Genomic DNA, 72,089 nt, shown 5'->3' with positions numbered 1-72,089 from the left:
TAATATGTGTGAGTAGTTTCCCTATTCCAAGATCTAGTGGAACCCGAATATGATTAATGCTTGATTTAATTCTTTAAATTCTCTAATGATAATTGCAATTGATATGCTTAATTGATTGTGCTCATGCCAATACTATATTAGGGATAATTGGTATTGTTATTAATCCATTGTTTTAATCGCAACGGGAGTTGGGTTTTGACGGGTTTGAATAAATCAATTAAGGGTTTGAAGTTCATCACGGGAGTAGTTGAATGGATCATTAGAAGGTTAGGGTAATGTGCTCAAAGTCTTTAATTTACATGATTCCACGGAAGTAGGCTTGATTGTGATTAGAGAAGCCATTGATAACTCAGGAGAGACCATTGGTACTATTTAGGGATTACTTTTCCTCTTTAATCAATTGAATTATATGTTAGGGGTAGAACTACTATTGCATTAATTGTATTCGTGGTAATGCTTGATCTTGGATATCTTTAGTATTTGATTATCGTATTATTTAGTTTAATTGTCGTTCTTGATATTTAGTTATTAATTCTCAATTATTTGATTTGGTTACTTGCTTAGTAGTTACTTGAGTCTAATTGATTAGTTGAACCATAGTTTCTTGGAATCCGACCCTTGCTTGCTCGTCTACATAGTAGTGGTCTAGTTAGGTTTATTTTTGTTAGGTACGCGACACGCCTATCAAATTTTGGCGCCGTTGCCGGGGACTAACGGTTTCATTCTAGTTATTTGTGATTCGTTTTTACTAAGCATATATTTTGTTGCTTCGGCTATTGTTCCTTGTGTCTTTGTTATCTCGTTTTAGTTTCTTTGTTGCATGCAAACTCGAAGTTCAGATTCAGATGATTTAACACCTTTTGATTCTGAGATTGAAGCTACTGCAAGAAGACGAAGAGGTAGAAGGAGGAAAAATCAAATTACAAGAAACATGGTCGATCCAGGAACAAAATCTCTTTTGGAGTATGGTATTCTGGATATAACAACCGGATTCCTCTCCAGTGTTGTTAGACCACCTGTCACTGCTCAAAGTTTCGAGTTGAAGCCCCAATTCATACAGTTCATCTCCAATGATTCTTTTGCGGGCTCACCGAATGATTGTCCTGTGACTCATATTGATAGTTTCTTGGAGAAGTGTGACACCATGAAGCTCAATGGTGTCACTGATGATGCTATTAGACTACGACTTTTCCCCTTTTCACTACGGGATAGAGCCAGGGAGTGGTTACGAGATGAAGGTATTGGTTCTTTTGATACGTGGGACAAGCTTGCCAAGGCTTTTCTAGTCAAATTGTTGGGGCAAGAGAAACCCGCAAAATTAAGGAACGAGCTATCTACTTTCCATCAATCCAATGACGAATCCCTATATGAGGCATGGAGAAGATTTAAGAGATTGCAGAGACAATGCCCTCATCATGGCATTCCAGAGTGGATGTTGATCCAAACGTTCTATAATGGTTTGACCCATGAGTTTCGCATATACATTGACGCTGCATCCGGAGGTTCTATCATGACGAAGAACCCAACCGATGCGAAGGATTTGATTGAGAAGACGGCGGCTAATGATAATTACCATTCAAGAGGACGAAATGCTATCAACATAGTTAATAAACATGATGTTGATGCTCTAACCATGTTGACTAGTTCTGTGCAGGCACTAACTCATAAAGTCAATCAACTCCAAGCTGAGTCCCCTCGACCCCCGATGGAAATTTGTCAGATGTGTGGATTGCAAGGCCATACTGCGCGGGAGTGTCAACCTAATTATGATGGAATGACGATTGAGAAAGCTAATGCTTTTTATACCACGACCTCCACAAGGCCATTTGATGAAGGGTGGAGAAATCATCAAGGTTTCTCATATATGAACAATCAGGCTCAAGTGAATCCTCCACCACCACCCGTTTTTCAAGCACGAGCTCCTATCAATCATCAATCCATGCGCCAACCACTACCTCAATCTTCAAATCTTGAATCCATTATGGAGACTTTTGCTACCTCCAAACGTCAACAACAAGAGCTTATATCAAAGCAATTTGAGTTACAAGCAAAGCAAAATGAATATTTTGAAAACTCGATTCAATTGCTTGTTGCTCAAAATAAGAGGATAGAAACTCATCTTTCTCAACTTTCACAGCAAGTGAGTCATCTTACAACTCTTCAAGATCAAGCAAAAGTCAAGACGAAACAATGCAATGCAATTTTCGTGAAGAGTGATGAATTGTTTACGGGAGGATTAGAAGAGAAAGTGTGCAATGTGGAGTCAAGAACAGAGAAGCATGAGAGAGAAGGTCCCAAATATGTTGCTCCACAAGCACATGAGGAGCCGATGCCTTTCCCGCAAAGGTTATCAAAAGTTGTTTTCGATAAGCATTTTGGGAAGTATTCTGAGACTCTTAAGAAGGTATGTGCTACCATTCCTTTTTCTGATCTTGTAATTCAAATGCCTCAATTTGCAAATTTTGTGAAAGGAATTCTAGATCATGATCAAAATGATAAGAAATTAGAATGTTTGGTAGTAAAGGAGAAATGTCGTGATCTTTTACATGATAGCTTACCACCTAAATTGCATGATCCTGGTAGTTTTACTATCCCTTGTATGATAAACGAAACATATTTTGATAGGGTCTTGTGTGATCTGGGTGCTAGTGTTAACTTAATGCCTTCTTCAGTATATGACAAATTAGGTTTGAAAAACCTTAAACCCTCTCCTATATCTCTTCATATGGCTGATAGAACTGTTAGACTCCCTAAGGGTGTAGTTGAAGATGTATTAGTTGGGATTGGTGAACTTGTTTTTCCTGTTGACTTTGTTGTAGTGGATATGAAAGAAGACCATAAGATCCCACTTATCTTTGGTCACCCTTTTCTTGCTACAAGTCAAGCTTTAATAGATGTTCCTCAAGGACAAGTGACCATTAGAGCTCAGGATAAGCAAGTTGTGTTTAAGCTTTTCAATGACCATAATTTCACTTTTGATGGTGGTACTTGTTTGAGAATTGATGCTACTAACCCTTTGGTTGATAAGTGTGTTTCTAATAGATATCTTGTGAGCAAAAATGACTATATTCCACCGCATGATGGGTTTAGCTACATCAAAATGAGTTCGGATACAAATTATATCAACCCTAGTTTGAAGGAGTCATATACATGTGAACACAATTACAGACAAGACCGTAGAGAATCCTCTCCGCGTGATGGTGATCCAGGTTGAGCTACAAAAGGAGGTCGAGCTTATGACCTTTTAAAAAAGCGCTTTTTGGGAGGCAACCCAACTTTCTAACTCTTAATTTAGGTTTTTTTTTTTATTATTTTTTTTAGTTAGCTATTTTTAATTCTTCTCTAAAAAAAAATAAAATAAAATAAAATTGGCATTTTAACGGAGTAGTGTTTTTCTTATTGTTTTATTAAGCTTAGGTAGTATTCTTGTCAGTAGCCTAGTTTAGCCTTTTCACCTTTTTAATATTTTTTAAAATTAATTCTTTTAACTTCTTTTTCTTAGTTTTCTTCTTTAGTGGTGTGTAATTAAGGGAGGAAGAATGCATAGTGGAGGCTAAAATTTTAACATCACAGTATAGTCCACAAGCAGGTTGCGGTATTCTCGTTCTCTACGCAACCTAGTTGCGGTGATACTTTGAGTGTGTATAAAAACTCTGAGCAAAACAGTTTACTCCGCAACCCGGTTGCGGCCAAAGCCCAAACACCACATCCAAGCTGCGGCACTCCCTGAATCAACACATAAAGAGGCCGAAAAAAAAAATTGAAAAAAAGGGCAAGATGAAGAGAGGTAACTTACCGATCAACGTAGTTCTTTCAAGGCCTCCATTGATCTCTGATTTCCTTGGTTTGAATTCTTGGCGCATATCCTCTAAAAATTGGCAACATTTTTGCCCTGTTCTTGATTGGAAATCAAACTACTAGATTCGAAAATTTCAGCGATTCTGGCTGTTATTTATGGCATTTCTCGACTCAACTCACCGTTCCCCAATCATCTCGTATTCTAGGCGAGCTAATGCTGATTTTCTAGTTTGATTTTGACGCAAATTAGAGGAGATCATCATTACAAATACAAAGAATTTTATCCTCTGTTTTTTATCGAATATAATTCGAACATTATTTCTTGAATATGCTGGTATATTGGCTGGAAGTTATTGGGTATTTGTGACCTTGATCTCTAATTTTCTTGGCTGCAATATTATACCGAATTTGTGTTGATATATAGTGGCTTATTGCTACATTGATACGGGTTGGAGAAGGATGCATCTGATTAAGTGGGTTTTTGGAGTTTAATTGAGATATTATCATACGGCTGTTGTTCTATTGCTTCTCGAAGGACTTTTGCCGTGAGTCCTGTGACTTAGGCGGTTTGGTTTGAGGACTTGTGATATTTTGGAACTTCATGGTTGTAAATTTTAAATTGAGAAACTTGGCGCAAATTCGACTCGATGCAGCATATTAATCACTCAAGCCCTTCTTGTCTACCTCCACAATGATGCTTTGTGAATACTTTTTCCCCTTATTTTATTCATGTTATATTATTGCATTGTGGACATTGCAATATTCAAGTGTAGGGGAGGTTCTTGTGTACCCATGGTACATTTTTTCTTAGTATAGATTTATTGCTTTGTAGTATAGATTTACCGCTTTAAAAAAAATGAAATGAAAAAAAAAATCAAAAATTACAAAAATACGTTCCAATGAATGATAAATCATGCTTCCATGTGCCCCATACTAAAAAAATTGTTTTGGTCATTAGTATATGATGATGAGTATTTTGGATAAGTTGCCATAATTTGATATTTGATTGCTTGGATGCTTTAACATGCGTCAATTTTGTCCAACTGCTTGTGAATATAGTGCTTGACTAGTTGATTTGGTGAGGAATGTGTGTTAGTTCCTGGTATGTCAATGAATTTGAGTATTGGTTTGCAACTATGAGCAGTGTTTCATGACTCACTATTATGCACATTGAGGAGGACGAAGGCGTTGTTCTCTTAGGTAGCCTTCGGATGAATTTAGATACAGTTTTTCCCTTCTTGCTACCCATGTTGTTGCCTTGACTTTTTATTGTTTATTTAGCCACATTACAAGCATATTTGAGCCCCATTGGTTACTAGTCCCAAGCTTGGCTTGGGGGAGCTATTAGTTGGTGAGGTGAGGGAGTTGTGGTGTGCATACTATTTGCACAATGTGGGAATAAAAGATGAGTAATTTGTTCTTTGATTATTGTGATTGGAAAAAATGTTGACAATTTGTGTTTTAAAGTTGAAAAATTCCAATGTGAGATATAAAGGAAAAAAAAATTGTTTCAATGTTCAAGTGTAATAGTTGAAGGTTGCTCAAGGAAAAAAAATTCAAAAGAAAAAAGAATGAGTTCAAAGTTAGTTTATTCACTCAAATTCTATATCATTATATTTTTATGAGTGATTTATTGTAAGAGTTGAAAAATATTATTGTTATGATTGGAGTTGTATTTGGTGAATTTTTGGTGGAGTTGAGTATGTTGGAGATGATTGGTCATTATTTATTTTTGGCTTTGGTTTTGTTAGGATTTTAGCTCCCTTAAGCATTGCTTTTCTCTCACATTTTCCCAAATTTATCCTACCTCTTACCCTAACCTTACATTACAAGCTTTAAAGACCTTCCGACCTTTGTGCATAGAGTTGTGCGAATGTGAAAGTAGTTACTTATCAAAGCAAGGAATGACTTGACATATTCCGAGTCGACTATTAGGTTGAGTGTATGTTTTTTTTAAACACACGGGTGCGTGAGTTGGGAGGGCATTGTTCACATGATGGGTTTGGGATGGAGAGCGAACGAGTACGCCTTTTACTCGCCACGTAAATGAGAGTTGAGTGTGCGAGCACTAGTCTTGAATTCTATATGCTCTTGTGGTTTCCTCTACTTGACAATTGTTAGGGAGGATAAGTGATTGGATGAATGAAATTGGTTGATTTTTGAAGCATATTTGTTGGATTTACCTTGATTTAATTGTTCTTGATTTTGATTACTTTTGGGGTGAAGTATTGATTTATTTATTTGTTGCTTTACTCGAGGAAGAGCAAAGGTTTAGCTTGGGGGAATTTGATAGCACGATATTATACACGATTTATATGTGATATTTGGTCATGTTTTATTGTGTTTTCTTCATTCTCTTAATCTTTTTGGCTATTATTCTTCCTATTTCGATATTGCTCTTCTCGGTTTGTTTGTTTTTGTTTTTATAGGAACAGGGCTCGATTTGCGAGGAATTTTTTTTTAATCGCGAGATATTTCTTTATATGGAGCGTTTCTAGCACCAATGGAGCATCAATGAAGCATTTAGGCAGCCTACTCCACGACTCGGTTGTGGCGTGCAATCTGTTGGCCACAACCTGGTTGTGGGCGTCTATATTGGAGCAAGGGAGAGGCGAAGGCAGTCCGCTCCACACCTTGGTTGTGGCGGTTTTCTTCGTGCCACAACCTACCTGTGGCAGCTCGTTTTGGCAGCGTTTAGGAGTCCTATTAAGATAGAAATACCTAGTTTTATGAGAGGATATAAATAGGTTTTAGATAATCTTTTATTTATCACTTTTTTCAGATATTATTTTTAGACTTCTTTTTGGGTATTACGTTCTTCCATATTATTTTCTAGGGTTTTGCTTTCAAGATTCAATATTTCATAATTAATTCCAAGTATTGATTTCTTCTCTCAATTCTCTTATTTTATTATTGTTAATCATGTTTTCTTTATTGATTATATTTCTTGATTTAATTAATATGTGTGAGTAGTTTCCCTATTCCAAGATCTAGTGGAACCCGAATATGATTAATGCTTGATTTAATTCTTTAAATTCTCTAATGATAATTGCAATTGATATGCTTAATTGATTGTGCTCATGCCAATACTATATTAGGGATAATTGGTATTGTTATTAATCCATTGTTTTAATCGCAACGGGAGTTGGGTTTTGACGGGTTTGAATAAATCAATTTAGGGTTTGAAGTTCATCACGGGGGTAGTTGAATGGATCATTAGGAAGTTAGGGTAATGTGCTCAAGGTCTTTAATTTACATGATTCCACGGAAATAGGCTTGATTGTGATTAGAGAAGCCATTGATAACTCGGGAGAGACCATTGGTACTATTTAGGGATTACTTTTCCTCTTTAATCAATTGAATTATATGTTAAGGGTAGAACTACTATTGCATTAATTGTATTCGTGGTAATGCTTGATCTTGGATATCTTTAGTATTTGATTATCGTATTATTTAGTTTAATTGTCGTTCTTGATATTTAGTTATTAATTCTCAATTATTTGATTTAGTTACTTGCTTAGTAGTTACTTGAGTCTAATTGATTAGTTGAATCATAGTCTCTTGGGATCCGACCCTTGCTTGCCCATCTACATAGTAGTGGTCTAGTTAGGTTTATTTTTGTTAGGTACGCGACACGCCTATCAAGGGCCGGTGGCGAAAAGTGTTGAGACCATAGGGGATACATCTTAGGGTCATATAATGCCGTTTGGAACCATATATGACAATTAAATGATGTCATAAATGTCCATGGTAGGCTTGAGTTCAAAAAATCGGTACAAGTTGCGAATTGGTAAATTGACTGTTTTAAGGCAAATTGGATGGTTCCACCCACCTAATTGGACTCTAGGAGGGTATTAGGGACCATGGTAAACATCTCGGCAATTTTTTATTCCGGGCGAAAAAAGTCAAAAAATTCCAAAATTGAAGGCTATTATCCACGTTTTTTGTGGAATTTTTGACGTTACGGGCCCGGTGGCGAAAAGTTTTGAGACCCTATGGGATACATCATTGGGTCATTTAATGCCCTTTGGAACCATAAATGACCATTAATTGATGTCTTAAACGTCCGTGGTAGGCTTGAGTTCACAAAATCGGTAAGGGTTGCGAATTGGTAAATTGATCGTTTTAAGTTAAATTGGATGGTTCCACTCACTCAATTGGACTCTCGGAGGATATTAGGGACCATGGTAAACATCTTGGCAATTTTCATTTTCGGGCGAAAAAGGTCAAAAAATTCCAAAATTGAAGGCTATTATCCATGCTTTTTTATAAACTTTTGAGGTTGTTGGGGCCGGTGGCGAAAAGTGTTGAGACCCTGGAGGATACATCTTAGGGTCATATAATGCCATTTGGAACCTTATATGACCATTAAATGATGTAATAAATGTCCGTGGTAGGCTTGAGTTCACAAAATCGGTACAAGTTGCGAATTGGTAAATTGACCTTTTTAAGGAAAATTGGATGGTTCCACCCACCTAATTGGACTCCCGGAGGGTATTAGGGACCATGGTAAACATCTCGATAATTTTTATTTCCGGGCGAAAAAAAGTCAAAAAATTCCAAAATTGAAGGCTATTATCCACACTTTTTGAGGAATTTTTGACGTTACGGGCCCGGTAGCGAAATGTTTTGAGACCCAATGGGATACATCATTATGTCATTTAATGCCGTTTGGAACCATATATGACCATTAATTAATGTCTTAAACGTCCGTGGTAGGCTTGAGTTCACAAAATCGGTGAAAGTTGCGAATTGGTAAATTGATCGTTTTAAGGCAAATTGGATGGTTCCACTCACTCAATTGGACTCCCGGAGGATATTAGGGACTATAGTAAACATCTCGGCAATTTTTATTTTCGGGCGAAAAAAGGTCAAAAAATTTCAAAATTGAAGGCTATTATCCACGCTTTTTGAGGAATTTTTGAGGTTATTTGGGCCGGTGGCCTGGCGAAAAGTGTTGAGACCCTAGGGGATATATCTTAGGGTCATATAATGTCGTTTGGAACCATATATGACCATTAAATGATGTCATAAATGTCCGTGGTAGGCTTGAGTTCACAAATTCGGTGTAGGTTGCGAATTGGTAAATTGACCGTTTTAAGGCAAATTGGATGGTTCCACCCACCCAATTGGACTCCTGGTGGGTATTAGGGACCATGGTAAACATCTTGGTAATTTTTAATTACGGGAGAAAAAAAGTCCAAAAATTTTACAATTGAAGGCTATTATCCACGCTTTTTGAGGAATTTTGTAGGTTACGGGGCCCGGTGGAGAAAAGTGTTGATACCCTAGGGTATACATCTTAGGGTCATATAATGCCGTTTGAAACCATATATGACCATTATTATATGATTTCTTAAATGTCCATGGTAGGCTTGAGTTCACAAAATCGGTGCAAGTTGCGAATCGGTAAATTGATCGTTTTAAGTCCAATTAGGTGGTTCCACCCACCTAATTGGACTCCCGGAGGGTATTAGGAGTATTATGATTTTTGTTTAGATTATATGTTAGAAATCATCATTAGGGTCCTCGTTAGGGTCAATATTGATTTTTGTTTATGATTCTTATGTCTGATTTTTTGTGAAATATATGATGTTTTATGTGTTAGAAATTACAAAATGTTGATGGTCATGTTTGATTAATGAAAACTAAGTGAGACTTCAGGAAACAAAATCACTCAAACACATGTTTAGAAAAGAACCACAGGCTGCATAATTGCTTCCACCATAGCACAACATCAAAACAAGCATCACATCAAGCATGACAGTAAGCCAGAGCTCAACTGCAGACCTGAAATTCAAAAGAAAACCCACAAGGCTCTGAAAAGGCGAACCTTTCAAAAACCCTTAGCTAATTGAACCTGGATCAACAGCCAAATCCAAGCTGCTATAGTCTAACTCACCTCCACCAAGCTGACCACAACCTGTGTAGCACCTACCAACACAACCATTGTAGCTCAACCACTGATGCCATTAGCATGATGCCTACCCCTGCTGCTGCTACACCACCCAGCAGCAGAAAACAATAACCCCATTTGCAGATTTAAACCCCAGTCTGCAGACCCCCCCCCCCCCAAAAAAAAAAAAAAAAAACCACCTGCTGCAGATCATTAGACCACAACCAAAACCACAGGCATCAATTGAATCCACTGACTTGACCAGCAGCCCCCTGCATAGAGAAACCAACCCCCTTTGATCTGTTTGCCCAGCAGTACACCTCTGAAACAGAAGGAGCAAGCAAGGTCCAAACAAAGTATGGACCCAACTTTCTACATTTCATGATTCTTTTTAGCACCCAACTGTAATTGCCAGGTGTCTTATTGTTCCACCAGTCTTCTCCATGGCACTTTAGGGGATTGAGGTCTCATGTGATTATACAGGGCTTTGATACTCCATTTGCAGATCCATTTGTTTCATTTCATTCACAGCCCACAATAATTTGTTTTTAAAGTTCTAATTTGTTTGAAATTGAGGATCAATTAATCTTGATTAACGTTCTTGTAAGCCTGAATTTTTAGGCATCATGGTTATCATAACTAATCATGATCATGGTTATTTTTAGATGATGATGCTTGCTGAGGATGTTGCTGCTGATGATGATGATGATAATGATGTATGATGATGGTGATGTAAGATGATGATGATGTATGATGATGATGATGTATGATGATGATGTATGGATTTTATGGCGGATACTCTTTTGTTTTTCTTTTTTTCTTTTTTTTTAAAATGTTTTATGAGGATATCTTTTTATGTTTTATGCAGAAAATGGATCAAATTATTTTCTGGGAAATTGGATGAAATTATTTTATGGAAATTGGAACAAGTTGTTTCTTACATTTTTGCCTCTTTAACTTTGTCTCTAACTAAGTAATGGGCTTCTCACGTTGAGTGTTGAACACATAACTTTTTAATTTTTTTTAGAAATAAAATACGGTATGTTAATTGGAGTGTTTAATAATGTAATGATAAAGTTTCATAACCAATGGCGCCAAGTAAGTTTAGAATGATCGCTTAAGTAAAATTGTTTTTGAATGTGTGTTTGTATATGTCATTAAAAATTAATAGTTTTCTATTCATAAAGAAGTTTATTAGGCCCAAGTAGCTTGCCATTATAGTGCTTCAAAATGAATCAGGCCCATTTAGTGTTTATTAATGTTATAGCTATGATGTCTCAAATTCCCAAAATATAATCTAATGTATTATGCACATTATATATTGTGGCATTTACATTTTACTACTTGACTGCAGTGCGAGGGTTAGATATGTAAGACACCCATAATGGGGGTGAAGACTTTGGAGAGCGGGTGGCGAAAGTCATATTATAGTGTGTCGGATAGGCGAGCGGCAGTGCGAGGTCCGCACCGACAAGTTCGGGACCCTGTGAACGGCTGCCAAAGCTAATGACAAGGGACTGAAGGTTAGACATGTAAGACACCCTCTCGGGACTGAGGCTAGTTGATCAAAAGGGATCCTCGAGCACCAATCCTCGACATTTTCCCAATCCGAGTCTCCGTCATTCAACGAGTACCCGCACACCCGAAAGAATTTATCGACCAAAATGACTTAATTAAAGGGTTCAGCAAGTCCTGTTGTCCAACGTTAGCCCTCAAACGCCCTTACGGGGACATCGGGCTCACTCGAACCCCCCTTCCCACTCCCCGAGAGGCCTAACGAGCAACATCGTACCACAAGTTGTGTTTGTCCTCGTCATCCGACGCACGGCGCACAATGGAAGATACTAAAGAGTTGAGGAAGAAACAAATTATCAATTGGGTCACAATTGGATATTCCACTTAGGATTTTCCCATCAGTAAGGAATCACTTTGTTAGAGACAAGGTAATAACCCGGGTTATTACCTTTTATAGTCAGTAAGGAATTTGCAGACACATTGGAGGAAAATTGAGTTAGATCTTATAGTTGGGATCACCATCTAAAAGTGAAAAATTCAGGAAGGTTTCGAGGAAGAGTATCTAAGATGAAGTTCTAAACTCTGCCAGATTGTCTCCCCAGTAGCATTTCAAATAAGAATAAGATTTCCAATATCTAAAAGCTGAGCTACTATGCACATCAACGTGCATTGATGGCAACAATGAGTGTGAAGGATGTTCCAAACTCTGCTAGATTGTCTCCCTAATAGAATTTGAAAGCAGAATATATAAAAGATGTGTGAAGGATGTTCCAAACTCTGCTAGATTGTCTCCCCAATAGCATTTGAAAGCAGAATATCTAAAAGCTGAGCTACTGAATTATTTGCCTGATCATTAGATATATTTGATGACCAAAAGATATTGTTCTGTTCATCTAGGGCATGAAGATTACTATCCTCGGAAACTTTGAGCACCCCAAAAGAAGTATTGCGTAGGGTCCCTCTATGAGCGTGGGGTTTTCTTAGGCGTTGGGTCCCTCTATAAGCGTGGGGTTTCCTTGGGCGTTGGCCCCGCCCCTATATAAGCGTGGTGTCCCTTGGGAATGGGGTCCTCCCTAAGGCGTGGGGCTCATTAGTTGGGCGTGGGGTCGGTTGGTTGGACGTGGGGTTGGTTTGTTGGCGTGGGGTTGGTCCTAGGGCGTGGTTTTGGTTCGTTTAGGGTTTCTCCTTGGGCGTGGGGTTCTTCCTTGGGCATGGGGTTTCAAGATGGGCGTGGGGTTTCTTCCTTGGGAGTGGGGTTCTTCCTTGGTCGTGGGGTCCCTCTTCAAGCGTGGGTTTTGAGCTTAGGCGTAGGGTTTCAGGATGGGTGTAGGGTTGATACATTAGGCGTGGGGTATCAGGATGGGCGTGGGGTTCTCTCTTTAGGCTTGGGGTTTAAGTAACGGCGTGGGGTTTCTTCCTAGGGCGTGGGGTATGAGATTAGGCGTGGGGTTGGAGTTTGGGCGTGGAGTTTCATCTTGGGCGTGAGATTTCATCTTTGGCGTGGGGTTTGAGCTTGGGCGTGGAGTTTGAGCTTGGGCGTGGGGTTTGACCTTGGGAGTGGAGTTTCTTCATTGGGCGTAGGGTTTCTTTCTAGGGCGTGGGGTTCTTCATTGGGATATGGGTTGATACAGTAGGCGTGGGGTTTGAGTTTTGGGCGTAGGGTTTCTCCTAGGGCATGGGGTTTCATGATGGGCGTGGGGTTTGAGCTTCGGCGTGGGGTTTCTTCGTATGGCGTGGGGTGAGCTTCGGCGTGGGGTTTGAGTTTTGGGCGTAGGGTTGATACGTGATGTGTCTATTTTATATATTATTTTACCCCCGTCCCTTGGTCATAATTAGTAGTGTTTTTGGCTCTTTAGAGCCACTTTTATTAGTAATTGGTGTTTTCTAGTGTTTTCGTAGATTTGGTTGACTTTTGCAGGGATTTACACTTTTGGAGTATTTTCCCGAGATATTTTGGAGCAATCACGAGCATTGGAGAAGCACGACCAGAGTTTATAGTCCAGGGCCGGTTAGAGCCATCGAACCGGTGATTAAGGGCTCGGTATAGGTAATACCGGGGCATTTGGACCGAGTATTCAAGACCCAAAGAGGAAACCCAGATTGGCCCGAAGAATTGGAGCCCAATCGAAGTCCAAATAGTGGCCCAAATGAGCCGCCCGCCCAAAGAGGCTGGCGCCCGGAGGCGCGCCCGGCCGAGCGGGAGAAGCTTAGTCTGGCGCCCGGTGACGCGCCCGGCCGGGCGCGAGATTAGTGGTAGAGTCAAAAAAAGCGCGCCCGATCGGGCGCGTGTATTTCTAGGAGACGATTAGCGTCGTTTTAATTTGCTTTAGTTTAGGATTTTTGTACGGAGTATAAATACTCCTCCGTAATACGATTTTAGCACGCTCTTTCTTAAATTTTCTCTCTCTACTTAGTACTCTCTCTCTCTTAAACTCTCTCTAAACCTTTGTTCTTAATTCTTTCATTAATTCCAGATTTATTTTTGTAACGATTTCTCTTCCCTTAATCGTGGTTATTTATTTTATTCCTTTCACCATGATTTATTTTATTACTTTGATTAGTTTAGTTTTTAATATGTGTGAGTAGTTTAATTTCTAGGGTTTATGGGGATCTAATAAATAATATGAAGGGGTAAATTATTGTTGTTGATTATCAATGCTAGATTAATTTCCTATTGATTGATTTAATGCTCTGTGACTAGATTAGGCCTATCTTTTATGCATGAGTTTGACAATATTGATTCAAGATGCGAGAGATGAGAATTGATGTTTAGGTCTAGTTTCAATAGGCAGGTTAATTTATAAATGGTTAAGTCAAGATTCGAGAGATGAGATTTAATACCGGTAAATTAATTGTGTGATTGTAATACGTAGCGAGAGCCCTTTACAATCTGGTTAATTGATGCATTGATGATTGACTATTATTGATTGTTGGTATTGCATGATAATTTCTTATTGGATTGTTTTAATGTTTTACAATTGCGGCTTGTAAAAGTATAGCAATATTAAATTGATGAATCGAGCAGATGTTAATTTGATATTAAAGGCTATTTCCAATAAGAACTTAGATCTAGTAAATTGCGAGAGCCTGTTAGATCTATGTTGATTAATAAATTGCGGGAGCCTGTTAATCATGTTATTTATGCAATGTCAATGATTGATTACTATGTTTTACCCTGGAGTATTATTTATTGGTGAACCTATGCCCTAGATCCTTTCATATATTGTTTTCTTCCTATTCTCAACCTTAGTAGTTTAGTTTCTTGCTTAATTATAAATATTGGTTACTTAAATAATTTAGATTATAATAATTAATTAGGAGTAAAAAAGACTTGTTTCCCTGTGGAGATCGACCCTACTTCCCTATCTACCTTAGTTAGTGATTTAGGTAATTATTTTTTATTAGGAGATACGACTTTACCCTGTCAATACGTTAGGCGTGGGGTTTCTCCTAGGGCGTGGGGTTTCATGATGGGCGTGGGGTTCTACCTTGGGCGTGAGGTTTGAGCTTCGGCGTGGGGTTTCTCCTTGGGCGTGGGTTTTGACTTTGGGCGTGGAGTTTCTTCATTGGGCGTGGGGTTTCTTTCTAACGCGTGGGGTTTGAGTTTCGGCGTGGGGTTTCTTTCTAGGGCGTGGAGTTTCTTCATTGGGCGAGGGGTTTGAGTTTCGGTGTGGGGTTTCTCCTAGGGCGTGGGTTTCTTCCTTGGGCGTGGGGTTTGAGCTACGACGTGAGGTTTCTCCTAGGGCAGGGGGTCTCTTCTTTGGGCGTGGGCAAGGGGCCGTGTGGCGCATGCGTCGCCTGGTTGAAAAGCCAGTGGCGCAAAACTACCGTGTGCTGGATTATGACTGAACGCCTCTAAGTCAAAATCCGGGCCAAAAGCGACGCATGCGCCCACCGCCCGATGCCGTCCTACAATAGGGGTTTCGGCACATGTCGTACGCTAAGCTCGCGCGGTGGATACTGAAATTCAGCCCTATGTCACTTCGATTCGTCCCACCCACCACCCCGTTCCCTAAAAACACCTATATTTTAGAAAACGAGGTTAGCGATGCATCTCGTATGCTAAAAAAGGATAAGTACGGGATTAAGAGGTGTCACAAAGCCTAAGTGTTGGGATGTTGGATGGTACAAGTGGGCATAGGGTCGTGTGGCATGTGCATAAGACATGTGCACCCAAGGACAAGGCATACTGGGTTCCGAACACTATTTACGTCTCCCAAGGCCCTTAAGACATGAAGTTTAAGGATGAATTAGATGGTTACGGACACTGTTTATGACTCCCAAGGGCCTTTGGGAACCCAAGGAAGCACTTAGATGCATAATCTCGCCGGGTGAAAAAATGATATACGAAAGCCAAATATGAAGGCTATAAAACACGAAATCGGAACAATTTAGGATGTGTTGGGACCTGGTGTGGGAATTTCACGGAACATTACGGGATGCATCCCGGGGACATATAATATTGTTTCGACCCATATATGACCATTATTCGACTACGTACAAGCCCCGTGAAAGCTTATAGCCAATACAGGAGGAATGTACGAAAACGTGTAAATTGATCGTTTTAAGGCAAATTGGATGGTTCCACCCACCCAATTGGACTCCCGGAGGGTATTAGGGACCATTATAAACATCTCGGTAATTTTTATTTTCATGCGAAAAAATGTCAAAAATTTCCAAAATTGAAAGCTATTATCCACGCTTTTTAAGGAATTTTTGAGGTTACGGGGCCCGGTGTCAAAAACTGTTGAGACCCTAGGGGATACATCTTAGGGTCATATAATTCCGTTTGGAACCATATATAACCATTAAATGATGTGATAAATGTCAGTGGTAGGTTTGAGTTCACAAAATCGGTGCAAGTTGCAAATTAATAAATTGACCGTTTTAAGGCAAAATGGATGGTTCCACCCACTCAATTGGACTCCTGGAGGGTATTAGGGACCATGGTAAACAACTCGAAAATTTTTATTTCTGGGCAAAAAAACACTAGTAGAAAAATACAATAAGGCACCCCCATAAAGGCACCGGTTCAGGCCAAACCGGTGCCCTAAACCGGCCCAAATTTGGGCGCCATTTTACACAAATATAAAAGGCACCGGTTCAGAATAAACCGGTGCCAAAAACTAAAGGGAACCGGTTTGAACCGGTGCCAATTGAACCGCTCCTCAATAAAAAAAAAACCGGTTTAACATTATTATAGTTAAAAAAAAAAAACCCTCCCATATATAAACCCCCCCCCCAAACCCTACACTCATCTCGCCGCTTCTCCCTCCTCTTCTCTCCTTCTCTTTCTCTCTCCTCTTCTCCTCTCCTCCTCTTTCTCTCATCATTCACCACTCATCTCCTCCTCTTTCGCTCATCATTCACCAGATTTTCTCATCTCCTCCTTCCCTTTCTCATCTCCTCCTCCTTCCCTTTCGCTACCACGTCTCCTTTTCCTTCTCCTTCAAGCCCACCACGAAGACCACCACGAACACCACCACGGAGACCACCACGAGCACATGCAACACCACGAACCGGTTTGATTTTGATTTATTTTTTTCGATTTTGATTGTAATACATTTTGTTTTCGATTTTGATTGTAATACATTTAGTTTTCGATTTTGATTTTTTGTTTTTCGATTTCTGGGTTATTTTTTTCCGTTTTCAATTTTGATTTTTTTTTTCGATTTTTGTTTATTCGATTTTAATATGTTTTGTTTTCGATTTTGATATTTTATTTTTCGATTTCTGTAATATTTTTTTTCTTATGTTTGATTTTGATTTTTTTTTCGATTTTTGTTTTTGTTTATTCGATTTTAATATATTTTGTTTTCGATTTTGTTTTTTTTTTTTCGATTTCTAGGTTTTTTAATTTTTATTTTTTATCTGGGTTTTTTCGATTTCAAATTTTTTCGATTTCAATTTATTTCCATTTCTGGGTTTTTTTTTTATTTCTGGGTATTTTTCGATTTAATTTTTTTTCGATTTAATTTTTTTGCGATTTCAATTTTTTTTTCTGGGTTTGAATCTTAATTTTTTTTCTAGGTTTGAATCTTAATTTTTTTTCTAGGTTTAAATCTTAATTTTTTTTCTGGGTTTGAATTTCAATTTTTTTCTGGGTTTGAATCTTAATTTTCGTAATTTTCGTATTCAAGCTTGTTATATGTTTCTGATTATATTTCTTATTTAATGATCAATTTTGATCAATATTCATTTCATTTAAGTGGATAAAATATTATGTGTGTTTGTGGATAAAGCAAACTAAAAAAAAATTAAAAAAAAAATACATGAATTGGCACCGGTTAACCGGTGCCAATTGACTTTAATTCCCAAAAAAAGAGAAGTTATGGCACCGGTTAACCGGTGCCTATTTGACCCTATGGCACCGGTTTTGAACCGGTGCTAAAAATTGGGTTTTTGGCACCCCCCACATTGGCACCGGTTCAAACCGGTGCCTTAGGCCGGGTTTATACCGGTGCCAAATTCGTTTTTTCACGTAGTGAAAGGTCAAAAAATTCCAAAATTGAAGGCTATTATCCACGCTTTTTGAGGAATTTGTGAGGTTACGGACCCGGTGGCGAAAAATATTAAGACCCTAGGCGATTCATCTTAGGATCATATAATGTCGTTTGGAACCATATATGACCATTATATGATGGTGGACTCCTAGAGGATATTAGGAACCATGGTAAAAATTTCGGCAATTTTTATTTGAGGGCTAAAAAAAGTTAAAAAAAATTCAAAAATTGAAGGCATGTATCCACGCTTTTTGAGAAATTTTGGAGGTTTTGTGTCCAGGTGTTTAAAAGCCTTGATATTTTAGGGTATACATATTCGGATCATATAATGCCGTTTGGAATCATATATGAGCATTATATGTTGTCATAAAAGTTCGTGGTAGGCTTGAGTTAATGAAATCAGTTCTAGTTGTAAATCGGCAAATTGTTTGTTTAAAGGCAAATTGCATGGTTCCACTCTCCCAATTGGACTCCCGGATGTTATTAGTAACCTTGGTAAACATTTCGCCAATTTATATTTAAGGGCGAAAAAAAGTCGAAAAATTCCATAATTGAAGTCTAATATCCACACTTTTTAAGAAATTTTGGAGGTTTTTGGGCCTGGTGTCGAAAAGTCTTGAAATTCTAGGGGATATATCTTGGAGTCATATAATGCCATTTGAAACCATATATGATCATTATTTGTGGTCATAAATTTTCGTGGTAGGTTTGAGTTAATGAAATCGGTGCAAGTTGTAAACTGATAAATTGAAAGGCAAATTGGATGGTTACACCCACTCAATTGGACTCTCGGAGGGTATTAGGGACCATGGCAAACATTTCGGAAATTATTATTTTCGGGCGAAAAAAGTCAAAAATTCCAAAATTGAAGACTAATATCCACGCTTTTTGAGGAATTACAAATGTTTCAAGGCCCGATGTCGAAAAGAATTGATATTTTAGGGTAAACATCTCAGGGTAATATAATTCCGTTTGGAACCATTTATAATCATTATATGTTGTCATAAATGTTCGTGGTTTGCTTGATTTAATGAAATCGGTACAAGTTGTAAACCGGTAAATTGGTTGTTTAAAGGCAAATTGGATAGTTCAACCTACTCAATTGGACTCCCAGAGGGAATTAGGAACCATGGTAAAAATTTCGCAAATTTTTATTTGCGGGCGAAAATAAGTAAAAAAATTCAAAAATTGAAAGCTTATGTACGTTTTTTGAGAAATTTTGGAGGTTTCGGGTCACGGTGTCGAAAAGCCTTGAGATTTTAGGGTATTCATCTCGGGGTCATATAATGACGTTTGGAATCATATATGATCATTATATGTTGTCATAAATACTCGTGGTAGGCTTGAGTTAATGAAATCGGTTCAAGTTGTAAATCGGTAGATTGGTTGTTTAAAGGCAAATTGGATGGTTCCACCCACCCAATTGGACTTCTGGAGGTTATTAGTGGCCATGGTAAACATTTCGGCAATTTTTATTTACGAACAAAAAAAAAGTCGAAAAATTCCAAAATTAAAGGCTAATATCCACATTTTTTGAGAAATTTTTGAGATTTCGAGACCCGGTGTTGAAAATCCTCGAAAATTTAAGGATTACGTCTCGGGGACATATAATGTCATTTGGAATCATATATAATCATTTTATGTTGTCATAAATTTTCGTGTTAGGCTTAAGTTAATGTAATCGGTGCAAGTTATATACTGGTAAATTAGTCATTTAAAGGCAAATTGGATGGTTTTATCCACCCAAATGGACACCGGGAAGGTACTAGGGAACATGGTAAACAATTCGACAACTTTTATTTTCGGGCGATAAAAAGTCAAAAAATTCCAAAATTGAAGGCTAATATCCACACTTTTTGAGAATTTTTGTAGGTTTCCGAGCCCGGTGTCAAAAAGTCTTGAAATTTTAGGGGATACATCTCGGGGTCATATAATGCCGTTCGAAACCACTTATGATCATTATATCACTAGTAGAATAAACGTGATGGGAAGCGGTTCAAACCCCCTAATGGGAAGCGGTTTTGAACCGCATGCCATTGGGGGGCTTGCCATTAGCCTTTTAAATGGCAAGCGGTTCTAAACCGCTTGCCATTTGTAGTGAAAGGGCAGCGGTTTTGGCGCCAAACCGCTGCCCATTATGGGTATAAAAAATAAATTTTTTTTTTTCAGTTTTTCCAATTAAATTGAAACACAAATATAATATATGCAAAAACATTAATATTTTTATTAATTAATTGTTGTAATATTACATTTTCATAAAAAAAAAAAAAAAAATCAAGCATATTACAACTGATGCTAGCTACTCTTGTTCACCAGCCGTGCACATACCACCAGCCGCGCGCACCTCCAGCCGCACGGCCACCAGTCGCCACCACCAACCACCTTAACCCGTGGTGGTTAAATTGAAACAAAAACATTATATATTGAAAAAATAAACAACAATAAGTAACTTAATTTCTTATCTTTTGTAAAAAAAAAAAAAAAATAAAAAAAAAAAAATAAAAAAAAAATTCAGATCTTAAATTATAAACAACTAAATTTTAAAGCTAAAAACTCAAACCAGACCCCCACCCACCACGACCTCCACCCACGACCACCACCCACCCACGACCCTAACCCAAACCAGACCCCCACCCACCCACGACCCTAACCCAAATCAGACCCCCACCCACCCACGACCTCCACCCACGACCACCACCCACCCACGACCCTAACCCAAACCAGACCCCAACCCACCCACGATCCTAACCCAAACCAGACCCCCACCCACCACGACCTCCACCCACGACCACCACCCACGATCCTAACCCAAACCAGACCCCCACCCACCACGACCTCCACCCACGACCACCACCCACCACGAATCAAATTAAAATTAAAATCAAAAATAAAACTAAAATCGAAATAAAAATTAAAAAAACCATCAATCTAACCCGATTTTAGCTTCAAATTATGGTTTTAAAGGTCAAATTCGACCATAAAAACTCTAGATCTAGAGTTTTCATGGTCGAATTTGACCTAAAAAACTTATACACCCACATGCATGCACGAATTTGCTCGAAATTGTTCAAAATTGTTCGAAATTTGGTTGAAATTATCCTCGAAATTAGCTCGAAAATACCCAATTATGTTCAAATTTGATGAGATGAGAAAGAACAAATAAAAGAGAAAATGAAAGTAGAAAGGGCGAGTTAGAGGGAAGAGGAGAGAGAGGGAAAACGAGAGTAGAAGAGAGCAGCCGAAATGAAAGAAGAAAGGGGCGAAATGAAAGAGGAGAGAGAGAGAGAGCAGCCCGGGGTAAGGAAGAGGAGGAGAAATAAAAGAGGAGGGGTAAGCGCTTTTAGGGTTTTTTTTTTAATTGGCAAGCGGTTTGGGGTTGAACCGCTTGCCAATATATGTAATAGCAAGCGGTTCAACCCCAAACCGCTTGTCATTACATATATTGGCAAGCGGTTCGCGCCAAAACCGCTTGCCATTTCATATTACAGGTTTAAAAAAAAAAAAAAAAAGGGTGAATGACAAGCGGATTTTTAAAACCGCTTGCCTATTGGGGCTTCCCATCACGTTTATTCTACTAGTGTATGTTGTCATAAATGTTCGTGGTAGGCTTGATTTAATGAAATCGGTGCAAGTTATAAATCGTTAAATTAGCCGTTTAAAGGCAAATTGGATAGTTCAACCCACCCAATTGGACTCCTAGAGGATATTAGGAACCATGGTATTTCGGCAATTTTTATTTGCGGGCGAAAAAAAATTAAAGGCTTATATCCACGCTTTTTGAGAAATTTTGTAGGTTTCGAGTCACGGTGTTGAAAAAGCCTTGAGATTTTAGGGAATACATCTCGAGGTCATATAATGACGTTTAGAATCATATATGATCATTATATGTTGTCATAAATGTTCGTGGTAGGATTGAGTGAATGAAATCGGTGCAAGTTTTAAACCGGTAAATTGGTCGTTTAAAGGCAAATTGGATGATTCCACCCCCCAATTGGACTTCCGGAGGGTATTAGGGACCATGGTAAATATTTCGGTAATTTTTATTTCCGGGCGAATAAAAGTCAAGAGTTCCAAAATCGAAGACTAATATCAACGCTTTTGAGAAATTTCGAATGTTTCGGGGCCCAATGTCGAAAAGCATTGAAATTTTAGGGGATACATTTCGTGATCATATAATGCCATTTGGAACTACTTCCTCCGTTTTCTTTTAGATGCAACACACACTTTTTCACGGTATTTAAGAAATGTGGGGTTCACATGATATAATACACTTTAAAATGGGATGAGTGGTTGTTAGGAGTGTAATTTAGTGGGCCATGTGCTTTAAATAAGGGAAATAGTATAGTTTTTCCCTAAAATAACTTTCCTTTTATATATAGTGTGTTGCAAGTATTGTGACATTTCCTTTTTAGGGAAGTGTTGCAAGTAAAAGAAAACAGAGGAAGTATATATATGATCATTATATGTTGTTATAAATGTTCGTGGTAGGCTTGAGTTAATGAAATCGGTGCAAGTTGTAAATTGGTAAATTGGTCGTTTAAAGGCAAATTGGATGGTTCCACCCAGCCAATTGGACTACCGGAGGGTATTAGGGACCATGGTGAGCATTTTGGCAATTTTTATTTCCGGGTGAAAAAAAGTCAAAAATTCCAAAATTGAAGACTAATATCCACGCTTTTTGAGAAAATTTTGAGGTTTCGGGTAGAGCTGTCAATTCGAGAAAACGAGTCAGGTTTGGGTCGGTAATAGTGGGTTGGGTCAACTCGGGTTGGGTCAATTCGGATTAATTCCATAACCTATGCGGGTCAGGTTTTGGTTGGGTCTTGTTTTAGTCGGGTCACGTCGGATCATACTTCTTATCGGGTTTGGGTCGGGTTAATAATAGGTCGGGGTATATTCGGGTCGGGTGAACAATAGGTCGGGTTTAATTTGGGCTTTCACGGGTTAAAACGGTTTAGGGTAATTCTCGGGTTTGAGTCGGTTTCGATTCAAGTCGATGATTTGAGGGTTATAATCAAGTCAGGTCATTCTCGGATTTAAGTCGGGTTCGGTTCAAGTCAATAATTTGAGGGTTATAATCAGGTCGGGTCATTTTCAAGTCGGGTCATACTTGTATTCAAGTCGGGTTCGTTTCAAGTCAATAATTTGCGGGTTATAATCAGGTTGGGTCATTTTCAAGTCGGGTCATTCTCGGATTTAAGTCGGGTTATGTTCAAGTCAATAATTTGCAGGTTACAATCAGGTCGGGTCATTTCCAAGTTAGGTCATATTCGGGTTCAACTAAATATAAATAGATAATTATTATTTTTATCAAGCTAATTATTTCCTTTGACTATCATATATATGGAAATATACTAGGGAACTATAGTCTATAATTTAGGAAGATAATTATCTCCTTTGAACATACAACAAATATATACTATATTTAACTCTTAAATTTGAGGATGATGCCCCTTTCTTTTGCTGGCCTGGACCGACTTGGTCTCCCTAGACAAAGTGCTTTGATAAAAAATAATAAGGTGGTCTAAATTGCATTAAAGGTGATTTGAAATCGGGTCAGGAACAATTTGGGTTGAATTTAGGTTGGGTCAATAACAAGTCGTATTGATTTTGAGTCGGGTTAGTAACAAATCGGGTTGAATTTTTAGGTCGGGTTAGTAATAGGTCTGGTAAAATTCGGGCCGGGCTAATAACACGTCGGGTTGAATTTGGGTCAAGTCAATAACAAGTTGGGTTGATTTCGGGTCGGGTTTGTAACAGGTTGGGTTAAATTCAGGTCGGGTTAGGAACGGGTCGGGTTAAATTCAGGTCAGGTTATTAACAAGTCGGGTTAAATTCGGGTTTTGGCGGGTTAAAACGGGTTTGGGTCAATTTTGGTTCAAGTCGGGTTCGGTTCAGGTCAATAATTTACGGATTACATTCGGGTCGGGTCATCTCCAGGTTAGTTCATGTTTGGGTTCGGGTCTCAAATACTCTGGTCAACTTAGGTCTAGGGTTGGTTTCAGGTCAGGTTTGGGTCACCATTTTTCCGGGTTCAAATGGGTCGGTTAATAATCGGGTTTGAGTCGGTATTTTAGGACGGGTCAACTTTTGACAGCTCTAGCTATGTCCCTAAATTACATTCCTACTTCTAACATTTATTCCTCACATAATAGAGAAAAATAGGAATATAATTTAGGGACGAAGAGAGTAATAAATAACACTAACATCAAATAAATAATACTAGTATCAACTTTCAAGTATACAAAAAAGTACATAGAATATGAAATTGCACGAGGATTAATGTTATAGATAAGATTAAACCTACTTCCTTGATATTTAATAATGTTACTCGAAAAACAAAATATACTGTGTGTAGAAATTTTTTATCACACAAAAGTTGAGAGAAGTCAAGTTCAATATTTCAGCGCCATCATCTTTGATATACTTGTATGATATGATATTGTCCATACGGAGTATAAAAGAAAAGAATTAAACCATCGAATAAACTTGGACTTGGCAATCTCCATTATCCACAACTTAGTATTTACTTCATCAAATGTTGTCGAATTTCTAGTAAACGATAATTTGGAACAAGACTGTAATCCGCAAATATGCGGCTATTTCACATGCTTAAAGCTAAAAAAAAAAAAAAAAAGACCATGTTTTCGTTGACCTTAATTAGAGTTTTAAACCTTTATTTGTTAGCCAAGGACCATTTATAATTTGCTATTCTTTTCAGAACTTTTAAGTAATCATAAATTCAAAATAATAATACCCGGCCCAGAGTTATGAGTTTTTTTTTTTTTTTTTTTTTTTTTTTTTTTTTGAAAAAAAGAGTTATGAGTTTTATTATGATCAACTTAATATTTTAGAACCCCATGTAATTTATAAATGTGAAACCACTTTTCTAAGACATGACCATGAGCATGAAGAGAACATCAAAATAGACGGAAATAATTCAAATATATGATACGTCTATATTATATAAGATCGTCTTATGTAACTAAAGCAAATTTAAATACGTACCTTAGCTTATTGCAAGTGAAGAGAAGAAATCCTTTAATATATAGTCTTTCCACTATTCAAAATATATATATATATATATATATATATATATATATATATATATATATATATATATATATATATATATATATATATATATAGTCTTTCCAATAATAATAATGGTCTAATGTAATGGGTATTGGGTCTTGAATTCTTGTTAGTACAGTATTAGTATAATCATGTTGAATAATTTCCCAACAGTATAATTGTCGAGAAGAATAGTTTAATAAAGGGCCCCTAAGACCAATAGATTGTGGAATTGGTTTATTAGTGTAGGACACTATGAGTAGTGAACGTGGAGGACATTCACACCTGACTTTTGCAATTTAGACCTCACAAACTCTTTACTCTTGGCTCCATGCACTTTATTTTCCTGTATTGTCTTACACTCACCAACTCACTACATTCATTATGTCATTTAATTTCCAAAGTTTCTTAATTCTAAACTGATTTTAGACTTTCTGCAAATATTTCTATTGGGTGCATGGCATTTCTACAAGTGTTTGGATGTCCCTATTTTACATTTGAACTACAAAATACATTTCATGTATAAAAAGAATGTTATTAATTTATAACTAATTTGACACTTTCATCTCGTAAGCTAAGCTTGGTATATTGGTAAGATTATCACCTTCCAACCTTTAGGTTAGGGTTCAATCCCCATTAGTGACACTTTGAGGTAGGGCGGGATCCCTTACCCTTCCCCCTCACTCTCAAAGTGTCTGGCCCATAAATACCGGACCAATCTTGTATGCTAATTTAATACTCGTATAATTTTGTAGGTCAGACTCATTAATAATGAAAGAGCTGGGTAGATTAAGTATTTAAGTGTGAATGCTCGTCCATAAAGAACCCCTCTATAGGCCTTAAGGAATCCATCTGATGTATACAACAGTAGTACATCAGCTTAATTTGTTGGTTAATTAGTCAAAAACTAGCTAAGCAAAATAATACACTTGTATACGTATTGTTGCCTTGTCGGCCAACCTTTTCTTATATACATATATATTTGGAGCTAACAATTATGATGAAATGATCGGTTCAACAATTGTATTTATTTCAGCCAATAGATTATGTTTTGCAAAAGCAAACAAGCAAACGGCAGTTATATTGAAGTCTTCTTGAAGCTACATGGCATGTAGGCCATGTAATACGTATATACACATTTATTTATGTTAAAAATATCTTTAATTGCTACTTGTACTTCTCTTATGCCAATTTATAATCATTAATATACATTTTTAATTATTAATATCTCAATTAATTTTTTTTAAAGCAATATCTCAATTAATTATATTCATTACATGGGATTTTATTAAATTCATCTCAATATATACTTTCAAAGTATTCATGTTTAATTCCTTAATTTTATATTTTTTACTAAAATGTAAATGAAGATAGAGTATTATAGATTAAGCATTGACAAAAGTGAAATGTTAGTAATTAAAAAAAAAAAAGCATGATTCCTCAAAAAAAAAAAAAAAAAAAAAAAGAAGAAGAAGAATAAATATTTGTAGTAAAAATCATGATGTTTGATATTTAGAAAATACATTAAAATACGAATAGTAGGCAAGAAGGTTAAAAAATAAAAATAAAAAATATTGAGTACCATTAAAAACATCAGATTTGTAGTAGTAGGTTATTACATTATTACATTTGTTATTTATGTGTTACTGAATTGAAATTAAAGTTATGCTCAGATTGAGTATATGCCTAGCATTAGAATCAAAGAATGCCTAACAAAATCTCATCTTGTTTGATATTGTTAATGTTAATTTATGGTCAATATCATTTACTTGTATTTCCTTGTATTTTCCAATGTTATATCATCAATTGATTCAGATCATCACTAAGGAAGTAGCTAGTGGGTTTATTAAAATAAGGTTGACAAAATACAATAAATAAAATAGAATAAATCAGAGTTGAAGTTAGTGAGAAGTAAGATGAATAATTATTTAAGTATCCACTACTACAGTCATTGGTGATCATATATGTTAAACAATAATGACAGTATAAGAAATTGGTCAAGAATCAATCCTTTAAGTGGGATATTTTTTATTTTTTTGGAAAGAATCCTTTAAGTGGTATAATATGACAAAAATCTTATCATTTATATAATTGGATATTTCAAGGAATTATACCAAATAAGCTTCTCAAATAATTCACAGTTACCAATAAACATTCATAAAAGTCATAATCAAATCTTAAAAATCAACAAATTGCCAAAAATCTAGGAGAATAAACAACCATGGCCAAGAGTTAAACATAGTAACGTGTGGCTCACACACGCTTCCTTTGAACTCGAACTTAATGCTGGCTTCATTCGTTCTTTTCACATGAATTACCCTTATAACTAAATCAAACTAATTTGGTGTTTATAACAAAAAATTGTTTTTGGTTCCATAAAATCAACGCTTTCAATCAATCTCTCTTTTATTTCCTTTTTATTTTTCAAATTTCAAAGAATTAAAAATAATAATAGCCAACGAATAGCACTAGTGTAAAGGTCGGGCATCCAAAAGAAAGAAAGGAAAAAAACCCTAGAAAAAGACTTGTAAAACAATGACATAAATAAACTCATAATGATTCACGCAAATTGAATAGTGTTAATTTTGCAAAATTAGTCAAAAAAAATTCTAGTAGTTGCGCGCTTTTTCCTGCTTTTTTTTTTAATTTTTATTTTCTCTCTCCTTTCGCACCCACCAGATGATGATTCTAATTTCATCACATAATTTGTTACAACTAACGACTATTTGTTCGCATGTCACATAATTCTTTCATCATCATCTCGTCATTCTTTAATTAATATCACAAAATTAAAATAATATCAACAGTAAAAATAAAAATAAAACAAAAAAGAAATCCTTTATTGAAAAAATATCGTCATCATATTTGATAGATATCACAATAATGTCGCAACATAATCATGATTTCAAGAACAAACCTAAAACAAAAGAAGTAATTAACCCCTTAACCCTCCAAAATTAAACGACTAATGAAAAATAAAACGACTAATCCATGGATCCAGGTTGACGGAATTTACAAGAAAAGATTACAACCGTTGGATCAAAACTAAACTAAAATCAATCAAGCCCTAAAACAACCAACAATAGGATTATGATGATGGTGATGATTATGATTATGATGGTGGTGATGATGGTGATGATGAAGGGATTTCTCTTGATCAATCAAAGCTTGAACGTAACGAAACTCCTCCACGTGGCAAGGAATAGTGATGGTACCTTTGTGATGAAAACCGTACTCATCTTCGGCTTCTTTAAGAAGCTTCATAAAAAGAGGGTGGTTGAAATGCGAAATTGGTACCACGAATCTTTGCTGTTCTTCTTCTGTGAGCCCCACTTTTATCGCCAAACAACCCTTCGGAATATGGTGTTGCTGCTTCTTGTGGGGTAGATGCAGGTGAACCATCTTTCTTTGATTGGAGAATTTAATTCGAAAAAAAAAATACGAAAATTGAGGGTTAAAAAAAAGGGGAAAATTAATGGGTGTATTAGAGGAAGACGAAGCAAATTGGGGGAGTTGTTTTGGAGAAAAGATGGAGGGTTTGAGAGATTGCCATGTTTAACCTAGAATTTGTGAAAGAATTGAATAAGCAAAGAGGGGAATTATATAGAAAGAGGAAAAAGAGGGATTTTGGTTGGGATGAATTTGGGTTTAAATAGAGTACAACACTTAACAACCCATTAATTGTGGGGCCCAATTCTATGTTTTTGTGGGATGACGGCTTTAGCCGTTGGGAGTTTTCTAAAGGTAGGGTTGTTTTTGTTTTTTTTTATCTTGTTTTCTTGGGGAAAAAAGATAAAAGTGGGGGTTCATGTTTTTTATCATGCGTAATGTAAGTGGCGAGAAGGATTCCTAATCAGAGTGATGTTAGGGTTAGTGACTTTAATTTGGGTGAGATTTAGGAGGTTGCGGACTAATAGGTTGGTTATGGTCATATTATTTTTAAAAAAGATAAAACTAAATAAATATTGTTCTATTTTGATTGATAAACCTAAATAATTAGAATCTTCAAAATTATAGGATTTGAGGGATTTTGAGGTACATAAATACTATCAAGTCTCAAATTGAAACAATTAAAATATTGAATGATTTTTTATTTTTTAAGGGACGGCCAATCGGGCATGAAGGAAATAATAAAAAATCAATATGTTTAATATAAAAGTACAATAAAATACATGCAATTTCCAACAACAAAAAAAAAAAATAAAAAATTACATGCACGAGGATGTGAGATTTATATGTTACCGAGTAATTAAATTCACATTAACACATTGGTTGAGATGGAAATACTCTACAATCTAGTTAAACCATATTAGATTAGTTTCATTTATAATTATTACCGGCTAATTTTAAATTTAACCTTCTTAATATTTGCCAAAATAGCATGATTTATACTTTTCAAATGCCTAAGGGCCTAAGGTTGTTGCCTCAAAATAAAAATGCCTCAGGATAAAATAATTAATATCAATCAATTTATCTTTTTATAACCATAAACAATTTTTTATTTTAATTTTGGTATGTTTTTCACTTTAAATTACGATTTACGTGTACTACGTAGAAAAATCATAAACAAACTGCCAATTGATAAAATAATGCCGAAAGTTATAAAGAAAATGAGTACAAGTGGGTCCTTTGGATAGAAAGGTACATTAGAAGAACAATATTTGTACTCCCAAACTTTGTGGGCACCCGCAATTTCTGGAAATTTGCTAATACAGGATCATAATTTGTTTTCCTACTTTTCTTCTTCAACCAATATTTTTAGGGTCCAATTATTCCTGATCCGCAATTGATGCATATACATTCTCAAATAATAACAATAATACGGAGTAGCTTTTTAATTTGTATAAACAATAATAAATTAGTTTTTGACAGCAAACATAAACTTTCAATGTAAGGTTAAAAACAAAATTGCATTGGTTTTTTTTTTTTTTTTAATAGTTTCTAAAGTTTAGTTTAATGATCATGTAACATAGAATAAGAGTACAATATCATCAAACTTAGATATTTAATAATAATTTACATTAACAAATAAGACTGCAATGGTTTAGTTTAATTAATAATGATTATTAATACAACATAAAGCTTTCAATACCTATCATCAAACCTTGATTGAAATATTTGCAGCTTAATAAAAGTGTTTAATAATCATTAATATGACTTAAGTTATCAATCAGTCTAATTGATCATGTACCGTGCACATTAATCAGATTAAAATTACAATGCAAAGCATGGTTCTCAATCCATGGACACAAGATTTTTTATTTTTTTTATTTTTTTTTTATTTTTAGGGATGGAAACAAGTTTTTTAATACCAATGATACTATTTTCCAATGCTAATACGATGTATGTTATTTTTCGCATAATTGTACTGGAATCATAAAGTAAATATTCTTTACAATTTGTTGCGAGTCTTGCGACTCTTGTGACTTGTGTTATTCATGTTTTTGTTACGGACGGGCTGCGTTTCAAAGAGCCAAAGAGAATCTTAATATGGGCCATAAATATCGTTGGACTATAAAACTAGGCCCATGAGTCTGGACCTAGTGGCGGGCTCAAAAGGCTTCGTTTGCTGGACATCAACTGAGTGACTGCAAAAGTAAAGCAACGTGGGCTAGCCAAAATGTATTGTCCACTTGACTAGAAACTACAATTAATTTTTTTTTTATTTTTTATTTTTGAGGGGTGAAACTACAATTAATTTATAATAGTTGTTTAGGAAATTATTAGACAGCATTTGTTGTCTTAATTAAATTGTACAACCTATTTGTCAAGGATTACAAGTTATGGTGAGTGATTAATGATTATTTAATTTGTGTAAAACTACATAAATAAGAGTTTTGATCAACGACGTAAGTGCTTGAACACTAGGCCATAGTTGTTTTAAAATAAAAATCCTTGTTGGATTTATTGGTTCTTGGTTGTCTTTAATTTCAGTGGAAAACAATGCACTTAATTTTGTGATAGGGAGGTCCTTATCTTTAATTAAGTTTGTCCTCCTTAGAAATCTCAATACACCATTGATGTTGATTGCCTGTGTGCGAGGGAACAGTTGATCGCAACCAATATCGTCATTTCTCTTGTTACTTTTCCTCATAAATTAAATTGTATCCCCACCGTTGCCTCTTTCATCAACATTATAATGCATTACTAGCTTGTATTTCCGTTCACGGGTCATCACTGTATTATATAACAAAGTAATATTACTTGTATGGCTTATGCATATTATTTGATACGTCGTAATATATACATTGTAATCTTTCCAACAATAAGTATTTACTTTATAATGTCAATTATAAGTCCTAATCTTTCTATGCTCTACTCCATTATTAGTCCTTTATGGTATTGACTTGTATAAGGACAAAAGCTTAAAGATGATAGTAAACGTTATTTTGTACGGCTTCTTTCAGATATAAAACAGCCATAAACATAATTTTTTGTAATACTTTGAATTTCCCTTAACTAAAAGTTTTGATAAGATATAATCTTTTGACTTCTTTATGAAAGAGATGTTAGTAATAGTTAAAAGCTTGTAATCAATAGTAAATCACGTCGTCTTACATCATATTTGGATAACATAATTGCTCTTTTACTTTCTTCTTTTTTCTGTTTTGTGTTACCAACTCCAACTACTTCTCAAGTTGTTGTAAAAACAATGCTGACCAAATGTACTAATCTGCTTTGAATATCATTGAACTAACAACTTCACAAATTCATTGCATATGATCAATAATTGTTAAATTTGTTTCCAGAACTTGGCTAGATATATTGTTCAAATACTTAGATGATAGTAATGATTTATATAAATACTTTAATTTAGGTTGAATAGTGAATTAAAGTACAATAATGTAATTAAGAGAGCAAAACTAATAGTCACTTAATATACTTTGCAATCCAAAACATAAGTTATTTTTACTCCGTACTAATCTTCAGACACATCAAGAATCAACTTAATTTGCATAATAATTTTATAATTTGTTTTTAAATTGAAATGGTTTACTTCCTCGTGACTTTAAATCAACTAGTCTGTCATGAATACCATTTTCTGTTATATTAGCACTATTAAAGACTTATTACTCCTATGTTTTGAAGTGATGGGGTATATCCGTATATTAACAAATTATCCAATAAGTTTGAAAAAAAAAGGAGAAATTTTCTTGGTTGAAGAGCATTAACAAGTAGATCACATGCATATTGAAAGTAGAATGAAAGAATTTGACTAATATTCACTAAATTTAGACATTAACACAAAATCAACGACACAAAAAATAGCTGGAGTAAGTGAGACTGTCATTAATCATGTTTTCTTTATAAACTATATTAGCAATCAATCTAATCAAAGTTGAAACACTGCGTATAAAACAAACCTATTATCCACCCTTGAACACAACACTTGGCCCTCTCTAAGGTATCCAAAGTCATTAGTATAGTATCAAGAGACTTAACTTGTGATCACTCCTATGTTCAACATCATAATTAATAATTCAAATCTTGTTTCGCAATCCAAACAACAGTACCATCCCAAACAAAGATTTGTGGCATTGCACCAACATATTACATAATGTAACTTTTCAAATTTACATATACACAGTCAATCTAGTGATTGATCACTAATTAAACTATTGTTTCGCTCCTCAGATCATCATACCTTGACACAATTAAACCAATAACGAAACAAATCATATGAAATTAGCAATTTAAGGATGAAATCCTAGGACATAATTACATATATAAGCTGTACAATTCTGTTTGTTTCTCATCAAACAGCTGCCTGCCTCAGTGTAATTGTACGTACTGCCCTGCATTCTGCAACACAAAACAAGAGACAATACTATACCATAATACCAACCTATATATTCTGAGTGACTGAGTAGTGTAGTGCATAAAAACCTCCGCTCTTATCTTTTCATATCAACTGTTTACCTTTTTTTTTTTTTCTTTTTCTGTCTGTGTTTTCTCATCACAACATATCACACGTTGATAACTTATTTAACCCCTTCACAAAATAAATTTATATATATAAATAAAAGGTAAAATAAGAGACAAAGTAATGTTGTAAAGAGTTAAGTTGTAGGCTTTTAGCAAAAAGATAGAGAGCATGGTAATCTGTACCCACACCATTTTTAACCCACTTTGTAACAGTTTTTACCCATGTTTCTATAGTACTACATTCTTCAATAGAAAGCTGCTTCACCTACCCATCTTTCTCTTTACTAGGGGTTCTTTTCATTGACTTGTTTTCTCATCCTTTTTATCTCGCAATTCTATGCGTGAGGGTTTCATTGGCTTAATAGTACTAGTACAGTTAGGCAACTAATAGAGGACGATTATAATGTGTTTAATTAATAACATTAGTCTTAATAAGCACAACAAAGTTGGTTAATAGTTTCGTTTAATGGCACTAGCTAGTATAGTTAGGCAATTAACAAAGGACGATTATTATGTGGTTAACATAAGAGTTGGTTAGCTGTTCGGCAATCAGCTAGACAAGTAAATGTACAGTACTCCGTGATAACTACGGAGTTGAGAGGTAAAAGATAGTTGATTATTAATTGAATAAGTATAGGATAGATAAGTAATGGCTCATGAGGCAATTAAAACCCAGAGAACGTCAGTAAAGATGATAAAGTTGCAATAAACAAAGCCTCATTAAATCGAGTGCACTGATTCTCTAGAATCCTGCATTCAATCAAAACCAACATTAAAATCAATAAGCTATCTTATCACAACTAAACAAAACAAGTACTCCCTATTCATAATCATTAAAACTAAATTACCCCTATAAGAATGGTTCAGAGATATCGGGTATAATTATTACTCCGTATTTTACTGTAGAATACTAGAATATACCCGAGAATGTGCAATATTATTTCAGGCTATGGAAAGTTGAGATCTTTTAGTATAACAGATCTGAAATTAGCTTAATATTAATAGAAAGATTTAAAGTATGAATAGGACCAGATGTGATTCGATTGCGATTCTCTCTAGTAACTAGACGGTTTAGATGGTGTGAACATGAACGCATTGAAAATGGAAAACGAGAAATTTTATAATAGATCTGAAGAACTGAGAAAGAAAAATAGAAAAAACAAACCCTAGGAGAGAGAAAAAAAGGGGAGAAAGATGGAAGAAGTGAAAAGGTGAAAAGGAAAGTAGATCTGAAGAGAATCTCTTTCTCTCTCACAAACACACACATGGGTGGTAGACAAATCCCTATGAAACAATGGTATAATAATGAGGAAATGATGAAGAATTTGTAGAATGAAAAATGACTGACAAATAAACTGCCAAATAATAATAATCATTAAAAAAAAAATCAAGGAAAGTAATGATGAAAAAAACTTTATATTCTGAGCACACTTACAGAATCTAGTTAGAGTTAGGGTCAAAAATTATCATCATTACACCAATCAACCAACCTAAACCTCTGCAACACGTACAAACTCTATCTTTAATTTATAATAAAATTAAAAAAGAGAGAAAAATACCTGAGAAGGAGGAAAAAGAGGTGTAAGGGAAGCAGATAAAATTAGGGGGAATGAAGCCTGGTCCGACGACGGTGAAAAGGCGGGTCCTCGTCCTCGAGCCAGACAACATTCCCCTCAACTCAATTGCTTCCAACCCAGGGCCAATTGGTTGAATGAATTTGGTTTTATGAAATTGGATTTATAGGGTGCGTGATGAGTGATCTGAAGAGCACCCCCAAGAAAAACGGCTTAGTTGAAGGGGGGAGGAGAGAGAAAAAAACAAAGGAGAGAAGAAAGAAAAGATGAGAGAATGAGAATGAGAATGAGTAAGCAAGCGGATTGTGAGGGGGGTGGTTATAATAACGCCGGGGTCATGACTCATGAGAGAGAAACTTCTCTCTTCTACTTTAATTTTTTTTATTAAAATTAAAATACAAGTAAATATTGTTTTGAAAAAAAAAAAAAGAAAGGGTTGAAGAAAAAGACAAAAGAGACGAGGACAGTTGAAGCTGAGCAGATAGTATGAGGTGAGGATTATGGGTCCCCCCACCACACCACTGAGCTCTGGCTATCACCACCACCTTCAATTTCATTCCATCCATCATAGGGAGCTTATGCATTCCCATTCATTCATCTACAAATTACTCCTTCACATCATAATTGTTCTTTCCATTTAATTTAACAAGTACGGAGCATATTACTTTGTGAATGCATTATTTAAAAGTATTTACTCTGTATTTCATACGAGTATTAATTAAAACTACTCCATATAAAGATATAAATAATATTAATATACAATTCTCTTGAATTACGGACTTACAAAATAATAAAAATGAAAGGTATACATTTGTAGTCAAATTATGCTATAAAAATATTTCACTTGCGAATAATTTAGCCTGCTTGATAGAATATCTATTGATTCTATCGTGTTATATATAAGGTTGGTGGACAATTTCATCTATCACCAACTGTTCTAAGCTAAAACCTTACTACTACTAGACATATACGCAGTTAATTAAACTCTTTAAAAACTTATTAACTTACCTATGGTTGAAAAAAGGATAAGCCATTCAAAATCTTTAATTGGCTAAGAGGGTTTCAATACTAAGTACAACTCATCATGATTCACTTTTTCTTCAAGACATTTTTTGTTATTGAATCGACTAATCCATTTATAGACTTTGTCCACAACTCCATGCTATAGAATAAGATAAGCCATACCAAGTATTTCATTAGGTTTGGGAGGGGTTTTTAATTTGTGTGTTAGGTAAATGATGCATGATTAGATTGGTGTCATCAAAATAAAAATCCTAACAGGAGTAATTTGATTAAAAGACTAAGGGTCTGTTCCCATAGACTGAACTAAGCTGAACTGAACTGAATTGAACTGAACTGAGATGAACTGAAATGAATATGTTATAAGAGAAGGAAATTAGGAGCTGAGCTTAACTGAATTGAACCGAACTAAACTGAGTTGAGCTGAACTGAACTGAAAATAAACGTATGAGAACAGGCCCTAAGAATCTGTTCTGATTTAGTGGAGTGAGCTAAACTGAACTGAATTGTTTAAGTGAGAAGGAAATTAGGAACTGAGTTGAAATTAAGTTGAAGAGAACAAATTTTAAAGATAAATACAATATGTATATATTTTTAAAAAATGTATATAAAAAATAAAATAAAATAAAATAAAATAAAAAACAAAGAAAGAGCTAGAGAGGTGAGAGATGAAATAGCTACAGGGGAGGTGGTAGAATGGCGTAACTTGTGATTCAGTGTCACTTTCTTTTTATCTCATTCATTTATGCCGTAAGCTGTATTCAATTCCACGTGATTGACCCCCTAATTAATGATTCCAAGAAATTTTTTTAAGCCTACTTCTAAATTATACTTCTATGTTTGTTCTTCGTACTTACCACTGTAAATTTTCATTTACTTGCTTAAGGACTAAGGAGTTTATACTATGCTTTTACTGCCATGGTCAATGGACCTACTACTGTTATTACCAGCTGAATTTATTTCTTAGACTTGGAATACTAATTATTCCACCTTTTATCAAATCCCTACACCACTTTTGTCTAATTGACCTTATACTTATATAATTTACAAGTGCTTGTCCACTCTTTTGACTTGGGCTTATTAAACTACTTATATATCAGATTAGGATCGGATCGGATCGGAATACCAACATTTTGAAAACAATTCATGGAATTTTAATTTTGAGTGTAATAATTTATTATATACCATTGAAAATTTAATTTGAAATAATTATCTCACATAGAAGATTATATTGAGAGGGACAGTGACTAGTCCTTAATATATTAGTTTAATTTGTGTAAGTCATGTGATGTTTTGTTAAATTTGTACTACGTGTATGGTAAGACTTTTTTTTTTTTCTCTTTTAATTTGACTGTTAATAATACTACAAACCGTCAATCTTACGACATGCTCTTTGAAATTTACCACATGCAAAAAACTTGAAAGGGAGAATGAGGGATAGCTCTGGTGGTTAGATCTCCCCTTCCAATTTCGGGTAATCTTGAATCGATTCTCATTACTAGACCTTGTGGCTAAAAAAAAAAAAAAAAAAAAAAAAAAAAAAAAAAAAAAGAACAAATTGAAAAATGGCATAGTACAAGAAGTGTTGTAGTAAATGAAAGGTGTAAGACATTAATATCAAAGACCATAAAAGAATTGGGCATTGTACTGTGATAAAATTTAATGTCACTCTAATTTTATTTTATTTTATTTTATTTTTATTTAAAAAAAACAGCAAGGAATCAAAGTAAAGAAGGAGCTGCAAAAGGGTCAGAGGAGTGGTTGGGTTATTTATCTGCCCGATAATAGTAACCCGCATTCAATAAACATTGGAATGTTTAGTCTGATTATTGAATCCTAAATTAGGATGATCACAATCATTAATTAATTAATTAATTATTTAAATCTTAAGATTACACTTTTAGGTGCCGCGTACCTTTTAACGCCGGCGAGGTTTTCGAGAGACCCACCCATATCACCGACATCTAAGCGTCTTTGGGTCCACATTCCACCCCCTCCCCCCTCTTGCTTGTTTCTCTCTTCCCTTACAATTAGGTATGGCCATATGGCTTCATTCATTTATAGGTCACTTCCAATCTCTAACCCGACACAATAACATTAATGATTTGAATGTGGTGTGTGTGATCAATAAACTCTACCAAAACTTTATTTGATTATGCAAAACTCTTACCGCGTATAGTCTTAAACAAAAAATTTAATGGAATTTATTTAATATACAGAATAACGGGTTTGGATCCTCTAGAGTTGAACTCTATAGAGTTCAATAAATCTAGACCCTCCACAATAGATCAATGGCTAATATTCATCTTGCATGCATTTCAAAATAAAAAATAAAAGTTCAATAAAAAATAATTTAAAACTCTCACTCTCACAACTCTACAACTCTATAATTTTCAAACTCTAGAGGATCTCAACTCCAGAATAACAGTTTGCTTCAAATTAAAATTAAAAGATGTACAAGCCTAATTGACAAGGATATTAGAGGGTTTTTTTTAGTCTTTTATATTACACAATTCATCTATCTATTCATCAAAATTAGGTGATGTTCATGATTTTTGTGTTCAATAACTATTAATTTGACTATAATTGAGTAGAGAGAGTTTACCCTTTCAATATTTTATTTTTTCAAACTCAGGTCATTTGTGTGAGTTAGCTAAGGTCAGTGTGCCTTGCCATGTGCCAAATGTAGGAGTATAATAGGTTAGAATCAGTGGAAAGTATTCACCTGAAATTGCTTAAAAATTGGGGGACAATATTATTCCTTTAAATAAATATTTATAAACCTAACGAACATGCACGGAATGAAGAAGGTCCATCACTACAAGAAATAGGTCATTTTGCGACGGAAACCTTGCAACGGTGACTACAATTCCGTCGCAAAAAGGGTTAATTTGCGAGGGAATAAATTCCGTCGCAACTTTGCGACGGAAACAAACTTTTGCGACGGAAATTCCGTCGCAAAGTTTGCGACGGAATTTATTCCCTCGCAAAAGTTTGTTTGCGACGGAAATAATCGTCGCAAAACAATATTAAAAAAAAAATAAAAAAAACATTTTGCGACGGATTCTGCGACGGAAATTCCGTCGCAAAAAGTTTTTAAATTTTTTTAAAAAAAACTGAAGTTTCGCTGAAGGAGAGAGAAAAAGAAAACGAAGAACAGAAAGAGGAAAGCGTAGAGAGAGATAGAGGAAAGCGTAGAGAGAGAAAGAAAATCCGGCCACTTCACCGCCGCTGTCGCCACCGGAACGACCGGAATCCGGCCACTCACACCTACTAACGCCCACCCCCTCCGTTCACTCCCACTCACGCGGACTCACGCCCACCCACGCCACCCCCTCCGTTCAAGCCCACTCACGCCCCTCCGTTCGCCGGCGGTGTGCAGCCACCACACCACCCTCCTTCCGGCAGCCGGATTTCCGCCACAACACCCTCAAATCCCGGTGAGTATTCCACTATCCCCCTTTGTTTTTGTTTTCAATTTAATTTTAATGTAAACCCTAACTTTTTCTAATTATGTTTTTTAATTTAATTTGTAACTAAATTTTATTATTTAATTACTTGTGTTTAGTGTAGTGTAGTTTAATTTATATTGCAATGTTAGAATTAGTTTAATTTTTAAGATATATTGCAATGTTAGAATTAGTTTAATGTATGTTAGTTTAGTTTAAAATATATGTTAGATTAGTTTATAATGTATGTTATTTTAGTTTAAAATATATGTTAGTTAGTTTATAATGTATGTTAGTTTAGTTTAAAATATATGTTAGATTAGTTTAAAATATATGTTAGATTAGTTTAAAATATATGTTAATTTAAAAATACATGTTAGTGTATGTATGTTTATTTGAATGTGGGTAATTGTGTGTTAATTATATGTGTTTCATCACTTGCTTTAAACTTGTTTAAATTAAACAATTATGGTATGTATGTTAATTATATATGTTCACTAAGATTTGAAAGCATTTGCATCTTCTTATTCCTAGATACCCGTTCAAGACATACACATTAGGAGTATGTCTTGAATAGTCCCCGGTTGGGACTGTCCTTTGACGTTTAATCTCACTTTAGGTGGTGAATGTATGCAATGTTTTTGATTCTATGGAATATCTTGGCGTCTCATTTCTCTACAATGTTTTCTGGGTACATATGTTGGTGTGTTTAATTACCTACATCGTGTACTTGGAGAACTGTAGGGATATGCTGTCGGATTTTCTATAGAATTGAAAACTAGGCATACATTCACTAGTGAGATAAGATGTCCAAGGATGGGTTAGGTTGGAGTGGTAAGGACCCCTGGATATATGTCATCTAAAACCTCATGTAGGTTTGATTTTATGAAGAAAAGAACTTAGCTTGATACTTTGCTACTATTGTTTGTGACTGATATGATTATATGCGTGAGTTGTGTAGAAGTTGTGACAATGAAACGAACAGAGCGTAGCTGGATGTATGAGAGGTTGTGTGGGCGGAATTCTATTGATCCTAGATTCGTGAAAGGGGTTAAGGAATTCATTCAGTATTGCAAAGATCATCCTGAGAGTAGTGACCCCGAGGAGATTAGGTGTCCTTGTGTGAAATGCAAGAATAAGAAAATTCTATCTTCGGATGATGTTCAAGTTCATTTGTATAAGAAGGGGTTCTTACCTAACTATCATGTGTGGATGAATCATGGAGAAGGGTTTCCAGGAACCTCCGAAGGACATTCTAATGAGTATCGTGAAATGGTTGAGGATGCTCTTGGTCATAATGCAGATCATTCGGCTACCGAAGAGCCGAGTGTTGAGGAGGAGCCTAATGCACAGGCAAAGCAGTTTCTTGATTTACTGACGGCATCTGAACAACTGTCATGGTTGGTGTCATTGTAAGATCGAACACTCTAGACAATGAAACTTAATTTTTGCTTTTGGATGCGTATCTTGGTTTAACTGTGATTTAATTTGATGTTATATTCAATTTGATGTTATATTTGTTGTTAATTGAAAAACCTATCATGTGAAATGAATATGATGCAGGTATCAATGGGTAAACGGGGTGATCCGAAGAAGAAATCAAGCAAGAGCAGAGAGTTTCCTTCTTATCACTTGCAGGTTCCTGTTCCGGTTACCATCACCGAGGATGCCACCAGGTTGGGTGACACTCAGGTACCCACCCCTCATTCAGAGGCGGAGCCGAGTACCGTGCACCGTTCGAGTATGGATACGGATGACACTCAGCTTGAGCAACCTAGCTCAACCGGGTCTAACATGCCGGTGTTGGAACCTTCTATGCTCTGGTAAGATTTTAAATGAAAAGGGAAAATTCTGATTTGTTATTCATATAATGCTAATACAAATACCCTTGTTTCATAGGTTTGATAATGACGCTGTAAAGGGGAATGTCACTGATGTAATTCAAGGCTACTACAAAGCTCCTTGGAAGAACTACAGCGAGGTTGAAGGTCCCACCAAGGAACATTGGTTCACCTTGTTCAAGGTATAAGTTTAACTTATAAATAATAGGTGTCATAAATTTAACCAAATGAATATGTAACTAATAGAGTTTTTTGTATATTCAGCAACATTACAGTTGGGCACCTGCTTTGGAGGGGCAAGTGCGTAGGGCGTTTGATACTTATGCTGCAACTCGGTTGCGACAAATGTTCTACAACGTCACTAAAAGGATGGGAGGGAGAAAGCCAGACTGGATCTCAAAAGACATCCACAAGATGATGATGGATATTCCCCAAGTGGATGACGTTTACAAGAAGAGGTCAGCACAGAACAGATTGAACCGACGATCTGGCTCTATGGATAATGAAATAGAACCGACCCATTTTCAAGGTTCCATCTCTGCGGTACAACATGCAAAAAAGCTGGTAAGTTGTTGTATAAAAAATTGAATGTACGTATTTATATGTGCTTAATTACATTTGTATCTAATAATACTGTTCACTTGTTCACATTGCAAGGCGGCAAAGAATCAAGGGAAGCTTCCATCAGCACCTGATCTCTTCTTGCATACACACTTCAAGGAGGTGCCCGGGAAAGGGAAGGTTCCTGCGAACAAAAGAGCGAAGGAAATTGCGGTAATAACTAGTTTTCGCCCATTTTCAAGCCACTTGTTTCCTATATTGCCACTTATGAACTATTTCAAGCCTCGAACTCAAGTAACTATGTTAGGTAGGTGTATTATGGTCAAAATAAGCTCATTTGATAACAAATGTGAGAAATAGGCAAGTTAGAACCAAAAACGCCCCATTTTCGCCCATTTTTTCTAGTTTTAGGACCTAGTGAACCTATATTGCCACTTATAAACAATTTCAAGCCTCAAACTCAAGTAACTATGTTAGTTAGGTGTATTAAGGTCAAAAATAGGTTCATTAGATAACAAATGTGAGAAATAGGCAAGTTAGAACCAAAAACGCCCCATTTTCACCCAATTTTCCTAGTTTTAGGACCTAGTGAACCTATATTGCCACTTATGAACTATTTCAAGCCTCGAACTCAAGTAACTATGTTATTTAGGTGTATTATGGTCAAAAATAAGCTCATTTGATAACAAATGTGAGAAATAGGCAAGTTAGAACCAAAAACGCCCCATTTTCGCCCATTTTTTCTAGTTTTAGGACCTAGTGAACCTATATTGCCACTTATAAACAATTTCAAGCCTCAAACTCAAGTAACTATGTTAGTTAGGTGTATTAAGGTCAAAAATAGGTTCATTAGATAACAAATGTGAGAAATAGACAAGTTAGAACCAAAAACGCCCCATTTTCACCCAATTTTCCTAGTTTTAGGACCTAGTGAACCTATATTGCCACTTATGAACTATATCAAGCCTCAAACTATTGGTTCTCATTCTTTATTTTTATTTCTGCATTGTATATCCTTTGTTTGTTACAGGAGGCGTACCAACACAGACAGGAGGAATCAAGAACCCAGGGTTCCCAACTGTCTGAAAATGAAATTTTCTTTGAGGCGGCTGGTGGTCGTAATAAGAAGGGTCGTGTTAGAGGTCTTGGTGTTGGTGCTGACTTGTACTACGGCACATCTAGGGGACGAGGATCGGGTTCTTCCAGCCAATACGTACCGTCGGTCATAACTCAAATGCAGGAAAACTTCCACAAGGAGTTGAATGAGAGGGTGGAAGCAATTGAGAGCCAGATCGATAGCCGTGTGGCGGAACAGCTCGATGCTCGAGTGGAGGCTCGAGTGGCAGAACGGATGGCTGAAATCGAGAGGAAGAACAAGGAGTTCTTAGAGGAGTTAGCCAGTAGATTTACAGGATTGACCACTCCTTTCACTTGTTCTACGATTCAGCCTCAGATTCGAGACCCCAGGAACGACCCGGGTGGTGGTGGTGGTGGTGGTGCAGGCCAAGGACAGCCAGCTTGTGTTTAGTTAGGTGTCATTTTTCGATTTTTGTATATGGATGACATTGTAGTTTAAAAAATTATATCATGTACCGTACTTGGTAGTTACGGCTACGTGTTGTATATATTTGAATTATGTTAGGGCGTGGACTTTTTGACTGAAATTATTTTAAATGCACGTATTTTATTAAACAGGATTGCATGAATACAGGTTCCAGGAAAACAAAACAAAATACAAAAAAATTAAACAGGATTGCAGGAATACAGGTTCCAGGAAAAAAAACAAAATACAAAAAAAAAAAAAATTAAAATTACAATAACTTTGCGACGGAATGTAATTCCGTCGCAAAATTTGTGACGGACTATTCCGTCGCAAAAGAATCCATTTTGCGACGGAAATACATTCCGTCGCAAAATTTGTGACGGAATATTCCGTCGCAAAATGATTCCTCTTGCTACGGAATTTTCGTCGCAAATGTTGTTTTCAGCTACAACTACCTTTCCGTCGCAAAATCCGTCGCAATTCGTTTTGCGACGGATATTCCGTCACAAAAGGACTGTTTGCTACGAAAGTTCGAGCGACGCCATGCCTGTGACGGAAATCCGTCGCAAAGTCACTTTGCGACGGAATTTTGCCAGTTTGCGACGAATTATTTCCGTCGCAAAACGGCCCTTTTCTTGTTGTGCATAGAAATACAAAGCATAAGAAATGTGAGTAGAAGCATGAATGAATGAATGAATATATATATGTAGGGCAAAGTAGTAGTCGTATTCTTAATTTACCTGAAAACTGTGCCTGTGGCATAAATTAGGCTTATACGGAGTACTACATTAGGGACCACGAAATACATCAATGCCACTGCCCTAACGATGTATACAGGACTTGTTATGTAAATGGCATAAATCAACTGATAATGATATTGCATTCTTTTTTGGCATTTTATTTAATGCTTACTCACCAATTTCCATTTCCATTTTTTTTTTTTTAAGAACTGATGGAGTACTAATTTCGGGTTTACACACACACACTATATATATATATATATATATATTGTTGGTAAAAGTGCTTAATATGATTATAGCTACTTAACCACTTATTGCTTCGAGTCTACGAGTACAGTATTGTATATTGTATTTTATATTTAAACTAAATTGCTACGTACATCAGTAAGAAAAAAACAGTACTCCCTTCATTAGAAGCCTATTTCTCTTTAATATTTGAGTAATAAATGTAAGAATTAGGCTTCTAATTATGAAACAGGAGTACTGTGTAAAGATTTAAATTAAATAACAATTGTTGAATTTGACGTAAAATTAATAATTTGAGAGTGGAGCTGTAAAATGGCTGGAGAGGAGGACAATTTAAAAAATGGGTAGAGTTATAAAAGTCAAAATGAAAAGAGGAGCTTTAAGGTGAAAGTAACTTTTAGAGTCAATTTTATTCTTCCAATGGTCGTTTATACCACATGTTTTTGTGGATACGTCCATTTATATTACTGTTGGAGTATTTATTATTGGAATTTGCTTATCATCTATCACTTTTTATCCTTAAAACTTTGCTTTCAATAATGGACGTATAACATCACATTAGCTTCAGCAATGTGTGTGAATTGTGAAATTCGTCCACCTTTTACTTTTACCTTTACATTCTCTTGGTATCCCCAATCCTCCTTACCTGAAATTATTTTTTCCTTGCTCAAAGCTTAAACTTTTGACTTTTTGTTACTACCTAAATCTAATTTAATGACTTTTATGACTTTGAATAATTCATCATTGCTTTATCATATAAGTAAATAAGTAATTCAAGCCCTCCTAATACAACAATGCAAGCTAACAAAATATTACTCTACTTACCATGGTGTGGTTTTGAATTTTTGATACCATATACATATCTTTCCCATTGATCATAATATTTTACACAATAATATAATTACACGCGTAAATCATTTTATCTAGCAAGAAAAAGATTAGGAGTAATAGACTGATAGTGTATGCATGACTTTGAACAATACTTATTACGAAGCATGTAGTTTCAAAGAATGACCGATTGTATATTATAGGACAAAAAAAAAGAAACACAACTTCTTGTCACATTGTCTAAGCTAGATGTGCATGCATGCATCCAATCAATAAGACATAGATATATAAACAATACCAGTAAATAAAGAGACAAGAAAACAGAAATGGTAGAACCAAAACCAGGCTCCCATAAAAATGCATGAGATATTGTAGATTAATTAATTAGATTCAATCAACATAATGTTGCTTATGGTTTCATACTCGCATAATGTCCTCATTACGCAACGGCTACATAGGGTCTGTTCTCATTGACTGAACTGAGCTGAATTGGACTGAACTGAGCTGAACTGAACATTTTATAAGAGAAGGAAATTAGGAGCTGAACTGAACTGAACTGAACTGAGCTGAACTGAACTGAACTGAACTGAATTTCAACGTAAGAGAACAGGCCCCTAGTCCGTACATTAAATCTCAAAAACTTTTTTTTTTTGAAAAAATGAAGGCTTATATCTAAATGTATGAATGAATGTGGAGTGTACATCAAAGTGACAAACGGAGAGGACGAATCACTGCTCCGCAATTCAACATTACTCTTTATTATTATTATTATTATTATTATTATTATTATTATTTATTTATTTATTTAGTACAGTAATAAAAATAGAATTGGATGACCTCGAAAATGGTGAGTTGATTAGTGTAAATTGTAGGAAGAAATGAATTAAAGTAGTAAAAAGAGGAAGAATGGCGGAAAGAAAGAAACAACACGTAAAATGTCAAATCCCCTGCATCTCCAGGCTAGCACACCTTGTCTAAGCTACTGCTGCACTTTTATTTGCTCCACATTCATAAACTATACGTATGTGCTCCTTTTACTTCTTTTTTTATTTTAAAAAAAAAAATTATCCCTTGATTGTCAATTGTCATCATTACCTCTTAATTAATTCATCACTTTACTAACTACGACGTTGTCAATACTCTTCTTGTCTCTTTTGCATTTCGGTTTTCGTAATAAAATATACTTTATTAATATTAACAACTACACTAGTTGTGTTGTTCGAACTTTGAAGTTTCAAATTGATCATAGCAACATGTAGATCTTAGTTGCCTAGGATAACAAGTGTGAATTCGTTTATTAAACTATCTTAATTGTCATTAATTGTGGAATCTGAAACAAGTTAAGGTATGTAGATACGAGTTTCAATCCCAAATATTTATGCACCAAAAACATTAAAATATATGAGAGCTAAACCCAAGGCTTTATGTTATTCTTTTTAAAGCTTGACTTATTATCATCAACTTTACAAAAAAGAAAAAATTCAAAAGCTTGTGCATTTTGTAAAATCAACTTTCACAAAAACTTAAAGATAGGTCAATGATGGGGTTCATGATCACATGCTTTGTTGTGATTTTCCAGTTAATTGTACATTTCAAAATAAAAAGAAAAGGAGTAAACAAGGCAAGGGGTCTACTTGAGAAAATTGAGAAAATGAAGGGAAAAGTAGAAACAAAACCCTGTTTTTTCAACTCAATAGCCTTTTGACACTGTAAACTGCAAAGTCAATTTAGGAGAAGATTTGTACGAATTGAGTGGTAATAGTAGTAATTTTACCAGTTTATATAGTTTTAAGTTAATGTATTTACTTGACTAAGAAAAAAAAAAATACCCTGAATTAGAAAAAGCCCATGAAAAAAGCCATGTTAAAGCTTACGTTGGATTTATGTTAATTTCTGGAAAGTTTAAGTTTCAAACACTCAAATTTATATTATTTGTCACCCCCTAATATAAATATATAAGTGAAATCATGATGTGATTGGATATTGATAAGAAAATCCCACTTTATAGAAACCCAGAAAACGTGCAAAAAAGCTTAGTAAATTGTGAAAGTAGTCAAACCATAAAAATAGCTAGGTTGGTTGGTTGAGGTTTTACAATTCTGAGCTTTGTTGGTTTCTCTTTCCTTGCTTAGTGTAGCTGGAATCTGACATTTCTGATATGACTATTCTTCTATTTATGTTTCTGTCCATGCCCTAATTCTCACCATTCTTGTATCAAAATTTTACAGGTTTCTTTTGCCTATTTTGTTAAACTTTTTTTAGGGGTTATGATGTCTTAATTAAATACCCTAATCAGTAAAATTGTTGTTACGGAGTATTTTTGAATTTTTTAGGTTTATGTCCCTATTCAATTTGAGCCATTGAGGGATATTCTTCTGAGTGAGTCTGAACTTAAAGAGTAATGAAAGTAGCTTCATAAGTTGCTCCTAATACGCATTTCTTTTCCTTTTTTTTGGATGTGAATATGTCTTTTTATAACTCAAGAAAATAAGGAGTATCTTATTAAGAGACACAAAGTGTAGAGGGATAGGATCATGCCCATCATGGGATACATGAAATATAAGTTGGTGTTTTTAAAGCACAAAACAACGGTGTATTATCTTGAAATATGAATTGATTAGAGTAAATTTGTTAAAAAAAAATACGAAACATTAAGGATCTGGTTTTAGAGTGATGAGCTTGATTAGTTGATTAATCTAAACTTGATGACTAGGAAAGTTTTTTTTTTGGATCAATTCATACGACCAGGGCTAGACACATCTTATTTTACTTGTTATTTATACATAGGTCGATAATAGGTTACCTTTTTTTTTTTTTTTTTTTTGAAAAAACCAAAAGATTAAGCCCCGGGAATAAGTTTTATGCTATATCAAAATTTAATATGTATTATTCGCATGAACTGGGCTATATGTTAGCCATTTAACCACGTCAAATCAATGGGCTCAATCCAATAACAATTAACCTAATTTTGGTGGTGGAAATTTCCGCAAGTAATTATGTGCCAAAGTGTCCATGTGCTCAGCCTACGTCCAATTTTCATATTTCCGGATCTCAGTTTGGGCTTTTAAATTATAAAACTACAAATTATGTGGGTAAGCCCAGTCATACTAAGCTACTATTGGCTCCTTATATATAACTCTGATAACATGACTGATATTATATGCAACGTGCTTCAGGTTATTCTAGAGGAAATAGAGATGTAATATGAACTCTAAACTCAATGAAAATGTCAATGTAAACTATTTGTTGTTCAACCCAAATTCACCTTTTTTTTTTTTTTTTTTTTTAAGAAGGCCACACAATTATACAAATGTACTCTTAATTATCGCTCATATCCCACCTTGTTACGGTATCACACGTCCATTTCACAATTCACATAGAAAAGATTACAAAACATCTAAAATCAAATAAATTGGGGAGAGGTCTGTATGCACCCACAAAACCACACACCTAAACAAGTAAAGATAAGGCACCTCATTAATTACTACTTTCCACAATCCGCTCTCAATTTCAGCTGTTAAGTACCAACTAATAACCTAGCTACATGATGGATATGATTGGCAAACAATACCCTTTAAAATAGTTGTCTCAATTATAATTCTTTCCATTTTTATAACCAATACATATTTATGGATCGGAGTATATATTATAGTGAAATTACAAACAACAGTTATATACTAGCTCACTGTATGTATACATGGTAAACATATTTGTAAAACAAGTGATACTGTAATTTTTTGTTCTGCTCACAATTGACAGGCTAGTATTTATGGAATAATAATTGTAATCATCCTAGATGACCAATGATCTGAGGAGACAAGGCAGTCGAATTTAGTAGAAAGAGTACAAATTTTAATGCAAAAACTCCGTACTTGACTATTTTTTTTACTAGGTCTCCTTCAACAGGCGCTTAAGAACTGTTGTATGGCACGGGTGCTTACGTTGTAGTCCTAATATATGGTCCTGGTTCCTCACTGTCCACTTGGGACAATGGATGGCTTTGTGTTGTTTTTAAACGGTTAGATTTTGTAGGGACTATGTAATTTGATTCCATATCATTTTATTGTCGTCACGTTTTGCTCTAAACCAAACTGCATGATTTATCATCTGAATATGACCTAAATCATAACCTAACAATAAAACTTACAATCAAGTCTTCTGCTAACTTCAAGTATATACTATATATATGATCTTAAGAAACTATATATATGATCTTAAGAAACTCGATCCTAGCTCCTTAATAACAACTAAATATGACAACTACAACTCATAATTAATTAATTATCATGTTCCCTTGAAATTCACTAATAAATAATCTTTTAAAATATATGTATACATTTGGCAATCAGGTTAACATGACTACTAATAATGTCCAAACATATGTACTCGTAGTATATTTGTTATCACTTCTCACCTATCTTCAAAAAACATCAATTTTATTTTCTGATGTACACAGCAGATTAGAGGGTCAACTTCATTGTGTACAATAACAACAACAAGGCAACCATTATTTTTGTTTTTATTGTTATATTTTTTACCCCATAAATTCTGAAAATATTTGATATGATATAGTACGATGTTATATGTCGTGAAAGAGTTTAACTGGACAAGTGTCCATTAAAGTTAATAAGTTACAATCATCAAATTCATCTTCTTTTGTTACGTACCAACATGCTGAGTTTTACTCCATCTATGTTATATATCTTGATAAGCTTATCTTATTTTTCATGCGTACAATATGAAATCAGACATTATATACATTATTGGTCCTTACAATTTATATGTACATGTTACATGTACTGCTGAGTTGAAATTGCTCTTTGATCTTTACTCCATTTATCCCTGTATAAAATCTTGACAACTGCTCGTTTTCCTTTATTATTGAAAGCAAGTAGCGACAATATATAATACAGAGTACTATACTTTTCATTTTATCAATGAATGTTTTTGTTTTTTTTTTTTTTTTGTTTTTTTTGTTTTTTTTTTTTTTTTTTTATCAACAATGAATGTTTGCGTGTATGTACAATGTATCGTAATTGATCTCCTTACATTGTACCTTTTTTTTTTTTTTTAATAACACATCCGTACCAATACTACGGACTACGGAGTATTGATTGGTCTAAAAAATTCTTCTTGAAGTTGGACATACATGTATGATAATATGGTTTATATTTGTGTAGAGGTAAGCTAAACAGTCGAGAATGAGACTTGTATCATACTATTAAGGAGACTGGCTTAGAACTAAACAAAAAAAAAAATATTGTTATCTATAACTAAATACGAATAATAATTAGTAGAGACATTAAGACTTTGAGAGTAAATATCAATGCCAACAATGCTCTAGATATGTAGAAGAAATAATAGAAGTCATTATATGAATAATAATTTCATCCTTACTAAAATAATACACGAGCATTAAACTCTACATTTTCAAATATAGCACACAATCTATTTAAACACTATACATCCAACGACCCAAATAATTACAACTTCTACACAACTAGTAGTGTATAATAAATATTCATACACATTTTTCATGTTATTATTACTAAAGGAATAGATAGGTAAACCATCGCTGTTAATAAGAATGAAGATTCAATTGTAGAAATTGTTGTCCTGTCTAAAAGGAAAGCATGTGCTGTAACTTTCGAGTTGAACTGGCTTAAAGTCTCTTAGGCCTTATCATATATTTTCGGAAAAATTAGAAAAAATAATCCCAACTTTGTCTAATTTATGTAGAATAATCCCAACTTTCATTAATACTGGAATAATCCGAACTTTGGGGGGTATTCTTTTTCTTCAATCCCAAATACCGGTAACCGGTTCAATGGGTTAATTTTTTTTTTTGTTAAAGTGACACGTGTCACAAATTAATTAGCTAAAAATATTTATAAAAAAACAAAAAATAAAATAAAATAAAAAAAAACCCCATAACCACCGGCCAAAGCCCCAACCACCAGCCACCAGCCCAGGCCAGCCACCTCCCATGCCGGACCTCCAGCCTTCCCCCACCCCTAAAGTCGCCGCTCCGAGCCAAACCACCATCCCCCCTCTCCGAAACTCCGGCACCCCTGTCAAAAGCCACCAGATTCGAAAACCCCAAAAGCCACCAACCCCACTCTCGAAAATCCCTCACAGCCACCAGCCCACTCCCGAAAACTACCAAAACACTCCTCCCCCACCATCGAAAACCCTAGACGCTAGGGTTTCGGGGTGGGAGAGGAGTGTTTTGGGGTTACGGTGGTTTTTGGGGTTGGTGATTTAGGCGGTTGCGTGGGGTTTCGGGGATAGGGGAAAACGACGACTCAAAGGGCGGGGGAGATGCGGCGGCCTGGTTGTGGTTGTGGAGGTTAGGGTGGATAGGTGGGGCGGCGGGCTAGGTTATGGTGGTGGTCAGGTGCATGCTGCGGTGGGGGAAGGGGTTGCTGAGTGGTTTTCTTATTTTTTGTTTTTTGTTTTGTTTTTTTTTTTTTAGACCAATCAGGACTTGACACGTGTCAAGTTACCTGATATAATAGGTCATTGACTTTGGTTGACCGGTTTGGGATTGAAGAAAAAGAAGACCCCCCAAAGTTCGGATTATTCCAGTATTAACGAAAGTTGGGATTATTCTACATAAATTAGACAAAGTTGGGATTATTTTTTCTAATTTTTCCTATATTTCCTCCGTTTCATTTAATTCTAAATAGCTAAATATTCATACTAATGTTCACATGTTTTTATTTAACCATGTTATGTGATTAAATGTAAAGTAATACATGAGGTCTTGTTTAATTTATCTCAGCTCAATGCGTATATTATTATAACTAATATCAGTTTTATACTTCCTCCGTTCTTTTTATATTGCAACAATGGACTTTTTGCACTATTCATCACTCTTGTTTGACTATATAATATGAGTAATACGTCAAGCAAAATATAGTCAAGTGGGATATTGTTGGATTCGTCTTATAAAATACTTTCACAATATCAAGTTTTTATAATTTTTACTCTTACACAATAATGGATATTTAGCATATAAAATGTGTTTTGGGATGCGTAATTTCCTCCTTGTTGCAATATTAACAGAACGGAGGAAGTATTATTTAGATTAAATCATAATTAAAGATAAATTTATTTATTCGTGTCCATTTTCACCATGAATCAAACACTTGTCCAGCTGTCCATAATATACGTACTATATACATCTTAGGCCCTGTTCTTTAGAGTTGTTCTGCTCTGCTCTGCCCTGCCCTGCTCTGCTCCATAGTGTGTGGAAGTCTAGTCCTGTGTTTGCTCTGCTGAAATCTGCTATGTTCTGTCTTGCTCTGCTCTGCTCTGCCCAAAAGCTCAAAAGAACAGGGCCTTAGTAGTTCATACAAAAGTCATAGGTATCTAAATTATTATATCCTCTGTTTTAAAATTAAATACTTACTGTAATGTCCAGGACATGGAGCTAGCTCAAATCCTCTAAAATCAAACTTCAATGTCAAATAATACCTAGCCATAGTAATTATTCGATTCTCTTTCTAACTAATGACATGATTACCCATTTGAATCACACAGTTAAATGCGTGGCTTAAGATTAAACTATGGATATAATACTCCGTAATTTGGCTCTAATTGTCAAAACAAGGCGCCGTCAAATGATGAAATACTGTAAAGTTTTAATCATCAAATAGTCGTATTGAATATGAAATATAACATGAATTTATTAAGAATAATTGACCTTTTAATCTAAACCGTCCAACTGCCAATAATCGATTATAATCGTACAATAACAAAAAGATAAATTGCTACGTGACGACGCCTTCCCAAGATGAAATTGACATGATTTATTATTATTTTTAATCCATCAAACATATACCTGACACATGTTCTTAAGATTCCTTAAACTTTTTATTAAAACATAAAGTCTTGCTCCAAATCTCTCTTCTCTCATTGGTTAACATTTGTTTAATCAATTTTTAATACGAGATCTATTTGTTTAATTAGATCCAAATCTCCAATTTTTACTCTACTAATTATATTAAAAATAAAAAAAATAAAAACAGTAGACTATTGACAAGATTACAACTTCACAGATCGAACACCACGTGGCACGCCGACATAAGATCTTAGGTTATTGACAATGAGACATGCGTACAATTCATGAAGGTGGTCCCCACTTGACTGATTTTTATGTTTACCGTCTTTACTCTCTTAACTGACACGTGTACTGTGGAGTCTACAAGCTCAAAACTGTTTAGTAATTGGATCCATGGATTTGGCGCCACGTCACGTTGTGGGACCCTTGTTCATAAATAAAATAAAAATTAAAAAAAGGAAAACGACAACAGTAGGAGATACAATGCATTGAGTTGCACATGTGTCACAGAATTGTTGGGTGATGCCTGACAGCTTGACAGACACATGTCCCTAGGCCTCACTGCTATAGTAGATCTGGTTTTTCTCTCTTAATTGTCATTAATGTTTTTAATAACATCATAATAATTCATAATCATAAGTTACAGTATGTAATATTATTAATATGTAGAACAATTCAAAACATTAATCTTCTCTTATGTTTAGCTTTAACAAGAAAGATAAAGTTTCTAAAACACACCATAAATATATGATTAGAATACTCAACTCATAGGTGTTGTTTGGTTTACATACAAAATCATGGGAATTGGAAATTCCTAGGAATTGCAAAATGAGTAAGTTGTTTGGTTGAATGAAATTTGGTGCAATGGAGGAAGTAGAACTTCCTAGGAATTTCCAATTCCCACAAAATGTAGGAATTTAATTACCTATTCCCCCCTAGGTAAGTTGAAATTCCTATGGGAATTAACTTCCCTCATTACTAACCAAACAACTTTGAGAAATTCCCGTGAATTTGATTATGGAATTTATTTCCCATATATTAGAAATTCATGGGAATTTTCACTTCCTATGTTAACCAAACGACCCCATAGTCTAGTTGCCGCACCAAAGCACTAATAGGGGCTATGGCTAATTAAGGACAAATTTTGGGTGGATCGTCTAGTCTGATGATTTTCTGCTTTAATGAGAGATCGCTTAGATTAGTACTCCGTAATATTTTTAAAAAAATATGACAGAATCATGCGTCGATCAGAATTAACAATATTTGATTTATGTTCAGATATCACTTGAATTATGTAAAGCCTATTGTTATTATTTTTTAAAAAAAAAATTGTTATACAATTGTTTCTAGAGTTGAGAAATTTGGTATTCATTTCTTTGATGTCAAAAGTTCTTAAAATAAACTAAGAAAAATTGAAGTTGTAGTTATGGTGTTAACTTAAACAAAATAAGATTATGGTTGTAACGTTAGTTCTTACATATATGTAGCTTAATAATTTGACGAATCAATTGTCAAATCTGCAAGTTTTGACTAAGAATTTATTATAAGTTATCATGTTGAAATAGATGCATTATTTAATTATGGTGGTTAGTTGTTACTAAAAGTAGGGGAGAACTAGTATTACTACTCAATGTATAGACAGTCGTATGCGCAAGGTTTAGAGGTGTCAAAATGTCTTTAGCCTTGATTATGATAAGCTACATACTAAGACTTCCAACAATCTCAAATTACTATAGAGAATGTTTTTAAAGAAAAATAGAAAAGTATACTGTAGTATTTTCTCCTACCATTATATCAACTACTTGTATATTTCAATTCTTCATTTTCAACACCGCTGATGTGAGTGTGAGACAAGCTACTATACATGCTTCTAACAAGGTATTCAGTATTTGATGTACGTAGGAATGAAATTTTAGGGATTATGGATTGGTAATAAGAAATTCATAAAAGTATATATATAGTTCGCCAATCCCTTATTAGGTGTACTGTGTTGCGAATAAGTTGTGGAGAATATATAATATGAAATAGTAACAGTTAACAATATTATCCTTTCATATACTTCACCAACTCCTTTCTTTTTATTAATAACACTATACTAGTATTACGTAGACATTAACCTTGTTCCCGATTCTCATCCTGAAATAACTCCCAAGTAACTTAATCCGTAAACCAATGAAAAATGAAGTACTCAATTCAAATATCTTGCACACCATAATTTTCATTCCTTATTAATAAACATGGCCAACACCATAAATTGGGATAAAGAATTTTGCTTTTCACTGCATTTCCAACAAACAAAAACACCTCATAAGAGATATTCCTGCATGTGTTTAGCTAAGCTAATTAAAGACATGCATCAATAAAGAATAGTTATGTAATTTAGTTCCATGTAATATGAAAATTAGATCTTAAAATTCAAACTACATAATGATTAATGAACTACATAAAGATGAATCTCTTATATTTAGGACAAAATAGGCCGTCCCCTACTTGCAAAGTTATCCAGCAAGTTAGTAGAAATATGTAAAGTAACACATGGTCCAAGTGTATGAATACAAATTTAAGCATACTCTATTTTATTTCTTTGCGTGGTTCACGTCTCCAACGCCCTTATCACCTGATCAAGACATACCTTTGAAGAATTGAAACCCATGACGGTAGCCGCTAACTTGTTTATCTAATCATCTTTTTAAGGTATATAATATTCAAATATAAAACGTACCACCTATTTAAATCAGTGAATTTTATAATACGGCGTCAGCCATTCACATTTCACGTACTACTTATAATATACAAAGTAATTTTTATAGATAATTGTTACAAAAAAAAAGATAAAGTTAATTGATTCATTCATATCGGTTTGATTGTAGCGCGTCATTTTGATTACATACTTTTTTTTTATATTATTATTATACCACATCAAATTACTCCGTGCAACAATTGATATTAATATGATTGTACCACATCTTATCCCCTCTTAAGTTCCTTAAGGTGTAAACAAACTTTGCATGGAAGACATGGAGTTACTTAGCTCATTAAAAGTAGATAAACTTTTTATTTTCTTGAAATTCATCAAGCAAAGCCTTTAAAACGTGAGTAAGGTGAATAAGTAAATTAATTAAGAGAAAATAAATTATAAAGTAAAATAAGAAAAATAAAAAAGAGGGAAGAAAAAAAGAGTTAGAGATGGAAGAATATGGACAACTTTTACAAGGCACTAGAAGAAAAGTACCACACGTTACCATACCTTATTGGCTTTTCTATATTTATAAAAATGATATTTCATGGACCTAAAAATGAAGGACCTCCCTCAAACGAAGGTCGTGTAATAATATAAAAACTTTGTTTGTACCATCATAAACACAACTAATAATACATACTAGCCTAGCTCTCAAATATATACCATCCACTCGATCTATATATATTTATATCTCCCAAATTCAATTATACAAATATACTCTTATAATTTTTATTTCTTTTGTAAAAATGATGTTTGATGATGGGGATTACTACTCACCCTCAGATGTATTTAGTTGCATAAATTCACTCCCAAATTCGAAGAAATCCAAGATGATGAACAAGAGAAGGTTTACTGATGAACAAGTCAAGTCACTCGAATCGATATTCGAAAATGAGACTAAACTAGAGCCTAAGAAGAAGGTCCAAGTGGCTCGAGAGCTCGGGTTGCAACCTCGCCAAGTTGCTATTTGGTTCCAAAACAAACGAGCTCGATACAAGTCTAAGCAACTTGAGAAAGAATATAGCACCTTGAAGTCCAATTACAACTCTCTCGCTAAACGATTCGAGGACCTTAAGAAGGAGAAACAATCTCTTGTTCTTCAGGTATTTTTTATTTTCTCACTATCAACGTGACAATTAATTTTAGAGTAACGGAAGTAATTCAAATTATAATTTTTTTGAGATGTGAAATCGTGATCGATTTTGCACTAATGCACACTAGCTAATACTCATCAATATATTGTTACAAAGTATACGAAGAATATTTACATATTTTCTATCAAATAGAAATTTAAATTAGATTGAAATTAACAATTTGTATTGCAAATTTTGCAGTTGCAAAAGTTGAAAGAAGAAGCAGAGAAGAATCAAGTAGAAAGAAAGTGTAACAATACAAATGATGTGACAAACGGCATTATTAAAAGTCAACCAGAAGATGAGAAATCAGAGAGTGAGAATAATATTAAAAATAATCATAATACAAAAAAGAGCAATGAATGTGAAGCAAAACCAGCGTTATCATTAGAAGGATCAGAATATGGAGCTTGCAGCATCTTATCAGATGAAGGATCGAGTGAAAACACGAATTATTTCGGGATGGAAGAAGAAGCTGATATACTAACAATGGTACAGCCAGTTGATGGTTCATTAACCTCGGGCGAAGGCTGGGATGACCTTCGCCCTGATGGCCTGTTTGATCAAGCTGTTGATAGTTGTCAATGGTGGGATTTTTGGTCTTGAATCATTAATAAGTACGTCTATTACTAGGGAAATAATCGATTTGCTCGGGATAAAGTTGTGTACATCTGAACCTCTTTATATCCTTCTAGCGACAAGATTCATATTAGGTTGTGCTTGTGCTTGTGCTTGTTGTGAGTGTTATTGTACATTGTAAGCATTAGCTAGGGAAAAGAGTTAAATTATGCAACCGTGATAGCTTATTAGGCTGTGCGCTAGCTAGAATTAGGCTCACTCTAAGCACATGCGCGTTATGTACATATTCATACATGGTAGAGGTACGAGTCATATGAATAAAACGTTGGGGGAGTTGAGGAGGGTATAAGCACCGGAGGATGATAGCAGATTAGTCATGTAACTTCACTTAAACATAAACGTATTCAGATCACACGCAACAACAAACTATTTTTTGACGGGAAACAACAAATAAACTTCATCTTTGCTTGTTCATTTAGTACAAGTAGCTAGTGAAATCTTATAGTAGTTTCAGCGTTTTGAATTTTCATTATTTCATTTGATTTTAAAACTAAACGTGTTTTTGATATTCGGGAAAGTAGTTTTGAGTTGAGTGTAATAAATCATCAAACATGAAAAAAAAAAGTCAGATGTAGTGTGGGAGAAGAGGGAAAGTACACCTTTTAAGGCAAAACACTAGAGAGAAAATGAGCCCATAAAAAGGACAACTACCGTCCCTCAAATCACCACAAATCATCAACTAACCAATCCACAAACATACCGACCTTTAAAAACAAAGATGATGAACGAGAAGCACAACTCTTTTATCATGACATAAAAAGGACAGTTTTTTTCAAAAAGATAAAGCAAGGATGAACAAGACCCATGCTTTCAATCTAGTTTATCTACATCAATCACATTATTCAAAAAATTTTATTTTCTAGAATTGGTTCAATTATCGCAAGCTTTGATCTTAGAAAAGTAGTAAGTAAAAAAAAAGTAAATAAAGTAAAGAGATTGAGTAAAAATTAAAAAATACTATAGGGTAAGGGGTAAGACGCTAAAAAGTACAATATTAGTCGAGGATAAAATTAGGTATCTTGAATAAAACCACCTTGCAAAATGAAAAATAGATTAAAAAAGTAAACAGAGGAAATATTACAATCTAGATAGCAAAGTACCAATGTTTCTAATCTATGGTGTTTGTATTGAAAACAGCATATAACATCACATATTTTTGACTCACTAACGCTCTTTGCCGTTCCCTAAGATAGGACACATTTTGTTGTTGGATGAACATCATGTTATGTAAGCAAATCGAATTGTTGACCCTTCTTTCAATATTAATGTTACTTTGATAGTGCTATATATCATAATTTAACTGATCAGTCTAGGAACATAAACCAGCTGGCTAAATTTATTTTGCTAATAAACCTCAATGCAATGCTATATGCATGCCATTTTTAAATTAAGGCAATTTAAGACTTTTTCCTCTTCATCTTAATACAAAGTAAAATGAATTTCTCGTGCATAGATCATGTAATAAAAGGGTTAGTTAAAAGTTGAAAGAACCTTTTATTAGTAAATAATTCTAATTGGCAAAACTCAGGTGAACATAAGAAAATGTTATAACGATGACTACAAAAACTATTTCAGTTAATAAAATTCAATTTTAGAACCTGTTCTCATTCACTCAACTAAGCTGAACTGAACTAGTCTGAACCAATTGGAGCTGAAATGAATAAGTTATGAGAGAAGGAAATTAGGAGCTGGAGTGAACTTAATTGATTAGAGCTGAACTGAACAAAACAGAAATTAAGCTGAAGTGAACAAACCTTTAATCATCCGATCCCCGGCCTTGTGGCTCTTAAAAAAAAAAAAAATCAATTTTAATCAATAATATAAATGGAGTATTAGTTTTGATGGATGGCAAAATACTAACTAGTAATACAAACTAAACATTACTACTATTTTAGTTTAAAAATATTGTTATGGAGTACTTGTGATACCCCTCAGGCTTCACAAAAAAAGACAAGTTTTCTCCATTATTCAGAAATCCTCAAGGTATCCGCAAATTTGTTCTATAACTTAAATACCCTAATTAATTACGAATTAATTTTATAACTTAAATTCCCTAATTAATGATGATCATGCCAACACCATTAGTTTTTCTTTCCCTCTCTCTTTCACAATTGATGCTCTAATGGGACGTTTGGTACTCGGTATGAAGAACAAGAATAAGAGGAATAGAAATGAACAATGATAGAAAATGGTTGGGAAGAGATAAGAATAAATTAAGTGTTCATCCATAATATGCAAGAATTGCGAATATTATTGAAATTATTAGTGATAAATTTTTTGAATTGAATTACCTATACAAACTTTGTTTTTTTTCCTCCTCTTTTTTCAAATTAAGGGTAAATTTATCTTATCCCTCAATCAGTCAATCATAAACCATGCCCAATTACCTAGTATACAACAAATAATTAGTGGGATATATAAGAAGGTGTTTTGTCGATTGTTGTTCTTACTCCTAAAGTAAGGGTCTGTTCTCATTGACTTAACTCAACTGTACTGAAATGAGCTGAACTGACTGAATATTTTATAAGAGAAGGAAATTAGGAGCTAAACTGAGCTGAACTGAACTAAACTAAACTAAACTAAACTAAACTTAAATAAACTAAAAATAAACGTATGAGAACAGGCCCTAAGTCTACATATTCATTTCACTAATAATCAAACCATTAGATGTGTCATTCATCTCTAATCTCTTATTCTTCACACATCATCCTTATATTATCACCCTAAGCATTAAACAATCACTCTTTTGTATTTTATAGGAAGGAGGGTAGGTGAGTAAGTAAATATAGTTGGTAGTACAAGTACTAGAAAGTAGGGAAGGACAAAGATGAATTGACATTGCCAAAGAAAATTAGGCCCTTTACTATCCAAAACAATGGAAGTATCGAGGACTATAAACATAGATCCACTATCATAACATTCCCTTTTAAAAATTGTCGTAAATTATGATAATTGTATTAACTATTAATAAACATGCTTTAATATGACACACAAGACAGTTTGGCCGAGTGGTCTAAGGCGCCAGATTTAGGCTCTGGTCCGAAAGGGCGTGGGTTCAAATCCCACAGCTGTCATTTTTTTTGCTCTCCTTATTATAAGATCAAGTATCAATTCTTAGATAAGTTTAGTTCACATCATATTAAATAAACCATCGTCATTCATTCGGCGAGTCCTTACTCTGTATGAACTTTTCATGTTTATATTGCCATACTCCGTAAAATTGTAACATATGTACTCTAATGAAAGTAGAAGTGATTTCAACATTCACAAATTAAATTCACACCTCGCTCATTTCTCCTAGAATAAGTGATTTAATTTTAGTTGTCACAAATCATGTTTCCATCGCCCTACTAGTCATATTGTGCCGTTCTTTCATTTTCGTGTGCTAATTAAAATCGTCTCATTTTTACGTTGCAGGGATTAACTTCACGTTTTAATATCACCTCACTAATAAAAAGTGTAGTGGTGAAGTAGTGCTCTTTCTTTAGGGTGAGTTGATAATCAAATCATGCTTTAATGACATTAAAAAAAAGTGATCATGTTGATGTTAAGTCAAGAAAGAAAAAAATGGCACATACTGTACGAAGCAATGATAATACTATCATTCACTAGATCCGATCCTATAAAAGTCCACAGTATCCTCGCTAACCTAATATAAGTAATAGTACCCCTACTTTGACAATAACTTTGAAAATACTGTACATACTCTACATAGGTTCCACAATTTTCTTTTGTTGACAAGTGATTTTTTTTTTCCTTTTAAATCATTCTACGGTTGGATTACTAGTTTATTAAATAAAGTGTGTCCTCTTTGATATACATATAATACCTCCGTTTTATATTATTTGCAACGATTTGACATAAAGTAGGGAGGAAAAATGTCTAATCGTTGCAAATAATATGAAACGGAAGTAGTATATATATGGTTCCAAATAAGAGCTTCATTTGGCTTTTGCACCAATTCTTAGGAAGGTGTGTAAATAAATAGTGGGATTTAGTTGATTATAGGTGAAATTAGGTTTTAGAAGTGTATGAATAAGAAAGATAATAATGTTTGATTGATTATTGGTAGATAAATAAAAGATAATACAGTAAGTGAAATGAAAGTTTATTTAGGACAAAAGAATTTTGGATGAAATTAAACTTTTATTTGGGGACAAAATGAACATTATTTCACATGGAAGATTAACAGTACATTTATTTTGAAGGAAGTGAGTATGTTCATCTAGATTAACATGATATTTTGAGATACTTTTGCATATTTCATCTTCAATCTCAATGTCATATAGCTACAACTTGAGATTTATGTGAAATACTACCTCCGTTATAGGTTATGTGCAACGATTAGACATTTTTCCTCTCTGCTTTATGTCAAATCGTTGCACATAAGATATAACGAAGGTAATATGTAATTTCGTCTCTAATGATGAATTTATGACCCATATTTGTACTCCCAAATTCATATTGCTTGGTGGGCCGACCTCGTTAACTGTTAGGCCAATCCACTAATGTAACAACCATTCGGGCCGACCCATTAAATAAGAAGAAGAATGTTACGTCATAATCGGAGGGTCCGAATTCTGACAACACAGCCCATTAAACCGCACTACTGAAAACCAGCAGCAGTTTTTCCAGAAAACACAGTACCCAGAAACAAAAACAGCACCCAAAAAAGCCAAAAACCAGGAAACTTAAAGAGAGAGAAATTAATAAAACTTGTAAAAGTGATGAATGTTATCCCCTGTTCTTCCTCTTCAGATGCAACTCCACATTATTACATTTCAATCCCAAGAACTTCTATTCTTATTCTAATCTTTCTGTTTATAATTGGTTTTAGTGTTTCCCTTTTTATCCTCATTGAAGTTAAAAATGCTCTATTCTTCCTTGCTTCGCTATCTCTTTCCGCCATTGTTGCCGCCTTTATAATCTGGAATGCGGTCTCCTTCCGCCGTAACACCTCGCTTCTGTTTTTCCTGCGCTCCTTTCCTGTCTCCGACCTCCGCCTCGCCCGACATGGGCAACTTGTCAAGATTACTGGGGTAATTTATTTCACTTATTTTATTGTATTTTTGTTGGGTTTAATTCGATTGTTTGAAATTTCTGGGTTTAGTGATTTTGAATCTGAATGTTTAACAGTAGTGTTGTGTTGATGTCAGCCAGTTTCGTGCGGTGAAGTATCATTAGAATCATCGTATGAAAATGTTGGTGGATGCGTTTATACGTCTACTCTTTTGTATGAATATCAAGGATTTGGATTCAAGGCTTTCAATCTTAAACAACCATGCTTTCTTTGGAGATTAGCTTTTTCTGAGGTATGTTACTGTTTTTATATTTTTTCATTGAGCAGGGTTTTAACTTTTAATGTTCATATTGTTCTGTTATAATACTAGTATTACATTTAATTCATATTGTTCTGTTATAATACTTTTAATTGTTCATATTGTTCTGTTATAATACTAGTATTACATTTGTTTGTGGGACAATAATGTAATTTGGGATTTTTAAATGTTGTGTTATTTGAAATCTGATTATATGACTGTGTTGTCACACACTCACACTTGGCAAATTTATGATTTTTCATTCTTTTAATCCACATCATTGTATGATGAATTTACTTGAATTATGAGGATTCAACAAGGTTACTTGAGGTAGATCATATTGGTTAATGGTTTTGTGTCTAGATTTTCTAACTATTATTTGAGAAATGCGAAATGGTACACACTTGGGCTTATTTGACAACACTAGTTAGCAAATTGTGTTTCCGTACCCATTCTCATACTGCAATGTAAGGGATTTGCCTTTACACATTACAGCATTACTCATGTTAGCAAATTGTGTTTCCGTACCAATCTTGTTTCAGTGGTAAGTAAAATGTCATGATTTGACCATTTATTTTATCATTAATGTTCATGAATCACTTGTCCTGCTGTTAGTTAAAAGAATGTTGCCTTTTTGGTCCCATATACTACCTTCTCTCATAAATATTTCACCTATTTCGTCTTCAGAGTTAATTACTTGCCCGTTTATCAAGTTGTAACAACCTTACCTAGTTTGTAACAATCTATTCAAGCTTTCACCCTATAGTATCTACGCTAACACTAGAATATGCCTGGCCTTCTTATGATTGGAATATACTATTGCAGAGGCTGATTTAATACTCAGACTCTTCAATTCACATCCAGCGTTAATGTCAAATCTTTGATCCTACGACATCGGTATAAAACCTTGACACTCTATTGTGGACTAAATTCTTGGAAGTTTTCATAGAAAGACACTCGAGTGCTTACACATAACCATGTATGACCCCAAGTACCCTAGTCTGAGTAACATACCAAATGACATCTATATCTTTCTGACTTCAAATATTGTCTTTCATGATGAACGTTTGAAATGGATACTTTTATTGCAGAGGCTTTCTACAGACTTTTACATTTCTGACAAAAACTCAGGCATTCGAATTTTGGTAAAAGCTGGATGCGGATGTAAAATTGTTCCCCTAATCGTTGAGAGCAGGCTTGTGTCTACAACGAAGCACAGAATTCTATCCCCCAACTTGACAAAATGGCTGACACACAGAAATCTTGCAACCAACTCTCGGGTGATACGCCTTGAAGAAGGGTAACTCCTCTCAGCTCCTCCTCTTTCCCCTTTTGAGAACTGAGTATGAATGTATGATTTAACTCGGGTGCTTAAGGAACTCTACCTGCTTCTTATCAGCTATATAAAAGAAGGTGACTGTGCCACTATCATAGGCATTCTGCATAGAGGGGGTGATGATATTGCAATGGTTGTTCAGCCACCAGAGCTCATTTCCACAGGCTGTCTGTGGCAAAGACTATTATTTCCTGTTAATTTTGATGGCTTACTACTCGGCCTCCCCTAATGTCACCGACCTTGCTGATACAAGTTATATACCGCATCCTGATGAAGTACTTAACCCAAATGTAGTAAAATTGCAGGGATTCTGACTTCATTCTGTAACCATAGTCCATAGCGCTGCCATTGAAGAAGTCAACCGATGGACAGACTCTTGACTGTCATAAAACTTGCCAATGTAGCATAATCTATAGATAGAATTAACGGGGGTTACATCAAGATTTGCACCGCCTTTTTTGGAATGTGATTATACATGAACTGAATAGCATGAACTTAAGCTGATGTTTACTGCATCTATTACTGATAAACAGAGGGATTAAGAGTTCTTTTGGAGGAATACTTGATTACTTGAAAATGCAAGTACAGTTCTCCCTTTGAAACTAATACACCTTTGAATACTTGGTTTTTTCGTTTATCCCAATTGCCTTTTTACACATTGTTCATTGCACGTAATAGATATATCCAATTAAGGCCATGTCATTTTTTGTTGGTTTTATGTTTGAAAACATAACATACTTGATGACAGCATAAGCTTTGAAAACAAAAGAGAGAGCCAATTATACAATACCGTATCTATTGAAATCGCCTTAAACAAGTACGAGTATAATATTTGTAGTTGCAAAGTACGTATATTCTTTGATAATGGGTGATGCAAATTGTACATTAAGTGTAGTGCAAGGATGAATATTTTGAAAGTATGAATGAGCTCATTGATGCCCTTCTCCACCCTCTCTTATTATCCATCTCCTATCAATACTCTCATATTTGGTTCGTTCGTCCAAACTTTTTTGGTATAATAATGGTACAATTTGTATTATAACATGATAAATTAATCTGGACGAAGGGAATAGTTGGTAAGACATGATCTCCCAATGATTTTATTTGGTAAGAACTAATCTATTGAAAAGGAAAATTGCCTTTAAAATCTTTTGGCTATACTTTTTTGTCTTTAATAATAAGTTAATCTCAATATTATTGGTCTATCATGACTTTACTAGTGCTAAATTATTCAGTTGTTTGATCAAGAAAAAGATGGTCTAGATTAGCTCACCATAAAGTGAGGAATAAAATCAACTGCTTGATTTGCCCTCTGATACATGCATAGCAAGTATTGGCTCTAGATAACGAAAATTTTGAATATCTTTTGATGGATAAATGATCGATAATTTATACCAGCAAGCTTGAAACAGATGCTGAGAATTGCTTGTCAAAATGCAATTTTATCTACTTAACCCTCCTATGCGCCATGCCCCAAGGCTAGCTTGGCATTTATGAATCGAAGCCGCCTGTGAGGCCATGAGCTGATGAACCAACCACAGTGGCTAGAGTGCGGTATTTTAGATGGGCCAATTTTCATCATTTTTATTTACTAAAGGGCTTAATTTAGCGAAGAAGCTCTTATTAACTATCCGAGTTTATGACTCATTTGTATGATAGACTGGTTTATTTGGGTAAGAATCAAACCTTTGGAGGTCTTATGTGAGTTGTTTCTTATCCAACCTAAAACAAAAAAAGCACTTAAAAATGCATTACGTTTATAATTTTATGAATGAAGTGATGTGTTCCATTAATTAAACTCTTTTATGCTATAGAGATGATTATGAATCCGATACCTTAGTTACTAATAACAACTTAATCATGTTTATTAACTAGTAGTCAGTAGACTCAGTACTATGTAAATTATAGCCAATTGTATCAAACTAAATATGATTTCATAAACAGAGAATCTAGGCTATTTTAGATATGATATGAAACGTATAGCATTGCGCCATCATCTTTTACAATCAATATAGAAAGAACATAAAATAGAGCATTTTCAAGCAAAGATTCAATATGGACCTATAACACTTGTACGTTGTACTTTAAAAGAAGCCCACAAATAAAATTGGTAGTCCCATGCAAACGTGAAACCCACACCCATGACCATGACCTCCCAACTTTACAACTGAATATATTCCCATTCATATTTTACTATATTAGTATATAAATCTAAAATAGTATAATTCCTAACCTATCGACCTACTTCCTCCATCTAGAGGTGTCAATTCAGATAATCAGATCGAGTTTGATGATGTCGGGTCGGATCAGGTCAATAAATTGAGTCATACTAAATTATTGTGTCCATGTAAGTCGAAATCTAAAACGGATATTTTTCGGATCGATTTCGGGTGGGGTTGGATGTGTTTTTAATTTGACACCTTTAGCTACTCCGTCCCTTTTTAGTTCACCTAGCTCTCATATTTATTTTTCAAATGTTTGGACAAAAATATTGTGCATGAGTTAAAATATTTTTGTACATTAGGAGAAAAAGAGAGCAAGTCAGAAACCGTATCAAAATAATACATACGGAGTAGTAGTCTAAGGAATAGAGGGAGTACAAAGTGTGATCAATACTGTATACTAAAAGACACACCATCCTGGTGTGTCCTTAGTTTTTTTTTTCCTTTTTAAAAAAAAAAAAATAATTTAGGAAGCAAATCATTTACGTGTGTGTGTGCATGGCACGGGATCTAACCTAGTAATCTATATACTTTACAAGAAAAGAGAAAATTGTTGAAAGAAAGTAAGAGAGCTTTATATTGTCAAGTCTTACAGCGTACTGTAGAGCCTAATTTAAGATATTGAATCTTGTTCATTGGAGAAGTTGTCTAAAACAACTTCCATTTGCAGGCATCCGAATCCTGCTATTAGAGCAAGTGGGTTTGGCTTCCAAACTCTTTAGATTCTCAAGATTCATGGATCACCATGTACGGGTTCATTATTATACTTGAAAGTAACGAGTGGGTTAGACATTTTTCCAAAGAATCTAACCTCCTTTTTTTTTTTTTTTTTTTTTTTTTTACTACCTCCGTTTCATGTTTTTTTGTAACTTTGGGGTATTATTTGTGAGACATAAAATATTCCAAAGTTGCAAAAAATATGAACGGAGGTAGTAATATACTTTTTATGTGTCATTTCAATCGTCTACCTACTATATATTCCGGTGCACTTTAATTTCCATTGACAAATAAAAAAACTTGCAAATGACTATAGGAACAAATTAAATATATGTGTATGTAAATTGATGCTTTAGAGTTTAATTTAGAATGACCAGGCCATACTTTGAATTGGATGAGGAGATCAAAAGATAAACCAATGACCAAGAAATTAAAGTGCTTATAGCTTAATCTACTAATATTATACTACGTACAATTTTCATATTGAATTATGAGTATAATAGAGTATATTTAAATTTGTATAAATTAATTATAGGCTTTAACTACCAGTTTAAACTTTTGATTGAATTAGAATAATATAGTATTATGCGTCACTACAACCATATATCTATATGGTATTGGTGTGTATTTTTCACAACCGTGCATCACACCATCACTTGTAGTCTAAGTCTAAGGCTAAGCTGTTTGAGCAAGCTGGATGTACAAAAATGATCGTAAGATGGATATATAGCTCAAATTCGATCAAATTAAAGTAGAGCAAAGACGATCAATCTTTTCACCAGTGTTATAAATTGATAAGCATAATATTGGCCTATTGGGTAGTTTGACTCTATGAGTGGATCTGGTTGGCATGTTTGATTCTGTTTGAAATTGGAAAGAAGTGATAAGGAAAAAAGGTCAAATTTATTTTAGGCATACATTTTGATAAAATAAGTAAACATGAAACTTGAATTCTCAAGTCCATATTGGCACTTCAGATGGCTTGCACCACACATATTAAGCTTTCTGACATTGAAATAAATATCTTGAAAGAATATGATATTTTGAAATTAAAAGTATATATGAAAAGAGTTTATTCCATTTATATAAGCCTAAAATAAGGTTATTTGTCCATATTAAAACTAATTGATGAAATAGATGTTATTTCCTCCTCTTTTTAGGTTGTAAAGTGTGCATGCACTAAATTTAAAAAAAAAAAAAAAAAAAAAAAAACATTGTTAGTTTTCTCATCTCTTTTCAAATTAGGGCATGTTTACATTTACTGAACTGAGCTGAGCTGAATTGAACTAAACTGAATTGATCAGAATTAAACTGTGAACTGAATAGAGCTGAAATGATTATTTTATGAGAGAAGGAAATTAGGAGCTGAACTGAATTGAAGTGAATTTATTGGAGCTGAAATGAACATGCCCTTAAAACATTTTAAAAAGTTATGTGGTACTTCTTGTTTCTTTAGTTCCATTATATTAGAATCTAGACACATCTACCAACTAAGATATTTTTCTAAATTCTTTTCAATGTATAAGAAAAAACTTATATGAAGTATTCAATAAAGGTCTTGTTTGTTTCGTTTTAAATCTTTTAATAAGCTTTTACTAACAAGTATTTAGAAATATTAACGATTTAAAATATGAAATGACAATGCAATGCTAACTAGAGCTGTCAATTCAGGTAAACAGGTCGGGTTTGGGTCGAGTAAGAGCAGGTCGGGTCAACTCGGATCAGGTCAATTCTTATTAATTCCATATCCTATGCAGGTTGGGTTTGGGTCGGGTCATGCTTGAGTCGGGTCACATCGGGTCATACTTCTTATCGGGTATGGGTCGGGTTTAGGTCAGTTTAATAACAGGTCGAGTTACATACATTCGGGTCGGGTTTAATTCGGGTTTTCACGGGTGAAAACGGGTTAGGGTAATTCTCGGATTCGAAGCGGGTTTGGTTCAAGTCAATAATTTGCGGGTTATAATCAGGTCGGGTCATTCTCGGGTTTAAGTCGGGTTCGGTTCAAGTCAATAATTTGCGGATTATAATCAGGTTGGGTCATTCTCGGGTTTAAGTCGAGTTCGGTTCAAGTCAATAATTTGCGGATTATAATCAGATCGGGTCATTCTCGGGTTCAAGTCGGGTCATTCTTGGGTTCAAGTAAATAATTTACGGGTTATAATCAGGCTGGGTCATTTCCAAGTCTGGTCATTCTCGGGTTCAAGTAAATAATTTGCGGGTTATAATCAGGTTGGGTCATTTCCAAGTCGGGTCATTCTTGGATTCAAGTGGGGTTATGTTCAAGTCAATAATTTACAGGTTACAATCAGGTCGGGTCATTTCCAAGTCAGGTCATATTCGGGTTCAACTAACTGTAAATAGATAATTATATATCACTTTTATCAAACTAATTATTTCCTTTGACTATAATATATACGACAATATACTAGGGAACTATAGTCTATAATTTAGGAAGATAATTATCTCCTTTGACCATACAATAATATATACTATATTTAACTCTAAAATTTGAGGATGATGCTCCTTTCTTTCGCTGGCCTGGACCGACTTGGTCTCCCTAGAAAAAATGCTTTGATCAACAATAATAAGGTGGTCTAAATTGCATTTAAGGTTATTTGAAATCGGGTCAGAAACAATTTGGGTTGAATTTTGGTCGGGTCTATATTCGTGTTCATTTCGAGTCGGGTTAGTAACAGATCGGGTTGAATTTTTGGGTCGAGTAAGTAATAGGTCTGGTAAAATTCGTGTCCGATCAATAACTAGTTGGGTTGAATTTGGGGCAGGTCAATAACAAGTCGGGTTGATTTCGGGTCGGGTTTGTAACAGGTTCGGTTATGAACGGGTCGGGCTGAATTCAAGTCAGGCTAGTAACAAGTCGGGTTAAATTCAGGTTTTGACAGGTTAAAACGGGTTGGGGTCAATTTCAGTTCAAGTCGGGTTCGGTTCAAGTTAATTAAATTGGCCGTTGTAAACCGGTAAATCGGTGCAAGTTGTAAACCGGTATATTGGCCGTTTAACAACAATTTGGATGGTTACACACACCCAATTGGAGTCCCATATGGTATTAAGAACCATGGTAAACATTTCGGCAATTTTTATTTTTGATAAAAAAATTTTTTTAAAAATTCCAAAATTGAAGGCTAATATACACGCTTTTTGAGAAATTATGGAGGTTTCGGGGCCCGGTGTCGAAAAGTCTTGAAATTCTATGGGATACATCTCAGGGTCATATTGTACCGTTTGGAGCAATTTATGATCATTACATGTTGTCGTAAATGTTCATGGTAGGCTTGATTTAATGAAATCAGTGCAAGTTGTAAACCGGTAAATTGGCCGTTCAAAGGAAAATTAGATTGTTCAACCCACCCAATTGGAATCTCGGAAGGTATTAGGGACCATGGTAAAAAATTCGACAATTTTTATTTCCGGGCGAAAAAAAGTCAAAAAATTCCAAATCAAAGCCTTAAAAAATTCCAAGTTATAAACTGGTAAATAGGTCGTTTAAGACAAATTGGATTGTTCCACCCACCCAATTGGACTCATGAAGGGTATTAGGGACCATGGTAAAAATTTCGGCAATTATTATTTCCGGACGAAAATAGTCTAAAAATTCCAAAAATAAAGGCTAATATCCACGCTTTTTGAGAAATTTTGGAGATTTCAGGGCCCGGTATCGAAAAGCCATGAGATTTTAGGGAATACATCTCAGGGTCATATAATGCCGTTTGAAACCATATATGATCATTATATGTTGTCATAGATGTTCGTGGTAAGCTTGAGTTAATGAAATCGGTGCAAGTTGTAAACCGGTAAATTGGCCGTTTAAAGGCAAATTGATGGTTCCACCCGGCCACCCAATTGGACTACTGGAGGGTATTAGGGATCATGGTAAATATTTCGGCAATTTTTAATTTTGGGCGAATAAAGTCAAATAGATTCCAAAATTAAAGGCTAAGATCCACGTTTTCGAGAAATTTTGCAGGTTTCGAGACCCGGTGTCGAAAAGCCTTTAAATTTTAGGGGATACATCTCGGGGTAATATAATGTCGTATGGAACCATTTATGATCATTATATGTTGTCATAAATTTTTGTGGTAGGCTTGATTTAATGAAATCGATGCAAGTTGTAAACTGATAAACTGGTCGTTTTAAGGCAAATAGGATAGTTCAACCCACCCAATGGGACTCTCGAAGGGTATTTGGAACCATGGTAAAAATTTTGGCAATTTTTATTCGCAGGCGAAAAAAAGTTAAAAAATTAAAAAAAATGAAGGTTTATATCCACTTTTTTTTGATAAATTTTGGAGGTTTCGGATCACAGCGTCGAAAATCCTTGAGATTTTAGGGATACATCTCGGGGTTATATAAAGATGTTTGGAATCATATATGATCATTATATGTTGTCATAAATGTTCGTGGTATGCTTTAGTTAATGAAATCAGTGCAAGTTGCAAATCGGTAAATTGGTCGTTTAAAGGCAAATTGGATGGTTCCACCCACCCAATTGAACTCCCGGGGTTTATTAGTGACCATGGTGAAAATTTCGGCAATTTTTATTTGCGGGCAAAAAAAAGTCGAAAAATTTCAAAATAAAAGGCTAATATCCACGTTTTTTGAGAAATTTTAGAGATTTCGAGGCCCGATATCGAAAAGCCTCAAAATTTAAGGGATACATCTCGGGGTCATATAATGTCATTTGGAATCATATATAATCATTATATGTTGTCATAAATGTTCGTTGTAGGCTTTAGTTAATGAAATCGGTGCAAGTTGTATACCGGTAAATTGGTCGTTTAAAGGCAAATTGGATGGTTCCATCCACTCAATTGGACTACTGGAGGGTATTAGGGACCATGGTTAAAAATTCGGAAATTTTTATTTTCGGGCGAAAAAAAGTCGAAAAATTCCAAAATTGAAGACTAATATCCACGCTTTTTGAGAAATTTCGAATGTTTCGGGGCCCGGTGTCGAAAAGCATTGAGATTTAAGGGGATACATCTCGGGGTCATATAATGCTGTTTGGAACCATATATGATCATTATATGTTGTCAATTTGTCATAAATGTTTGTGGTAGACTTGAGTTGATGAAATCGGCGCAAGTTGTAAACCGGTAAATTGGTTGTTTAAAGGCAAATTGGATGGTTCCACACACCCAATTGGACTCATGGAGGGTATTAGAGACCATGTTAAACATTTCGGCAGTTTTTATTTCTAGGTAAAAAAAAAAAAAAAAAAGTCAAAAAATTCCAAAATTTAAGACTAATATCCACTCTTTTTGAGAAATTTTGGAGGTTTCGGATTGCATTCATGTCTAAAAATATAGTATGATTATATAAAGTATGCAAGTAATTGCTAAAAATATAGTATGATTATATAAAGTATGCAAGCAATTGCTTTATTTAAAATGTCCTCCACATCATCACTTAACAGAAGTTACAATTGACCATTAAAGATTATCCCATCATTATTTTTTTGGCGAAAATATTTTATACTTGTATCAATCAAACCTTGCATTATTTCTCTTGTACATATAGAAGTATTGCATAATTGAGAAAGATGACTTTATTGATTATAAGAGGTTTTGGAAACTTAGAATTCAATAAAAACACTATACATTATT

The 72,089-nt window shown here is 34.7% G+C and overlaps 4 protein-coding genes, 1 long non-coding RNA gene and 2 other non-coding genes across 8 annotated transcripts; 5 read left to right on the top strand and 2 right to left on the bottom strand.

Moving 5' to 3' along the window:
* Positions 1–820: 820 nt before the first annotated feature.
* Positions 821–3,214, top strand: LOC145640712 (uncharacterized). The gene is made up of 3 exons (XM_081691943.1): positions 821–1,882; positions 2,138–2,579; positions 2,673–3,214. The coding sequence occupies exons 1-3, from the start codon at positions 821–823 to the stop codon at positions 3,212–3,214; spliced, it is 2,046 nt and encodes a 681-aa protein (XP_081548069.1).
* On the bottom strand, positions 1,316–1,422 carry LOC145641340 (small nucleolar RNA R71). Its single transcript, XR_014115377.1, has one exon. It is a non-coding gene; the product is annotated as a small nucleolar RNA R71 (small nucleolar RNA).
* Positions 3,215–32,071: 28,857 nt separating the features above from the next.
* On the bottom strand, positions 32,072–34,886 carry LOC145638643 (uncharacterized). The gene is made up of 2 exons (XR_014114681.1): positions 34,272–34,886; positions 32,072–33,462 (listed from the first exon to the last, which is right to left on the bottom strand). It is a non-coding gene; the product is annotated as an uncharacterized LOC145638643 (long non-coding RNA).
* Positions 34,887–38,390: 3,504 nt separating this feature from the next.
* LOC145640711 (uncharacterized) lies at positions 38,391–42,685 on the top strand. Its single transcript, XM_081691942.1, has 6 exons — positions 38,391–38,746; positions 40,319–40,578; positions 40,655–40,778; positions 40,861–41,160; positions 41,254–41,370; positions 42,188–42,685. The coding sequence occupies exons 2-6, from the start codon at positions 40,325–40,327 to the stop codon at positions 42,683–42,685; spliced, it is 1,293 nt and encodes a 430-aa protein (XP_081548068.1). The 5' UTR covers positions 38,391–38,746; positions 40,319–40,324.
* A 12,977-nt stretch (positions 42,686–55,662) lies between these two features.
* Positions 55,663–57,290, top strand: LOC145638641 (homeobox-leucine zipper protein ATHB-12-like). Its single transcript, XM_081689630.1, has 2 exons — positions 55,663–56,203; positions 56,435–57,290. The coding sequence occupies exons 1-2, from the start codon at positions 55,847–55,849 to the stop codon at positions 56,837–56,839; spliced, it is 762 nt and encodes a 253-aa protein (XP_081545756.1). The 5' UTR covers positions 55,663–55,846; the 3' UTR covers positions 56,840–57,290.
* A 2,576-nt stretch (positions 57,291–59,866) lies between these two features.
* Positions 59,867–59,946, top strand: TRNAL-UAG (transfer RNA leucine (anticodon UAG)). The gene has a single exon. It is a non-coding gene; the product is annotated as a tRNA-Leu (tRNA).
* Positions 59,947–61,525: 1,579 nt separating this feature from the next.
* On the top strand, positions 61,526–64,165 carry LOC145638640 (protein SHOU4-like). Of its 2 annotated transcripts, none has more exons than XR_014114680.1 (4): positions 61,526–61,911; positions 62,033–62,184; positions 63,282–63,490; positions 63,590–64,165. XR_014114680.1 is itself a non-coding variant. In XM_081689629.1 (4 exons), the coding sequence occupies exons 1-4, from the start codon at positions 61,600–61,602 to the stop codon at positions 63,753–63,755; spliced, it is 843 nt and encodes a 280-aa protein (XP_081545755.1). In that variant the 5' UTR covers positions 61,526–61,599; the 3' UTR covers positions 63,756–64,165. The 2 variants fall into 2 exon arrangements, 1 of the variants encoding a protein (XP_081545755.1); XM_081689629.1 differs by having other exon boundaries at positions 62,029–62,184.
* The last annotated feature ends 7,924 nt before the right edge of the window (positions 64,166–72,089 follow it).

The sequence above is a fragment of the Chenopodium album genome, chromosome 7 (assembly GCF_948465745.1).
Source record: "Chenopodium album chromosome 7, dcCheAlbu1.1, whole genome shotgun sequence".
NCBI lineage: Eukaryota > Viridiplantae > Streptophyta > Magnoliopsida > Caryophyllales > Amaranthaceae > Chenopodium > Chenopodium album.
The sequence above is the reverse complement of the archived record's forward strand: the minus strand, read 5'-3'. Positions and strand labels throughout refer to the sequence as shown.

Excerpts from the sequence above, each read along its gene's own strand:
- LOC145638640 (XM_081689629.1), top strand. The coding sequence starts at position 61,600 with ATGAATGTTATCCCCTGTTCTTCCTCTTCAGATGCAACTCCACATTAT. Across the intron at positions 61,912-62,028 it reads AACTTGTCAAGATTACTGGG|CCAGTTTCGTGCGGTGAAGT; the intron begins GTAATTTATTTC and ends TGTTGATGTCAG. Across the intron at positions 63,491-63,589 it reads GTGATACGCCTTGAAGAAGG|CTATATAAAAGAAGGTGACT; the intron begins GTAACTCCTCTC and ends GCTTCTTATCAG.
- LOC145638641 (XM_081689630.1), top strand. The coding sequence starts at position 55,847 with ATGATGTTTGATGATGGGGATTACTACTCACCCTCAGATGTATTTAGT. Across the intron at positions 56,204-56,434 it reads AACAATCTCTTGTTCTTCAG|TTGCAAAAGTTGAAAGAAGA; the intron begins GTATTTTTTATT and ends CAAATTTTGCAG.
- LOC145640712 (XM_081691943.1), top strand. The coding sequence starts at position 821 with ATGCAAACTCGAAGTTCAGATTCAGATGATTTAACACCTTTTGATTCT. Across the intron at positions 1,883-2,137 it reads ATATGAACAATCAGGCTCAA|CAAGTGAGTCATCTTACAAC; the intron begins GTGAATCCTCCA and ends CAACTTTCACAG. Across the intron at positions 2,580-2,672 it reads ACCTAAATTGCATGATCCTG|TATATGACAAATTAGGTTTG; the intron begins GTAGTTTTACTA and ends TGCCTTCTTCAG.
- LOC145640711 (XM_081691942.1), top strand. The coding sequence starts at position 40,325 with ATGGGTAAACGGGGTGATCCGAAGAAGAAATCAAGCAAGAGCAGAGAG. Across the intron at positions 40,779-40,860 it reads ATTGGTTCACCTTGTTCAAG|CAACATTACAGTTGGGCACC; the intron begins GTATAAGTTTAA and ends TTGTATATTCAG. Across the intron at positions 41,371-42,187 it reads AAAGAGCGAAGGAAATTGCG|GAGGCGTACCAACACAGACA; the intron begins GTAATAACTAGT and ends TGTTTGTTACAG.